Below are 72089 nucleotides of genomic sequence, written 5' to 3'. Positions count from 1 at the left end.
ACATTCAAACTCAAACCACTATCTTCTCCATACATGATAAGCAATAAGCTGTACTATTCACAATTTTCAACAGAGAGAATTACTTCACCCTGGGTTTTTGGGGGGCCACCTCTGAGGAAGGCTGCAGGGTGACAGCAGTCCATGTCTTGCTAGTCTTGATGTAATACATTAAGATGTATTACATCTTCCCATCTGTGGACTGGACCCACATTCTTCCTCCTCTGTCAGTTCAGTTCAGTTCAGTCATTCAGTTATGTCGGACTATTTGCGACCCCATGGACTGCAGCACATCAGGCTTCCCTGTCCATCACCAACTCCCAGATGTTGGCAATTTAAGTTCACTCAAACTCCTGTCCATCGAGTCAGTGATGCCATCCAACCATCTCATTCTCTGTCTTCTCCTTCTCCTCCTGTCTTCAATCTTTCCCAACACCAGGGTCTTTTCAAACGAGTCAGTTCTTCGCATCAGGTGGCCAAAGTATTGGAGTTTCAGATTCAACATCAGTCTTCGCAATGAACACCCAGGACTGATCTCCTTTAGGATGGACTGGTTGGATCTCCTTCCAGTCCAAGGGATTCTCAAGAGTCTTCTCCAACACCACAGTTCAAAAGCATCAACTCTTCCACACTCAACTTTCTTTATAGTCCAACTCTCACATCCATACATGACTACTGGAAAAACCATAGCTTTGACTAGATGGACCTTTGTCAGCAATGCAATGTTTCTGCTTTCTGATGTACTGTCTAGGTTGGTCATAACTTTTCTTCCAAGGAATAAGCATCTTTTGATTCCATGAATGAAGTCACCACCTGCAGTGATTTTGGAGCCCCCAAAAAGAAAGTTTGCCACTTTTCCCCATCTATTTGCCATGAAGTGATGGGATCAGATGCCATTATCTTAGTTTTATGAATGTTGAGCTTTAAGCCAACTTTTTCACTCTCCTCTTTCACTTTCATCAAGAGGCTCTTTAGTTCTTCTTCACTTTCTGCCATAAGGGTGGTGTCATCTGCATATCTGAGGTTATTGATATTTCTCCCAGAAAACTTGATTCCAGCTTGTGCTTCATCCAGCCTGGCATTTCACTTGATGTTATCTGCATGTCAGTTAAATAAGCAGGTGACAATATACAGCCTTGATGTACTTCTTTTCCTATTTGGAACCAGTTTGTTGTTCCATGTCCAGTTCTGTTGCTTCATGACCTGCATACAGATTTCTCAAGAGGCAGGTCAGGTGGTCTGGTATTCCCATATCTTTCAGAATTTTCCATAGTTTATTGTGATCCACACAGTCAAAGGCTTTGGTATAGTCAATAAAGCAGAAATACATGTTTTTCTGATATTCTCTTGCTTTTTTGGTTATCCAGTGGATGTTGGCAATTTGATCTCTGGTTCCTTTGCCCTTTCTAAAACCAGCTTGAATATCTGGAAATTCATGGTTCACATCTTGTTGACACCTGGCTTGGAGAATTTTGAGCATTACTTTATTAGCATGTGGGATGAATGCAATTGACAGAGCCTCCTCTGTCAGTTTCAGGGTGAGTTTCTCAGGATGCAGACTTTGTTAAAGGGATTTAATGTGAAGGTTTTTTTTTTTTTTTTTTAGAATAATACCTGTGGAAGGGGAAGGTGGGAAGCAGGATTGGGCAGAGAGAGAAGGGAACTGTGATGCCCTCTCTCTCTCTGGAGTGTCTCCACCAGCCTTGCAAGAAGATTGAAGACCAGGAGACTCTTGAGAGCTGTCCTGACTGAGATAAGAGAACCAGGTCTTTAAAAAAATTTATTTTTGGCTGTGCTGGGTCTTCATTGCTGTGAGGGCTTTTCTCTAGTTATGGTGAGTGGGGGCTGCTCTTCATTGCACTGAGTGAGCTTCTCATTAGAGTGGCTTTCCTTATTGTGGAGCACGTGTTCTGGGTGCATGGGATTCAGTAGCTGCAGCTCCTAGGCTCCAAAGCACAGTCTCAATAGTTGTGGTACATGGGCTTAGTTTCTCTGTGGCATGTGGGATAAGGGATGGAACCTGTTTCTCCAGCGTTGGCAGGTGGATTCTTTACCACTGAGCCACCAAGGAAGCCCCGAGAACCAGGTCTTTATATGCTTTTTAAGTGGTCACTGAAAGTAGGTGCTCAAGGAAGGGAGTGATCTTAGGAAAAGAAGCTCTGTCCAGCTAAGGCAAACTCCCAAAGGGCTGACAGCTGAGGGCTAGCTATTACAGTGTGTGATATAATGAATCCTTTATTCCTGAAGGGAGACCTGGGTGGCGAATATCAACATATACAAGAGCAGTCAGCCTCTAGAAGGTATGATCTGAGGAAAGGCATTGATACAGGAAAGACAATTTTCAAGGGAGTCTGTTCTCATAATTTGCTTGTTCTTTCTGAACCTGCTCAAGTCTGAGCCCAAGTAAAACATTGTCCCCATTCATACACAGGATGGCTGCTGTGCCTAGTGGACCTTATGGCTTGGTTGATTATATAATACCCGGCTCATGGTGGGCAGCTCTGGCCCGATAGTCATCTGATGTCCTAGGGAAGGCTCCAGAACTGAATATTCACATTTTAATTTATAGGAGACAAGCAAGCTAAATCACCATTAGGAAATTTATCACATTTGTGAAGACCTTGTCCTTAGAAAACATCCGGCTCTGCTTTCAGTCTCTATGGTTTATTGATGACTATAGCAAGTCCATGGAGCACTGGGTTATTAGAACACTAGGGTACACATTAAAGTTGAAAGATACCATATGGTGGAGGAAAAAAATGATATACATGGTATAAGATATAAGATATCCTTACAAAATATCTTTGTTCTTTTGGAAACCAATATCTGAATATAGTCACAATTGAAGCTTCTTTGTTTATAATGTTTTCTTCTCAGGATGTAGTTTCATATAACCCTGAGGTTACTACAGATTTAGTATCTTAATATCTAAATATCTTAAGGTCTAGTTAATGCCTTTATCTATAATTAAACATCTATGTTTAAAAATATTAATCCTCTAGAAGATATACCAATCTTTTAATTATCTATTTTAATACTTGACACCTGTAAGTGGAAACTCTTAATATCTACATCTGGCCAATAGATGCAAATATTAGGAGAATTTATGTATAAATTATATATATAAAATAAGAAGGATATATATATATATATATATCTATCTAATATATTATATATACCTGATATATAAATATGAAAACTTAAGAGAAAATTAATGTAAATAGCATGGACTATGTATAACTCAAGTCTGCAGGACTACATGGTGATTTTAAGAGAAATCATTTGAACTTCTTCCCATCAAGACTTGGGGGCTAAATTTCTCTCCCTTTGAAACTGGACCAGCTTTAGCGATTCTCTTACAATTGGGTAGAATTTAGTAGACGTGCGCTCTGTAACTTCAAGTTCAGATCAGAAAAGACTACGAAGCTTCCATCTGGCTCTCTTAGAAAACTCACTCCAAAAGTATTTAGAAACCATGTAAATATGGTTATGCTGATATCTCAATGCTGGAGAAGACAGAAGTACACACTTTAGTCAAGAGCTAGGCCTCCAGCCTATAATCACCCCCAAGTGTCAGCATTTGAGAGTCTTCTTTCACAGCCAACCCTTTCAGATGTTTTTTTGACTGAGTCTCCCAGCCAACATCTGAGAGCGTCTATATCAGAGACCCTTAGGATGAATGTCTCAGCTAAGCATTCCTCAAATTCCTAATATATAAAATGAAAAGAAAAGTGAAATTTTGATTTCTATAGTTTTTTTTCAAGAAGCATTCCATTGTATGCATGCATTAATTTGTTTTTTTTTTAAAATTTTTTATCATTATTATTATTTTTTTACTTTATAATATTGTATTGGTTTTGCCATACATCAACATGTATCTGCCACGGGTGTACACGTGTTCCCCATCCTGAACCCCACTCCCACCTCCCTCCCCATACCATCCCTCTGGGTCATCCCAGTGTACCATCCTCAAGCTTCCTGTATCCTGCATCAAACCTGGTCTGGCGATTCATTTCTTATATAATATTATACATGTTTTAATACCATTCTCCCAAATCATCCCCCGCCTCCCTCTCCTACAGAGTCCAAAAGACTGTTTTATACATCTGTGTCTCTTTTGCTGTCTCGCATACAAGGTTGTCGTTACCATCTTTCTAAATTCCATATATATACGTTAGTATACTGTATTGGTGTTTTTCTTTCTGGCTTACTTCACTCTGTATAATAGGTTCCAGTTTCATCCACCTCATTAGAACTGATTGAAATGTATTCTTTTTAATGGCTGAGTAATACTCCATTGTGTATATGCACCACAGCTTTCTTATCCATTCATCTGCTGATGGACATCTAGGTTGCTTCCATGTCCTGGCTATTATAAACAGTGCTGCGATGAACATCAGGATACACGTGTCTCTTTCAATTCTGGCTTCCTCAATGTGTGTGCCCAGCAGTGGGATTGCTGGGTCATATGACAGTTCTATGTCCAGTTTTTTAAGGAATCTCCACACTGTTCTCCATAGTGACTGTACTAGTTTGCATTCCCACCAACAGTGTAAGAGGGTTCCCTTTCTCTACATCCTCTCCAGCATTTATTGCTTGTAGACTTTTGGATCACAGCCATTTTGACTGGCGTGAAATGGTACCTCATAGTGGTTTTGATTTGCATTTCTCTGATAATGAGTGATGTTGAGCATCTTTTCACGTGTTTGTTAGCCATCTGTATGTCTTCTTTGGAGAAATGTCTATTTAGTTCTTTGGCCCATTTTTTGATTGGGTTGTTTATTTTTCTGGAATTGAGCTTAATTACTAGAGCTAATCAATGAATATAGTAAAGTTTCAGGATATAAAGTCAACACACAGAAATCCCTTGCATTCCTATACACTAACAATGAGAAAATAGAAAGAGAAATTAAGGAAACAATTCCATTCACCATTGCAATGAAAAGAATAAAATACTTAGGAATATATCTACCTAAAGAAACTAAAGACTTATATAGAAGACTATAAAACACTGGTGAAAGAAATCAAAGAGGACACTAATAGATGGAGAAATATACCATGTTCATGGATCAGAAGAATCAATGTAGTGAAAATGAGTATACTACCCAAAGCAACCTATAGATTCAATACAATGCCTATCAAGCTACCAACGGTATTTTTCACAGAGCTAGAACAAATAATTTCACAATTTGTATGGAAATACAAAAAAACCTCGAATAGCCAAAGCAATCTTGAGAAAGAAGAATGGAACTGGAGGAATCAACCTGCCTGACTTCAGGCTCTACTACAAAGCCACAGTCATCAGGACAGTATGGTACTGGCACAAAGACAGAAATATAGATCAATGGAACAAAATAGAAAGCCCAGAGATAAACCCACGCACCTATGGACACCTTATCTTTGACAAAGGAGGCAAGAATATACAATGGATAAAAGACAATCTCTTTAACAAGTGGTGCTGGGAAAACTGGTCAACCACTTGTAAAAGAATGAAACTAGAACACTTTCTAACACCATACACAAAAATAAACTCAAAGTGGATTAAAGATCTAAACATAGGACAAGAAACTATAAAACTCTTAGAGGATTACATAGGCAAAATACTCTCCAACATATATCACAGCAGGATTCTCTATGACCCACCTCCCAGAATACTTGAAATAAAAGCAAAAATAAACAAATGGGATCTAATTAAAATTAAAAGCTTCTGCACAACAAAAGAAACTATAAGCAAGGTGAAAAGACAGCCTTCAGAATGGGAGAAAATAATAGCAAATTAAGCAACTGACAAACAACTAATTTCAAAAATATACAAGCAACTCCTGATTTCTATAGTTTTGAGATTATTTGTTAGACAGCAGTAATAACTAATTGGGGCTTAGCAGGTGGCTCAGTGGTAAAGAATCCACCTGCAAATGCAGGAGATGCAGGTTCAAACCCTAAATGGAGAAGATCCCCTGGAGTAGGAAATGACAACCCACTCCAGTGTTCTTGCCTGAAAATTTTCATGGACAGAGGAGCCTGGTGGGCTACAGTCCATGGGGTTGCAAAGAGTCAGACATGACTGAGCATGCACCCAATACTAACCGATTGATATTATCTGTACTACTATTCTGTTTTGCACACTCAATTAACTCCTTTAATCTTGACACAAAGGCAAAGTGAGTGTTATTTCATTTTAAAAGTGGCGGTGTTGGAAATGGTCATTGAGAAAAACATGACTGTAGGTTGACCCACAAGCTGCAGTTGGAGGCTCCCCATCCCTTCCCCATCCTCAGAATGTATGTTCTGTACATCACACCCTAAATGGGAGCCATTTTCAAGGTTGGACCCTTGAGAGAGCACTGTGTTTGTAAGATTGTCTGGACAGAACACATGGCTGAACCCTGGTAAGAACTCTATATAAGTTTTTAAGATTTTGGCATGTGGTTGTGGACATTTACTCTTGCTGTGGCCACACAAGACAAATCTTTCACATAAGTTCCCTTGCTTCTTAAACTGACCACCTATCAATATAGGTTCCCTTCTTTGGTCCCTCTCTGCCCTCCCTGGACAGGGGATAGTTTCAAATCACGCCTGAACAACTCTGGAGGTTACAAACTGAGATGACAAAAGTGAGATTCAAAGAGGTTTGCACTCTCCTAATGGCATCCAGCTAAGAAGAGGCAATGTTGAAAGTCAAACCCAAGTCTGCCTAACTGTAAGCTAAAAAATACAATTGAGTCGTCTATTTGTATAGTAGGCCTATTCTTTAAGTGGTGGTTTCCAGGGTAGGGGGAGGATGGGGAACATATCTGATATTAATTGAATTAGAAATATCCATATTTAAATAAAACAATTAAAACATTTTCTGAAGTTCAGCATGTGCAGGCTGGAAATGAAAAATTTGGATGAGAGGGCCCTAGTGAAACAAATTTAACTATTACCATATGAACATTGTTGCCTGAATAGTGATGATGCCAAATGGCTGAGCAAAAGGTATTGGAAATAATCTGTAACAACTTTTGTAAAGATGTTTTGGCATAAAAATGAAGAGCAATTTTATTTTGAAATACTGAAAAGCATGAGTGAAATTATAATTAGTATCTATAAAAAGTGAATAATTATAGTGCTTTGATTTAAATGACCTTTGATGAAATGCTAGTTCTTCAGTATGCCATTACCCATTTAACCTAACATAAGAAAGGAAAAATCAGGGTTGTTTTTTTTTTTTTGTCTTTCATCTCCTTTATAAGTCTACTGTCAAAACAGAAATATCAACCTTAAACTACTGTATCATATGCCAAGACTGGTTGAGGGACTGTAATTATTCTTGTTCACACACTAAACATATTTTTCATTTGTTCTGATTATGTATGTGGTTTGTAATTCATTTATACCAAATAAAAGCTCTTTTCTATGTCTATATTCTGCTTTGCTTATGTAGTTTTTTACATATTAACTCTGAATACTGGTAAATAAATTTTCATCAGCGATTACCCCTTCACCTCTGTGATTGCTCTCAAGTCTCCTTCTGAGGTCTTATCCCTGTATGACAGTTGATATTCAGGGAATAAGTGGAATGTCTAGATTATCTTTACTAGGATTCGGTTGTTTAATCCATGGTTCTTGAGTATTCATACGTGGAAGTGTCACCCAGGGTGTATATGATTGACACTATAGATTCCTGGGTCATGTCCCCAGAGATTCTAATGTGAAGGATGCAGAGTGGGGCTTAGAGATCTACACTGATAAGATCTTTTGCAGATGGCCTGCGTATCCTATTTGGATAAATGCTGTCCTGACTGTAATGCCAGTAATTTCAGGAACTCCTATCAGATTGTAGGGTGCCATTTATTATAATTTACTCAGTGCGTCAGGCTTCCCTGGTGACTCAGATGCTAAAGAACCTGCCTGCAATGCAGGAGATCCAGATTTGATCCCTGGGTCGAGATGATCCCCTGGAGAAGGGAATGGCTACACACTCCAGTAAACTTGCCTGGAGAATCCCATGGAGAAAGGAACCTGGCGGGCTGTAGTCCATGAGGTCACAAAGAGTGAGACATGACTGAGTGACTAACATTTTCACTCTTTAAGTGTGTCAACCTCATCCATATAAGGTATATAGGTTCTTAAACATTTCTTTTTAAATTTTTCATACTTTAAAAATATTGCTCAAAATAAATAAAACCAAATATATATATTTTGAATTATTAATGAAAATATATACAATTCAGCAAGGGTTACAGTATACAACAAACTTAGCACAGAATGTATCCTTTACAAAACTGATCATAAGTATATGTGGTTGTATATTTTATTACATAAAATAGAATATATATATATGTATAAGATATATATTCTATGACATAATTATCTACAAAACAAGTGCTCAGTTGTGTCCAACTCTTTGAAGCCTCATGGACTGTAGCCTGCCAGGCTCTTCTGTCCATGGGATTTTTCCAGTCAAGAATAGTGGAGTGGGTTGGCATTTCCTTCTCCATGGGATCTTCTCCACCCAGGGATTGAATCCAGGTCTCTTGCATCAAGATATATATTCTATGACATAATTATCTAGAAAACATAACAGTTATAAGTGTATGTTAAGAAAAACAATCATTGTTTAATTTAATTTTACTTTCTAGAGTAATTAAAAGTTTCATGACAATTTGCAGATAATAAAAAGTATCAAAGGTTTCAAGCTGGCTGCTTATTTATTCATATGCTTGCCGTTGTCTTGAAATATCAAAGGTTGATATAAAACCTATGAATGATCTTACTAACTGTTCTTAGACTTGATTTATCTTTACTTGTATACTCTTGTTTTTCAGATTATTTACTTCCAGTGTTTCTATGTAGAATTTCTCCTCATAATCTACAAATTGCCATATCTTATCTTAAAATTATCACAAGGTGAAATTAAAAATGAAAAGGACAAAGCTAGTAAAATTTCCTTCATCACAATTCATTTTTGTATTAATTTGGCAACAAGCTTATTAAGTAATCTGTACTACCAGACACTTCCTCGGTACTCAGAATATAAAACAATACAAGTTTACTGCTCACTAACAATGCCTACAGTAATAGGTAACAGGTTTCTGCATTTCAAAATCTGTGTTTTCCCAAAGTAATCATTTATCTTTTATATCCCTTCTTTGCTATTAAATTAGTTAGTGTAATATATTAAGAGTAGGGGTTTTGAAGTCTGCATTTGTAAGAACTCTATTTGAATTCTTGCTCACGGAATGGATTGTGATATGAAATAAGAATACTTTCTTTATAAAATAAGGATAATATTTAATTCACAGTGTTTATTTTCAAAGTATTTCAAAATTTCCCAAAAAACAAGGTAATGTGGAGGCTTTACCTTCAGTATGACAGTGTGGGGGGTTCTGTGAACCTGCTTTTCAGCAAAAATTAAAAAAAAATGTAAACACACATACAACCGTTTAAAGTTTCTGGAAATGGGCCTAAGGGCATACAGCAAATGAAGAGTATTCATTCAAGAAAACCTGCTAAAATTTGGCAAGAACCATAAGAATCAATGGTATTTGAACCAAGATTCACTCCCTTCTTTGCTCTCCCATCTTAGTGAGATAGAAACTCCACTCCAAACTTGTGTGATCAAGAACACAGGACTCCCTCTCATTCAAGCTCCAAGTTAGAGCACTGTTCTCTTAGGAGGGGCAGGACCACAGCATTTCTCATCCTGTTCTGTTGTTTCTTGCTGAACCTAAGTTACCAGCAAGTCTGACTGACAGGGGTGGGGGCTCCTTTCTTCTACTCAACCCCCACTCATGGGACAGGGGCTCTACCTTGAGTAAAGCACCACTGAGAACCCTGAAGCCTGTCCTTTCCTTTGACTGTAAGGTGGAGATTCCATACTGAGAGACGCAAGCTGAGAAGATCCGAGGTTACTGTTTGCTCACCAGCCCCCACCTTCCATTCAGCATGCAGCTCCAAAGCTATATGTCTTAACATTGTCCTCACATCCAGCTCCAGAGCCATGGCCTATATATTTTTTTTTTCTGGAAGGAGAATCAGGCTGTGTGTTGCATGTGTGCTAAGTTGCTTCAGTCGTGTCTGACTCTGCAACCCCATGGGCTATAGCCGGCCAGGCGCCTCTGTCTATGGGATTCTCCAGGGAAGAATACTGGAGTAGGTTGCCAAGCCCTCCTCCAGGGGATTTTCCCCACCCAGGGATCGAATCCGTGTCTCTTATATCTCCTGCATTGGTGGGTGTGTTCTTTACCACTAGTGAGATCTGACTTCATTTGCAAAAAAGTGTGAAAAAATTTAAACCCAGAGGTGTTCTCAAAACTAGCAGGAGTTGCGGCAGTAAACATTTGATGAGATTGTTAGATTCACTGGGAATACAGGCAAAACTGTTGGCTAACTGTTTGCCAGGGAGAACCAGGGAAAGAGACAGCTGTAAAGAGTACTCCTTGGGTCAGAACAAACCTCAAACAGTGATTTTAGGAGCTATCCTTTCAAAGCAGCTTAAATTTCATTGGCCTGTTAAACAATTCATCCCCAGGATATTGTTGAAAACAATAAAGCAATTAGCTGGCAATTGTTGCAGTTTAATAGGTAGGTGAAGGCAGAGAAAGAAAACAGTTAAAGAAAGTGCTGCCAAACCACTGTCATCTGAGAATGATCTGGGCTCTCCAAGGCTGTGTGCCTGGATAGCATAGGAGGCTTGACAGAGTGCTGGGTGGGGTGGGCTGGGTGATAGACTTCACAAAAACAGCATGGTCAGTAACAGTAACAAGCCCCAGAGGGAAGGTACTGTTGCAGGAAGGAGGACCCCTTCCAGGCCCCAAAACTGGGCTCTTGTCTAACACTTGGAAATGAATTGTCTGAGGACACATATGTGTTGACAAAGCAGGAGATTTTATTGGGAAAGAGCACCTGGGTGGAGAGCAGCAGGGTAAGGGAACCCAGGAGAACAGCTCTGTCACATGGCTTGATGTCTCAGGTTTTATGGGGATGGGATCAGTTTCCGGGTTGTCTTTAGCCAATCATTCTGACTCAAGAGTCCTTCCTGGTGGTGCATGCCTTGTTCAGCCAAGATGAATGCTAGAGAGAAGGATTCTGGGAGTGGTCGGACATGTGGTGTCTCATTTTGACCTTTCCTGAACTCTTCCAGTTGATGGAGGCTTATTAGTTCCGTGTTCCTTACCAGGACCTCCTGTCCTAAAACAACTCATGCATATGGTTACTATGGTGCCTGGCCAGGGTGGGCAGTTTCAATCAGTGTGCTTCCTCTAACAGTAACAGTACCAGAATTGCTTCAATGTATTATCTATAATGTCATTTCAAACAAATAATTCTGAGACATGCAAATAAACAAGAACATATCACCTATACATTGGGGGGAAAAAAGCAGACTATAAGTGACTAGATGTCAGGTTTAATAGAGAAAGACTCAAAGTAGCATTATAAATATGCTTAAGAAACTAAAAGGAAACTGACTAAAGAGGTAAAGAAAGCCATAATGACAATGTTGCAACAAGTACAAAGTATCAAGGAGCTATAAATGATGAAAAAGGAACTACATGGAAATTCTGGAGTTGAAATTTTCAATGAAAACTTCATTGGAGGAGCTCAACAGCAGACCTGAGAAAGCAGAAGAAATAATTAGCAAAGCTGAAAATAAATTGATGGAGATTATGCAACCTGAAGAGCAGAAAGAAAAAAAAGAATGAAGAAAACTAGACACTCAGAGGAATATGAGACAGTACTAAGTACATGAATGCACACAAAGTGAATACCAGAAGGAGAGGAGAGATATGAGCAAAAAAAGTGTGAAGAAATAGCAGTTGAAAATTCACAAAATATATTGGAAAACATTACACATCCATGAAGTTCAGCAAACTCAAAGGATAAATGCAAAGAGATCCACAGACAGACAAGTCAGAGTAAAAATGGTGAAAGTCAAAGGCAAGGAGAAAAATCTTGAAAGTAGCAAGAAGAAAATAACTCATTACTTACAGGGAACCCCACTAAAATAAACAGGCAAATTCTCATTAGAAACAGTGGAGGTCAGACATCAGGGAGAGAACAACCAAGAATCCTAAATGCAGCAAAGTTATCATTCAAAAATAAAAGTAGAAAAAAGATGTTAAAAGATAAGCTAAAAGTGAAAGAATGCATTAATCTCAGCCCTATCTTTGAGAAATCTAAAGAAAGTTTTTCAGGCTAAAAGCAAATGCTCTTTTTTTTTCAAATCCATACAAGAAAACAAAGAACACTATAAAGGTAATTATGCAGTTGTGGAATTACATAATATAATTGTAAAAGAGAGTATAAAAGTGTATTTCTTATCTCTTCTTGTCTTTTAACTAATTTAAAAATCAATTGTATAAAGCAAAAGTGAAGTTGCTCAGTCGTGTCCAACTCTTTGCGACCCCATAGACTGTAACCTACAAGGCTCCTCTGTCCATGGGATTTTCCAGGCAATAGTACTGGAGTGGATTGCCATTTCCTTCTCCAGGCGATCTTCCCAACCCAGGACTTGAACACGGGTCTCCCGCATTGTAGACAGACACTTTACTGCCTGAGCCACTTGTTGAACCTATGATATATAGAAATGTAATATATTTGCCATTAACAGCACAAAGGAGGTGAGTGCGAACACAGCTTAGCTGGGCTTAGGAAAATTCCAAATGCTAACTCAAATTCGTAGAAACAAAGCAATACATCCAGAAGCAGTAAAGGATGATGATTCATGGTCTTTCCCGTAACCCCTCTTTGCTAAATGTGATACTGATTTTATGTGCTCTGTTTTTTACCCTCTCCTGGAATCCTAGGTAGTTCCCCTGCTTGTACTCTTTTGTGATGCAGGAGGGAAAGAAGAGAAAGAAAATTAAGAGGCAGGAGCCAAGGATCAACAAGGGGTCCCTCTGCTGCATTTCCCAGGGGAGCTGAACCCTGGGAGTTAAGAGAAGTTATATGTAAGAAAAGAGAACTTAAAGAATGGCGGTGGAATTTCATCAGGATATTCGATCAATTTACATAGAAAGGAGAACTAATTTTAACATTACCTTTGGTTTGCTGATCTGTGCTTTGGATAGGAAGCTTTCTGAGCTATACTATTTTTAGGAAAAAAAATACCTACTACATTCTCTACTAGCTTTTCTCACATTTGCTTCAAGTTTTCCATCAGTGATTTTTTTCCCCATCATATATTTTAGACATTTTACCACTTGGTCCGAATGATACTTTTTATTTTTTACATCAGTGAAGTTAATGCTGATGCTGAAGCTGAAACTTCAATACTTTGGCCTCCTAAAAGGAACAGCTGACTCATTGGAAAAGACTCTGATGCTGGGCAAAATTGAGGGTAAAAGGAGAAGGGAGCAGCAGAGGATGAGATGGTTGGATGGCTTCATTGGCTCAAAGAACATGAATTTGAGCAAACTCCAGTGGATAATGGAAGACAGAGGAGCCTGGTGTGCTACAGTCCATGGGGTCACAAAGAGTTGGGCACCACTTAGCAACTGAACAACAACAAAGTTAATTAATAATCTTCTTTATTATTTCATTAATGATATTAATTGTTAACATTTCCTAGCCAAATAAGAGGCAGTTTGAAATAGAGTAGTTAAGTGAGAGATTGTGTTTTAGTATACTTTCTGTCATAAATACCCTGGTGGCTTTGGATTATCTATTTAAATCCTTTGAGTATCAAGTCTTTAACCTGTTAAATGATGGAGATGAATTGCTCAGGAGTTGCAGAGGTAGATTTCAGTAGGTTTGTGAACACCCAGAAACTGTATGTACAATTTTCTCAGTGTATATGTTTAGTTTTTGTTTGGTGGTTTTAATCAGGAAAGAGATTCTATAACTTTCCAATGATTTCCCAATGATGGAATGATTTCCCAATGATAGAATGATTTCCTTAGAAAGGTTAAAAAAAGCCCTCTGGACTGTGTTTCAAGATCTCTTATAGCTTTAAAATTATGTAATAACATTAACTAAGCCTTGCATTTTTCCAATCTTGAATATTCTAACTTTGTTTACCTATTGCCAAGCAAAATGCGATTGCTTCTCAGTTTATTCAGTGTCTCATTGTCTGTGAAAGGACTGGTTCAAAAATGAAAAATATTTTGTTGGCCTCTCCTATTATGTATTCCTACGTCAATACTCCTTGATTCACAAAGGCTGTGTGACTGCTTTTGTATTGGAATCAAAAGAGAGGTGTCACCAGTTCTGCTTTTTGTTTGTTTAAATCTATCTTTTCAGCTGGAGTCTTAACAGATCATTTAATCCAGCCCATTCCTGAATGTTGAAAATAAGGAGCATGAAGGGAAACTAAGCATTTCACTGATTTAATTAAGACTACACTTCTAGTCCTGAGCAGCCGTGGGGTGAGTATCTTTCCACCAGTCTTTCCAGTCTTTTTAGAGCCTTATCTTGCTTTTTAGGTTGTTTGTTTTTTGCTTGTTTTTCTTTTTTTCCAATCTTTTAGAGCCTTGTTTTACTTTATGTTGAGATTTTACACCTCTATTTTATACTCAGTCATGAACTATACTGTCCTTTTACAAAAGTAGAAGACAGTGGGAAATAGTCTCATGTGATTCAATCAGTAGTGGATGAAGCATGAAAAAAAAGATTCGTTTAAAAGATGTTTGAGGAAGTATAGCTTTGTTTCATTTCTAGTGAAAGGGGTAAAGTAATTTAAATGGATCTTGTTTATTAATTGACACATAGATTGAATTGAACTTAAGAGCACACACTGCAACTTTAATCACAGTTTAATTCTTGCCTTTAGAGTCTTAGCTATTAATAACACTTTTTCTATAGATGATTGGGATGTGACTCAGTACACAAAATGAGGGAAAGTGAAAAGCCTATTTTATGTGTAATGTTAAACACAGAGAACACACTTATTTTCCTTGATGTTTGTGAGCTAGTCAAAATCATCTCACCTTTATTTACCCCAGAAGAAAGCTAAATGACATTCCTTCAAGAACTGGGGGAATACACTATTTGAATCTTGTTTATAGAAAACAGTGGAATATTTTCCAGGTGACTGTTTCTAATAAAAGCATGTAAAGCTCATTAAAAAAAAACAATGAACATACATAAGCAACTTTACAAGACCCACTATGGAAGGATATAGGAAAATTTCATATCCTAGAAAATAGTTAAAGAAGGCACATTGGTCAGGGTCCTGCCAGAAAAAAAAAAAATTATTTGAAGTCCTTCAAACACAAGAAAGTCGATAAAAGGAATTTCTGATACATGAATAGAAGAACAGCTGAACTGGTTTTGATTGGAGTAACCCAGAAATTAGGTACAGCAGAAAGCCCTTACTTTCCCAATGGAGAGTAAAACAAAGGGAGAGATGATATTACTAGAACCCAGAAACGAGGGCATCTGAAGAAGGTAGAACCACAGCAGTGGCTGCCTAGCAAGAGATAAGCCATGGATAAAATACAGTACCTGTAAGAATAGTCTCTGGAAACAGAAACACCCCAGCTTCTCCTCCCCCTAAACTTCCATGAGTTTCTCTCAATGCTAAACTTACTGGGAAGCTGAGAGTAGGGAGTCTGGGAAATATAGATTAACATAATGCAGAGTAGAGAGGAGAAAGAGTGGTGAAAGACTCTGATAGCAGACAGGGAGAGGACAAACAACTGGAAAGGTAGTCTATTTGCAGAAACAATACCAAATATTCAATGATTATATGGCAGTGTAAGAAAATATGTAACCAGGTGCTTAAAATTAGATGGATACTTAACTTTTCATTAAATATGAGACATGTCTCTGGTTGGAAGGTACATAGAATCAGGAGAAGCTGAGATGAGATGTGACTTGTCCTGTGACAAGATTTGATGTGCAGAAAAAGTAGGGAGCTATAGAGGGAAGAGATGTAGTGAAAAAAAAAAAAAGGCAATGAATTATCTGGAAGTATATATATGAAATGGGGGTGGAGAAGGAAATAGGTGGTGTGCTCAAGTGAGGAGACCAGGAGAATAATTCCTTCCTCCTCTTTCCCTTCCTTTTGTCCTTACTTCCTTTCTCCATTAAATCAGTAAGTGTTTATTGAGCACCTTCTATTTGCCTTTTAAAAAACTTTTTAGTTTATATTGGAGTACAGTCAATTGTATTAAATAGAGAGCATATTAAAAAGCAGAGACATTACTTTGCCAGTAAAGGTCTATCTAGTCAAAGCTATGGTTTTTGCAGTAGTGATGTATGGATGTGAGAGTTGGATAATAAAGAAAGCTGAGCACCGAAGAATTGATGCTTTTGAACTGTGGTGTTGGAGAAGACTCTTGAGAGTCCCTTGGACAGCAAGGAGATACAACCAGCCCATCCTAAAGGAAATCAGTCCTGACTATTCACTGGAAGGACTGATGCTGAAGCTGAAGCCCCAATACTTGGCCACCTGATGTGAAGAACTAACACATTGGAAAAGACCTTGATGCTGGGAAAGGCTGAAGGTGGGAGGAGAAGGGGACGACAGAGGATGAGATGGCTGGATGGCATCACCCACCTGAAAGACGTGAGTCTGAGCAGGCTCCAGGAGTTGATGATGGACAGGGAATCCTGGTGTGCTGGAGTCCATGGGATCGCAGAGTCAGACATGACTGAGTGACTGAACTGAACTGATAGTTAACAATGTTGTGACAGATTCAGGTGGACAGCAAAGGCACTCAGCCATACATATACATATATCCATTCTCCCCCAGACTCCCCTTCCATCTAGGATTCCACATAACATTGAGCAGAGTTCCCTGTGCTATATAGTCGGACTTTGTTGATTATCCATTTTAAATATAGAAGTATACATGTCAATCCCAAACTCCCTAACTACCTTTCTCCCTAACTTTCCCCCTGGTAACCAGAAATTCAATCTCTAAGTCTGGGAGTCTGTTTCTGTTTTGTAAATAAGTTCATTTGTATTGTTTCTTTTCAGAGTTCACATATAAGGGATGTCATATGATATTTCTCCTTCTCTGTCTGACTTACTGCACTCACTATGATAATCTCTAGGTCCAGCCATGTTCCTGTTAATGGCATTATTTCATTATATTTGCCTAGTGTCCCATCGCTCAGTCATGTCCAGCTCTTTGCGACCTCATGTACTGCAGCACGCCAGGTTTCTCTGTCCTTCTCCATCTCCAGAAGCTTGCTCAAACTCATGTCTATTGAGTCTGTGATGCCATCCAACCATCTCATCGTCTGTTGTCCCCTTCTCCTTCCTTCAATCTTTCCCAATATCAGGGTCTTTTCCAAAGAGTCAGCTCTTCGCATCAGGTAGACAAAGTATTGGAGCTTCAGCTTTAGCATACAATAACCTATAGTAGGCACAAGATACACAGTGAATAAAAAAGCCTGGCTCTTGCCTTTGCGAGGCTTACAGTTTAATTAAATAAATAATAAATACATCATTAAACAAAGAAATGTGTCATTTCAAGCTGTGGAAAGGCTATAAAGGAAACAAACATGATGACATTAAACATAAAAATGTTCCATAATAAGAAACAGATCAGATCTTTTGACCCTTCATGCAGAAAGTGTTAAATAATATTTTGGTCATACTTCCTGATACTATGGAAAATGAATGATTCATTGCAGATTCTTGACCAAGGAAGTGGAATGGGGGAAAAAATGATGTTTTTTGCTTTTTGTGATGGAGTAGACTCAATATACTAGGCTATGACAGCAAGATAAAATATAAATTTAAACTATGTCAGCAGTTGTGGACAGAAAATAGCTAGCCAAGATATCTCAACTTAATGACAACTTTGATTTGGGATTTAAGAAGAAGTCAGTTTGATGAATTTAACTTGGATGTTAGTGTTAGCTGCTCAAGTTGTATCTGACTCTGTGCGACCCTATGGACTGTAGCCCTCCAGGCTCTTCTGTCCACGGAATTCTCCAGGCAAAAATACTGGAGTGAGTAGCCATTTCCATCTCCGGGGAGCTTCCCGATCCAAGGATCAAACCCTGGTCTCCTGCATTGCAGGCAGATTCTTTACCGTTGGAGCCACTTGGGAGGTCAGAATAATAACGATGTCATTAATATGAAAAGAAATGTTGGGAAAATAAGCAAATCTACAGACGAAAGAACTGTTTTGAACACATAATCTTAAAGATGATTTCCATTAGAAAAGTGATGCAGATAATTCGCCTGATGTGAGTGATTTATTTGTAAATAGTTAATAAAGAGAAACTTCAGTGTGGGGATGGTCAGGGTATGCTCATAAAAATTTGGAGTTTTGTAATATGCTTTTAAGACAATCACAGAGTGTAATACCAGCTACAAGACAATCACAGAGTGTAATACCAGCTACATGACCATTGCTTTTATGCTGTCTTCTAGACTTCCTAGGCTTGAAATAAAGATAATGTACTACTGTACTAGACACAGTATTGCACAGTAAGGTCCACAAACGCACAACCACTTGCAGAGCTGAAAGGAAATAAATAAATAAATAGTTTTTAAGAAAGCTTGTGGTAAGAAAAATCAGACTGTTTTCTCAGACCAGGTACTGTTCTGCCCTGCTCAAACTGTTGTTAGCTTCTGTCTTTTTGAAAACTGGAGGCCCAGAAAAAGTCACATTAAGATAAATTACATCTGTTTCTGACTTGTTTGGTCAATCTTGCTTCTGTTAATTATTTGTGTCCTTGGCTAATTAAGTTTGAGATTTAATCTAATCTACGTGTATCTGGGGAGGGTAGGGAGGTCTATTTTTGCTTATCCACAATCCCAACACAAAAGACTGTAAGTTCAGCAATGAAACCTGTAATACACTATTTTTTTTTTTTTCCAGCTTGGAAGTTAAGAATAAAAAGTGTGAGCAATACTTCTTTGCTAGTGATTTCTTTATCTCAGTGTTCAAGAAGAGGTTGCATGGCAACTGCTTGAGGATATTGCAAAAAGAATTCAAAGTGAAATTTGAAACTAATATCATATTGTATGTTAATTATAACAATAAAAAAGAATTCAAAGTATGATGAGGTTGAGAATTAGAGGAGATTGTGTCTAAAACATCTTCTATCATATGCTTTATTGTAATGATATCAACACAATGAAGTTAATAATAATTTGAGAGCTGTCTTTACATTACAGTATAAGTCAAACAAGTTGCCTTTGGCAAAGTAAAAAGATGAGTCTTATCTGCAGCAAATATTTCCCACATCCTGACCAATGAAATAATGGAAAACAGACTGGGAAAGAACAGAATTCTGAATCATATTACAAAAGAAGCTTTAAAGTTTCCAGGAAAGTTTGGACAACTCTCCTTGGGAGACTCTTGTAAGGTGTACAGAGCTATGAATTAAGTGCTCATGAGAAAGAGGATTTTTAGAAGCCAGAAGATAGATGTTTAAATATGCTTATGCTATTTTATTTGAAGCCAAAAAAGGAGACACTGGGATTGTTTGTCATATCTTAACTGTTGCTGAGAAACTAAGAAAGGTATTTCCAAACTAAGATGCCAGCTAACGCTGGAAAACCTTGGGGGCTGCTTGCCAAGACTATAAACTCCATTTGTCACAGAGCCTGTGCAGTACAGAGCTTCTTCTAAATTTATCGTTTCCATTTGTTTTTGTCATGGGATTATAAACAATGTGAGGTTAGACGCATGAAATTGCTATATGTGTTGCTTCTTTTAGCTCTGTCAGAAGCAGCTTTGTTTAATATCAACTGCACTGTTAAAATCTATAAGGACTCAAATCCACTAGATCCTAAGGTTTTAAAAGGTTTAGGGATGGTTACCTTGTTCTTTTCTGTAAGCTCTACATTGCTACGGATGAATGAATGAAAGAAGAGAATGAATAAATTATGGACTAAAAATCACCTAGAGGTGTTTATTCAATGTTTTGTGAAATGTGCTATTGAGTAGATATGGTAAATAGGACAATATGAAATTGCTGATATATTATTATTGATCTATAGAAGTGGTGATTTCCTGTGGTTCATCTGACTAGTTAGTAGTTCATTTTCTTTCCTTCTCCACAGTATCATAATCAGGATAAATCAGTTTGTTAGGCCTCTATTAAGGGCTGGATATTCAGATAAGTGTTTTTCCATGTTATCTTGTTTCTACTGCTGAGTTGCTTCAGTCGTGTCTGACTCTTAGCGACCCATGGACTGCAGCCTACCAGGCTCCTCTGTCCATGGGATTTTCCAGGCAAGAGTACTGGAGTGGGGTGCCATCGCCTTCTCCGCCATGTTATCTTATTTAACCCTTAAAGCAACCCTCCATGAAACCTCCATGAAGTTGCTCAGTTGTATCCAACTCTTTGCCACCCCATGGACTGTAGGCATCCTCCATCCTCCATCCATGGGATTTTCTAGGCAAGAATACTGGAGTGGGTTGCCATTTCCTTCTCCAGGGGATCTTTCCAAGCCAGGGATCGAACCCGGGTCTTCCGCATTGTGGGTAGACGCTTTACCGTCTGAGCCACCAGGGAATCCCTAAAGCAACCCTAGTAGACAGAATTCTAAAATGGCTTCTGAGATCTCCACCCCAGTGTACATTTTTGTATATTATCACTGGAACTGTGAATCTTGTAGATTTTATGTATATAATTAGATTGTGTTATGTAGCACCGTTGACTTTAAGAAAGTGAGATTATCCTGGTGGGCCAGACCTAATCAGACAAACCCCTTAAACAGTATGGGTGCATAGATGAAGCAAAGAGGAATTCAGAAGTTTAGAGCAAGAGAAAGATTTGATGTGAGGAAGATTTTTCCATTGCTGGCTTTGCAGATGACCAGATGTCAGGGAATGTGGCAGCTTCTAGATATTGAATGGTTGTCCACTGATAAATGAAAGGATAAAGAAGATGTGGGACATATATATATATAATGGAATATTAGCCATGAAAAGAAATGAAAGTGGGTCATTTGTAGAGATGTGGATGGGCTTAGAGTCTATCATCCAGAGTGAAGTAAGTCAGAAACAATAAAGCAAATGTTGTATATCAATACACATATGTGGAATCGACAAAAATGGTACAGATGAACCTAATTGCAGGGCAGGAATAGAGATACAGAGGTAGAAAATGGATGTGCGAACATGGGGCAGGGGAAGTGGAAGGCAGGATGAATTGGGAGATTAGGTTTGATATAAATACACTACCACATGTGAAATAGATAGCTAGTAGAGAGCAGCTTCCAGTACAGGGAGCTCAGCTCAGTGCTCTGTGTTGACTTAGATGGGTGGGATGGGAGAAATGGAGGTCAAAGCCGGTGGAGAGGGGGTGGTACATGTATATATATAGCTATTCACTTCATGGTACAGCAGACACTAATACAACATTATAGAGCAATTATATTCCAATTAAAAAAAAAGGGTGGTCCTACACCTACAGTAATAGGAAAACAAAAGACTCAGTACAGCAAGAGCAAGGACATACATTCTGCCAACAGCTCGTGAGCTTTCTGCACGCTCGTGTTTAGTCACTCGGTCCTGTCTGACTCTTTGTGACCCCATGGACTGTAGCCCACCAGCCTTCTCTGCTCATGGGATTTTCCAGGCAAGATTACTGGAGTGGGTTGCCAGTTCCTCCTTCAGGGGATCTTCTCGACCCAGGGATGGAACTCTCATTTTCTACATCTCCTGCATTGCAGGCAGATTCTTTACGGCTGGAGCCTAAACCCCAGATGAAAATTATAAATGTAGCTGAAACCTGGGTTTTATCTGGTGAAGCACTGAACAGAGAACCCAATCATGTGCAATCCACAGAAAGTGAGAGTATTTGTGTTGTGTTTCAGTTCAGTTGAGTCACTCAGTTGTGTCCGACTTTTTGTGACCCCATAAATTGCAGCACGCCAGGACCTCCCTGTCCATCACCAACTCCTGGAGTTCACTCAGATTCACGTCCATCGAGTCAGTGATGCCATCCAGCCATCTCATCCTCTGTCGTCCCCTTCTCCTCCTGCCCCCAATCCCTCCCAGCATCAGAGCCTTTTCCAATGAGTCAACTCTTCGCATGAGGTGGCCAAAGTACTGGAGTTTCAGCTTTAGCATCATTCCTTCCAAAGAACACCCAGGACTGATCTCCTTTAGAATGGACTGGTTGGATCTCCTTGCAGTCCAAGGGACTCTCAAGAGTCTTCTCCAACACCACAGTTCAAAAGCATCAATTCTTCAGCGCTCAGCCTTCTTCACAGTCCAACTCTCACATCCATACATGACCACAGGAAAAACCATAGCCTTGACTAGACGGACCTTTGTTGGCAAAGTAATGCTGTGTTTAAGTCCATATGTTTGTAGTGTTGGTTTTACAGCAATAGAAAATGAAGGCAAATCGTCTAAACCTTTTCATTTCATGTTACAAAAAAGGAATGAAGACTTGATAGTAATGCCTAATTTTCTCAAGGACAAACAGAAAATGTTTTAACACGTAGATTTTTGATTATGTGGCTAATAAATATATATATATATATATATATATATATATATATTTCTAATGTGCCCTTATGCAAGAGGTTTGGAAGAAGTGAGAATTAGAGTTCTGTCAAGTTCATGGTAAATTCTCCATAGATGAGAGGGCACAAAAAAGTCCTAGGGAAGGTCCCTTACTTGTGACTCTACCACGCATTTGATATTTCTGGGTGTTTTTATGAGGAAGGTAAAGAGCCTCTGTGAACGCAGTTTGGGTCGAAAGATATTTGGCAAGAAAGAATCGCATGTGTCAGGTGAACTTTAATATCTTTTTAAAGTTGAAGATGCATTTGTGGTTTGTGGCAACTTGCAGAGTTCATGTGATTCTTGCTGAGAAAACAGCACACCAAGTCCAGCATGTGATGAACTATTTTCTTATAAATCACATTATGCCATTTCATCACATGTTGCTATGTTTTCTGTGGATATCCAGGACTAAGAAAAGCAGCATTTAAAAAGATCACCCAGTAAGCTCCGTATCTTATTACATTAAACATTGTATGTGCATGGGGTGGGGTGGTGGGGGGTTGTGTGACTATGTGATATCATTCTGATTTCTAAAACTGTGGCATGGGATGGTCATATTTCATATAAATCATGTAACTAAAAAAAAGTCCTAAGGAGTTTTTTTTTCCAAGTTACTTATAATCCCAATATACAGAAACTTACTGTTTTTTTTAAAATCAGCTTTCTTCTAGACATAGAGTATTTATTTGCAGATAAAAGGTAGAACAAAGATTAATACACTATAATACCATTTTAAAATAAATAAAATAAAATTTTATTTGGGAGAAAAGAAATTAAAGGCATGCTGAACTTTAGATAATTGACTTACTAATCCCATGATATGTTAGTTCTAGAAGAACTCTCTGAAGCAGAAATGGGAAAACTTCTTATGTAGAAGACCAGTTAGTAAGTATTTTAGTCTGTGAGCCACACGTGTTCTCTCACACATATCCTTGTGTGTGTTTATAGGGGAAGGAGGGCATGTTTTACAACCTTTTATATATTTAAAAACCATTCTTAGATCTGGGGCTGAACAAAACCACAGGCCATAAGCCAGAACTAGCCCAAGCAAAAATAAAATATTATGACAAACATTAAAAGATTAGAGTGATTTTTTTAGGTAAATTCTTTTATTAAAGCACAATATGCTAAGACAATACACAAATCATGAGTGCACAGCTCAAACCATTTTCACAAAGTGACCTCATTTGAGGAATAAACTGAATTGGAGTAAAGAAAAGAGACATTTTTAGCAGCTCAGAAGCTACTCTTCTGCCCTGGCAGCCGTGGAGGTGTGGCCAATGTCTGTCCTCGAGAAAAGACTTGCTTTTCAGCCGCCTGCAGTGTCAACAAGCTGACTGCCCTGAGCTGCAGCTCTTTCATGTGGCCACTGAGGCTCAGGTCTTCTAGGGCAACCTCGGCTAGTAAACAAGTCCAGGGGGTTGTTACAGCCTGACCACTTCTAGCCAATGTATTGATGAAAGTGAAAGTGTTAGTTGCTCAGTCATGCCCAACTCTTTTGCTATCCCATGGACTGTAACCCTCCAGGCTCCTCTGTCCCTGGAATTTTCCAGGCAAGAATACTGGTGTGGGTAGCCATTTCTTTTTCCAGGGAATCTTCCTGACCCAGGGGTCAAACCTGTGTCTCTTGCACTGCAGGCAGATTCTTTACTGTCTGAGCCATCAGGGAAGCCCCAGTGTAATGATAGAACTCCTGTATTTGACAATCATTTTGTGGAACTTCCCATTGGATTGGCTGAGACTTTCTCTAGCCTGTGTTATACTTGGAGGATTTTTTTGCTCCATTTTGTTTTCTTGCACAGATGTCAGAGCAGCAGAGGGTATAGAGACAGTCATTTCTCAATAAGGCTTTCACCCACTTGTATTTTTCAACTGTTACTTGTTAAGAAATTTATTGCTGTCTTAATCTGTCTGAGCACCTGCTTCTTAGAGGACTCAGACTGACATCTGTCCCCTTCCATCCTCTCCTCCATGGTGTCAAGCATAACCACTACCCTCACTTTTAAACCTTAGGTAGTTCCCTGGATTGAATTGAGTATAAGTTGAATCATACACTAGATAGTCATTTGTAACTGGCTTATTTTGTTCAGTATTTTGTTTGTGGGATTCATCTTTCTCATTCTTAAGGCTATGGATTGTTCATTCTTATTTAGTTTTCCATTGTATGAATGCACCATGATTTATCTACCCATCCTACAATAGATGGACATTAGTTGATGGGGTTATTATATAGAGAGATGTCACAAACATGGTTGCATGTGTCTTTTGGTAAACACTAGATTCATACCTTTTGCTTGGGTTTATACCTAGGACTTTATTTTTTGGGGCTCCAAAATCACTGCAAATGGTGACTGCAGCCATGAAATTAAAAGATGCTTACTCCTCGGAAGGAAAGTTATGACCAACCTAGATAGCATATTCAAAAGCAGAGACATTACTTTGCCAACAAAGGTCCGTCTAGTCAAGGCTATGGTTTTTCCTGTGGTCATGTATGGATGTGAGAGTTGGACTGTGAAGAAAGCTGAGCGCCAAAGAATTGATACTTTTGAACTGTGGTGTTGGAGAAGACTCTTGAGAGTCCCTTAGACTGTAAGGAGATCCAACCAGTCCATTCTGAAGGAGATCAGTCCTGGGATTTCTTTGGAAGGAATGATGCTAAAGCTGAAACTCCAGTACTTTGGCTACCTCATGCGAAGAGTTAACTCATTGGAAAAGACTCTGATGCTGGGAGGGATTGGGGGCAGGAGGAGAAGCGGACGACAGAGGATGAGATGGCTGGATGGCATCACTGACTCGATGGACGTGAGTCTGAGTGATCTCCGGGAGTTGATGATGGACAGGGAGGCCTGGTGTGCTGCGATTCATGGGGTTGCAAAGAGTCGGACACGACTGAGCGACTGAACTGAACTGATACCTAGGACTGCGATTACTAGGTCATATGGTGCACGTATGCTCAGTTTTAGTCAATTTCATCAAACAAATTTCCAATGTTCTTATATAAATTTACAGTCTCATCAGCAATGGTAGCTCCAACTGCTCCATAAAAAAGTCTTTCATATTTTAGCCATCCTAGTGGATGTAAAGTTAATTACATTATATTTATAACTTGAATGTTATTGAGAATTGAATGCAGTTTGTATGTTTATTGGCCACTTGGATGTTCTCTTTTGTAAAGTGTCTCCAAGTATTTTGCATATTTCCCCTTCTACTGTATTCCATTGTACACATTTTTCATATTGATTTTTTGATGTTCTTTATATATTCTGGATAGTAATTATTTGTTTAATATATATATATTTCAAATATATTTTACTGTTTTTACTCTTTCAATGGTGTCTTTTCATGGAAAGAAGTTTTTAATTATGATATAGTCTAATTTATTACTTTTTCTTTATGGTTAATACTTTTTGTGTTTATTTGCCTGCCCTAGGAAATAATGTCATGAAGATGTTTTCCAAAGTCATCTGCATTGTTTCAACAGTTAGCTTTTGACTATATTTTCTGTGTATAAATGATGTTGTGGTCATTATTCACTTTTTAATAAAAACATTCAATTTTCTAGCACATTTATTGAAAAAGCATCTTTTCAGCAATGCATTAAATAGACATCCAGATCATAAAATGAAATGATGCTTTCTGTACTTTCAATTCTGTTTCATTGATCTGTTTCCTCTTCCTTGTCTTATTATCATATTTTCCTAATTATTAGAGCTTTGTACTGTATCTTGATATATAGCACTGCAACTTTCAGCTTTGTTCTTCTTCAAGAATGCTTTGGCTATTCTTGGGCCTTTAAATTTCCTTAACTATTTTATCACCATCTTGTCAATTTTCACTCAGTTCAAGAAATTAAATCTAGGGATCAAACTACCACACAATTGTACTCATCTCACACGCTAGTAAAGTAATGCTCAAAATTCTCCAAGCCAGGCTTCAGCAATATGTGAACCGTGAACTTCCTGATGTTCAAGCTGGTTTTAGAAAAGGCAGAGGAACCAGAGATCAAATTGCCAACATCTGCTGGATCATGGAAAAAGCAAGAGAGTTCCAGAAAAACATCTATTTCTGCTTTATTGACTATGCCAAAGCCTTTGACTCTGTGGATCACAATAAACTGTAGAAAATTCTGAAAGAGATGGGAATACCAGACCACCTGATCTGCCCCTTGAGAAATTTGTATGCAGGTCAGGAAGCAACAGTTAGAACTGGACATGGAACAACAGACTGGTTCCAAATAGGAAAAGGAGTCGTCAAGGCTGTATATTGTCACCCTGTTTATTTAACTTATATGCAGAGTACATCATGAGAAACGCTAGACTGGAAGAAACACAAGCTGGAATCAAAATTGCCGGGAGAAATATCAATAACCTCAGATATGCAGATGACACCACCCTTATGGCAGAAAGTGAAGAGGAACTAAAAAGCCTTTTGATGAAGGTGAAAGTGGAGAGTGAAAAAGTTGGCTTAAGCTCAACATTCAGAAAATGAAGATCATGGCATCTGGTCCCACCACTTCATGGGAAATAGATGGGGAAACAGTGGAAACAGTGTCAGACTTTATTTTTCTGGGCTCCAAAATCACTGCAGATGGTGACTGCAGCCATGAAATTAAAAGACGCTTGCTCCTTGGAAGGAAAGTTATGACCAACCTAGATAGCTTATTCAAAAGCAGAGACATTACTTTGCCAACAAAGGTCCGTCTAGTCAAGGCTATGGTTTTTCCTGTGGTCATGTATGGATGTGAAAGTTGGACTGTGAAGAAGGCTGAGCACCGAAGAATTGATGCTTTTTTTTTTTTTTTTTGAGTAAAAAAATTGAATTGATGCTTTTGAACTGTGGTGTTGGAGAAGACTCTTGAGAGTCTCTTCGACTGCAAGGAGATCCAACCAGTCCATTCTGAAGGAGACCCAGCCCTGGGATTTCTTTGGAAGGAATGATGCTAAAGCTGAAACTCCAGTACTCTGGCCACCTCATGCGAAGAGTTGACTCATTGGAAAAGACTCTGATGCTGGGAGGGATTGGGGGCAGGAGGAGAAGGGGACGACAGAGGATGAGATGGCTGGATGGCATCACCGACTAGATGGACGTGAATATGAGTGAACTCCAGGAGCTGGTGATGGACAGGGAGGCCTAGCGTGCTGCGATTCATGGGGTAGCAAAGAGTAGGACACGACTGAGTGACTGATCTGATCTGATCTGATGGATCAAATAGATATTTTTACAATACTGAATCTTCCACACCTTCATCATGGAATAGCCTCGCATATATTAAATCTTCTTTAATTCCTCTTACTCCTTTTTTGGTGTGAAGGTCTTCTACATGTTTTACTGTATCTATTTCTAGATGTCTATTATTCAAATACTTTTTCTGCCTTTATGATGCCCTTCCTGCCTTCCCTTTCCCTACTTGTAATTGTTAGTCTGTTCTCTATATCTGTAAGGCAGTTTCTGTTTTGTTATAGTCATTCAGTTGTTTTATTTTTTTAGATTCCACATATACCTAATAATATAGAGTATTTGCCTTTCTCTGACATTTCACTAGGCATAATACCCCCCAGGTCCATCAATGTTGGTGCAATTGGCAAAATTTCCTTCTTTTTTTGGCTGAGAAGTATTCTATTGTGTGTGTATGTATGCATTACATATATATATATATATATATATATATATATATATATATATATACACAAACATACCCACAAGATTTTTATCCATTCATCTGTTGGTGGACTCAAGTTGCTTTCATATCTTGGCTGTTGTAAATAATGCTGCTGTGAAAATTGGGGTGCATTTATCTTTTGAATTAGTGTTTTCATTTTCTCCAGACATACACCTAGGTGTGGAATTGCTGGATCACAGTGTAGTTCTAATTTTAGTTTTATAAAGAGCCTCCATACTGTTCCACACTGATTGCATCAATTTACATTCCTACCAACAGTGTACCAGAGTTCCCTTTTCTCCACATCCGTGTAAACATTTGTTATTTGTAGACTTTTTGATGATAGCCATTCTGACTGGTGTGAGGTGATATCTCACTGTGGATTTGATTTGCATTTCTCTGATGATTAGCAATGTTGAGCATCTTTTCATGTGCCTATTGACAATCTGTATGTCTTCTTTGGAAGATTGTTCAGGTCTTCTCATTTTTAAATAAGGTTACTATTTTTTATATTGTGTTTTAGAAACCACAAATATTTTAATATTACCCCCATATGAATATTAAATATAATATTTAATGTTTAATTTTAATATCAAATGTTGACATGATGTGCAAATATTTTTTCCCTTCAGTAAGTTAGACATCATCATTTTGATGATAGTTTCCTTTGCTATGCAGAATACTCTGATATAAATCATACCAATATTTCCTTGGATCTGTCTCTGAGGCAAAGGAAACATAAGCAAAAATAAACAAATGGGACCTAATTAAACTTAATAGCTTTTCTTATTATTACTTTGAATGAAGCTAATTGTTTGTTAAAGAATCATGTGGGGATAAATGGAGGTAGTGAAATAAACCAGTCAGCTTCTTCATAGAATTACTATTGCAAATATACTCAATAATTTGCTATTTCCTTGCCCTAGGGACAACTTTCTTGTCACTGTTATTGTTGTTGTTAGTGTTTAAGAGGGTTGTTGAGGAAGTCTTTAGGTCATAGCTCTCTGTGTTGCTACCAGACAACCACTTTATGCTTTTTCTCCTTGATCCTGTTTTACCCACTAGTGGCTCCCCAGGCAAGCATGATGTTCATACAAATACTTAATCAACACACTTGCTCCTCTAGTTTCACTTCCCTTTACATTCCTTGCTCTCACACAAGGGCTCTAACAGGGTCTCATCCATTTCATCATGTAATACACATACACCCATGGTTCTTGTGTCTATCAACGAGAGATATTTGTATAGGTCACTTGCCATAATGCTGCTTAACTTTAAGAAAATTATTAAAAAATTGATCAAATCTCATTTTTCTTCTACATTTTGGTCCAGATATTATAGAAATTTGCAAGTGTGCTTTTATTTTCAGATTTTATGTGTTTTAAATATTTATTATTTTTCATGAATTAAAAAAAGAAATTAGAAAAAAAAAATAAACTTCATTCTGCTATATTTAAGAGTCCAGCCAGTACATTTTGAAGTTCTCAGGTTACATTATACCTTTTAGGTAAATGAGATGTCAAAGATTTGTGATGCTTCCTTTGTGCTTTGGGTATTTTAGGATTTCTTGAGTCCTATAATACAAATGTTACTGCATCTTGAATAAAACCCTCAGCTAAGTGGTACTTATTAAAGGGGATGAAGTAGTACAGAGGCTAATGTCATCGAGTTGAAGTTGCAAAAGCCTGGGCTAAAGTATTAGATCTACCACACACATGTTGTACAATAGCTGAGAAAATTGGTTAATCTCTGTAAATTTTAATTTCTATTTCTGTATGTTGATGATGAAAATACCCACCTCACAGAGATGTGGCAGGAATTAAATGAGATAACACAGACAGAACGATTGTTATGTAATTGTTGCTAAATAAACTACTGACAAATGTCCGTTGTCAAAGTTGTTTTTTCCAGTAGTTATATATAGATGTGAGAGTTGGACTATAAAGAAAGCTGAGCACCGAAGAATTGATGCTTTTTAACTGTGGTGTTGGATAAGACTCTTGAGAGTCCCTTGGATTGCAAAGAGATCCAACCAGTCCATCCTAAAGGAAATAAGTCCTGACTATTTATTGGAAGGACTGATGCTGAAGCAGAAGTTCCAATGTTTTGGCCACCTGATGCGAAGAACTGACTCATTGGAAAATATCCTGATATTGGGAAAGATTGAAGGCAGGAGGAGAAGGGGATGACAGAGGATTAGACAGTTGGATGGCATCACCAACTCAATAGACATGAGTTTGAGAAAGCTCTGGGAGTTGGTGATGGACAGGGAAGCCTGGCATGCTCCAGTCCATGTGGTCTCAAAGAGTTGGACATGACTGAGAGACCAAAATGACTGAAACAGTGACAATTATGATTATTATTCTACATAAAGATGTTTGACTGAATCAAACTGTGAAATTGTTATGAAGTTTAATTGCAGAATTCCATTTTCCATAATCCTTGGATAGAGAGATACATGTAATTCTCCATATACAAGTAAAATCATGTTGCTGGAGAAATAGAAACTGGTAGGCAATGATTCCTATGTTCTAGGACATTCATATCTGAGGGTTGAGCTTACTGGGAGAAAAGTTTTGCACATGGAAGTGTATGCCAGCTGGTGGCATGTTATCTTTGCCTTGTCTACACCCTGACCTTTCAGCTTTATAACTTCCAAATGTTTATATAATGAGAACTGCCCTTTTAAAATTGACACAGTGATTAAAATTGAAAATGAGAGCTGAGACTGTTCTCTAATAAATAGGCTGGATCTGAGCATACATCTGTCCAGCAAAAATCTTCTAAGCAAGCAGGCACACATTTCTTTGCTTGTATCTAAAAAGTGAAGGTGACATTTATACCGTTCAATAATTTTTCTCTCCATCTGTTTATTCAATGGTGAGATTTAAGTTGGCAAACGCTACATTCACATTGATACTATTCCTAGGCTATCTTTCAAGTATTCAGCTTTTAGAGGGATGCAGCCAGAGCCTTGTTGACACATACATCTCATAAATTTCAACTTATAAGAAAACACTCCTTCAAGAAGAGAACTGTAGTCCAAGCAGAACCTACCCTACTCTGTTGGCAGTTCATCTTGCCAATGGATCTCCCAGTTCCATCAGTTTCCCAGATCCTCTAATGGGTTGTTTTAATGACTTTCCACTCATATATATAGCTTTCTTCATACCTGAATAGAGATGTACTGCAATTATGCAAAACCATCTTTCTCAGTGACTAACAGGTGAATTCCCCAAAGCATATTAAGAATATCCACAGTAACTTCAGCTTTATACTTTTAAAGGAGAACAAACATGAATGAATGAATGAATGAATGAATGGTATTGTGCTCAGTTGTGTCTGACTCTTTGCTACCCTTTGGATTGTAGCCCACCAGGCTCCTTGGTCCAGGGGATTTTCCAGGCAAGAATACTGGAGTGTGTTGCCATTTCCTCCTTCGAGGGATGTTCCTGACCCAGACATTGCACTCGCATCTCCTGTGTCTCCTTCACTGAAGGCAGATTCTTTACCTGCTGGATCATCAGGAAAGCCCATAACGATTCATGCTGCTGCTGCTAAGTTGCTTCAGTCATGTCCGACTCTGTGTGACCCCATAGACGGCAGCCCACCAGGCGCCCCCGTCCCTGGGATTCTCCAGGCAAGAACACTGGAGTGGGTTGCCCTTTCCTTCTCCAATGCATGAAAGTGAAAAGTGAAAGTGAAGTCGCTCAGTCGTGTCCAAATCTTAGCGACCCCATGGACTGCAGCCCGCCAGGCTCCTCCATCCATGGGATTTTCCAGGCAAGAGTACTGGAGTGGGGTGCCATTGCCTTCTCCATAGATAAGAATAAATACAATAAATATTTTTATTCAAATATAACTAAAATCAAGTCACAGACGTCAATTGGATAAAGGCATTTTATTTTTTTTCTCTTTTTTACCCAGCTTTCCTCTACCTAAATTCTAGTCACAGTGGCCTTCTGATTCCTTCATCAAGTTAGATCCCTTTAACTCGTTTGTAGGGCCATTATCACTAGCTGATTACTTTCCTGGGAATACTCCTCCATATTTTCATATCTCAATTCAAAAGTCACTCAATTCAAGAGGTCTTTCCTGACCATACTGTTTAACCTAGAACCTTGTTTTATTTTCTTCAGAGTGCTTAACATTATATAAAATAATTTTATGTTTCTTTCCTATGAAAACATCCTCCCTCCACTAGAGTGTAATCTACATGGCAACAGGTACTTGTGTTTTGCAGTGTTTCCTCTTGTAGAAAAGCTTGTAATACAGTAGGTACTCAATAAGTATTTATTGAATAGGTGAATGAGTGACTACTATCTGCCAACCAGATTTCAGCTTTCTTCTAAGCTTCACTGAAGTTTGATTCCAACACATTTTGTTTTAAGCTAGGATCCCAAACTAATCAAATTAAGTCATGGTGACCACATTATATTATATTCCATGATACATTTATATCCCATGATACACACTGTTCAACTTTATTTCTGGTTACCAAAATCATTTTTTTTACATTCCTATTGTGAAACAGCAAAGACCTTTTCAATTAATGTATGCTCAGTTGTGTCTGACTCTTTGCAACCCCATGGACTGTAGCTTGACAGTCTCTTCTGTTCATGGGATTTTCCAGGCAAGAATACTGGAGTGGGTTGCCATTTACCTCTCCAAGGCACTTTCTGCATCCAGGGATTAAACCTGGGTCTCCTGCAATGCAGTATATAAAAAATGACTCCATCCCCTAGCTCTACTCTCTAGAAACATCCACTATCGAAATTTTCTTGGGGATTCTTTGAGAAAACTGTCACCCCCCCAAAAAACTATATATATATATATATATATATATATATATATATATCTTATATAAGTTATGAAGATTAACTTATAAGTTATAGATATTTTATAAGATTCAGATATAAGTTATAGAGGTTTTAAAGTACAGATTGCAATGTAAAATACTCACTACTGTGACTTGTTTTTTATTTTACAATGGATTTTGATTTTAAAATGTACAGATCTACTTCATTCTTCATTAGGTTCAGAGTATCCCATTGGAAAAATCCTGATTGGTATAAGTTTACATGCATTTATGAGGCTGTATAGGATACATTTTCAATAAAGGGTTTATTGGGGCAATTTTTCTTTTATTTCTGGGCAAGAATTTTGCTCTTTTAAAAGATAGCTAATTATTTCTTTGTTCTAAAGTAACATAAAATAGTTACTTTTTTTCAAGTTTCATAGTAAATCTTCTCTTTGATAGGAAAAAGCATGAGATAAGTATGGTAACTTCTTTCAGTTTTAGAAAAACAAGATGGTATTTTTAACATTGCTTTTGGTTAGTACCTTTAAACCTAGCAAGTGAATATATAATATATATCTATGTATGATTTTATTTTGAGAATAATAGCATGTCTTTACAGTAGAATTGTGAGAGATTAGTTGTTAAGGAAGTGACTGTGTTATTTTATTGAACTTCAAAGATAAATGTCTAGAAATACATCTACCTATTGTTCTATAATAAAACCTTTTTATTTTGAAATAACTTTAAACTTACAGAAAAGTTGCAAATCTAATACAAAGAATTCATACACACCCTCCACTTAGATTTCTGGTGGCTCAATTGGTAAAGAATCTGCCTGCAATGCAGGAGACTTAGGTTTGATCCCTGGGTCAGGAAGACTCCCTAGAGAAGGAAATGGCAATCCACTCCAGTATTCATGCCTTGAGAATCCCATGGACAGAGGAGCCTGGCAGGCTACCGTCCATGGTGTCTCAAAAGACTCGGACATGACTTAGTGATCAAACCAACACCATCCTTGAGGATGTCAGTGCATTTCAGATTCCCATGATGTTAAACCATAGTTCAATGATCAAACCGGGAAATTAACATTAGCAAGCTCTTATCAGCTGAACTAAAGACTCATTCAAATATTAGTTTCCCCGTTATACTCCTTTTCACTTTCATAATCCAGTTAGGATCCCAAGTTACATGTAGTTGCTGCATCCTTCATCTTCTCTAAGCTGTGACAGTTCCTGAGTCTTTCCACTTCTATTGTGACTTGGTACTTTTCATCTCATGGTTAGTTATTTTGTAATTCTGATGTTTTCTCATGATTAGAATGAGGTTTTACATTTTGGCAAGAAAACTGCAGAAGTGATGTATCCTTTCACTGCAGTATACCAAGGGGAAAATTATTTTTATAATGTATGCATTATAGCTAGTGCTATAAACTTCAGTCACACGGCTTATGTGGTGTTTGCTAGGTTTTTCCAATGTTTACTATGTTCTAGGTTTACTATGTTCCCTTGGAAACTGATAAATATCTTGGGAGAGATATTTGAGGTTATGCAAATATTCCATTTCTTCTCAAACTTTCATCCATGGCCTTCTTTATCCATGGGTGGATTTTGCTTGATTCAATTATAACTGTGGTGTTTACCTAACGATAATTCTACATTCCCCTCAGTACTTCTACATTTATTAATTGAAACTCTTTGTAAAAAAGAGTTTCTACTTCATTTATTTACTCAATTACTTATTTATATTAATAAGACTTATGGATATTTATTTTATTCTACAGATTTTAATTAAACATTGTCATTATTTTTTTACTCCAATTGTTCCAAATTTGGTTATTGAGAATGTAACAGAATATCATAGATTGGGTGACTTAACAGAAATCCATTTCTCACAACTCTGGGGAATAGAAATCCATCAAAGTGTAAGCAGGTTTGATTTCTACCAATACCTTTCTCTTGGGATTTGCAGATACCTATCTTCTCACTGTATGCCTACTGTTTGTGCATGAACATCCTTTGTGTCCCTCTTTTTATAAGGACAACAGTCTTAGGATCCCACCCTTATAATTTCATTTAACTTTAATTACCTCACTAAAGGTTCTATCTTCAAATGTAGTCAGATTGGGAATTAGAACTTCAAGATATGAATTCAATACATAATAGCCTTTATTTAAGTGCCTAGTAGTCCGTTGGCGGCCACCCATAGCCTCTCCTTCTATACTTGCAATCTGCTTCTGCTGAGGCTACCATGGTGTTTCCTTGATTCTTCATTCTGCCTTTTCTTTCTGTTTCTCTAGTATGAAAAGGGCTATGATGAAGCTTGTACTTGTTCAGTCTCTTAATTCTTACTGCAAGTATGGTCATGGTTTGAGCTCTTCAGGCCTGGCTAATTATAGGGAGACTGCATATGAAAGGTCAGTAGCTGTCAACATCCTTTCAGAAACCTTTTAAATTTGCTATTAATTCCATTGGATTTGATATCTCTTAGTCATAATCTCAGAGAAGGCAATGGCACCCCACTCCAGTACTCTTGCCTGGAAAATCCCATGAACAGAGGAGTCTGGAAGGCTGCAGTCCATGAGGTTGCTGAGGGTCAGACACGACTGAGCAACTTCACCTTCACTTTTCACTTTCATGCATTGGAGAAGGAAATGGAAACCCACTCCAGTGTTCTTGCCTGGAGAATCCCAGGGATGGGGCAGCCTGGTGGGCTGCCATCTATGGGGTCACACAGAGTCGGACATGACTCAAGTGACTTAGCAGCAGCAGCAGCAGTCATAGTCTAAGATCTACTGTGTGGATCACAACAAACTGTGGAAAATTCTTCAAGAGATGGGAATACCAGATCACCTGATCTGCCTCTTGAGAAACTTATATGCAGGTCAGGAAGCAACAGTTAGAACTGGACATGGAACAACAGACTGGTTCCAAATAGGAAAAGGAGTATGTCAAGGCTATATATTGTCACCCTGCTTATTTAACTTACATGCAGAGTGCATCATGAAAAATGCTGGGCTGGAAGAAGCACAAGCTGGAATCAAGATCCTGGGAGAAATATCAATAACGTCAGATATGCAGATGACACCATCCTTATGGCAGAAAGTGAAGAAGAACTAAAGAGCCTCTTGATGAAAGTGAAAAAAGAGAGTGAAAAAGTTGGCTTAAGGCTCAACATTCAGAAAACGAAAATCATGGCATCCGGTCCCATCGCTTCATGGGAAATAGATGGGGAAACAGTAGAAACAGTGTCAGACTTAATTTTTTTGGGCTCCAAAATCATTGCAGATGGTGATTGCAGCCATGAAATTAAAAGACACTTACTCCTTGGAAGGAAAGTTATGACCAACCAAGATAGCATATTAAGAAGCAGAGACATTACTTTGCCAACAAAGGTCCATCTAGTCAAAGCTATGGTTTTTCCAGTAGTCATGTATGGATGTGAGAGTTGGACTGTAAAGAAAGCTGGGCACCGAAGAATTGATTCTTTTGAACTGTGGTGTTGGAGAAGACTCTTGAGAGTCCCTTGAACTGCAAGGAGATCCATCCAGTCCATCCTAAAGGAAATCAGTCCTGAATATTCACTGGAAGGACTGATGTTGAAGCTGAAACTCCAATACTTTGGCCACCTAATGCAAAGAACTGATTCATTTGAAAAGACCCTGATGCTGGGAAAGATTGAAGTCAGGAGGAGAAGGAGACGACAGACAATGAGATGGTTGGATGGCACCACCAACTCACTGGACATTAGTAAACTCCAGGAGTTGGTGATGAACAGGGAGGCCTGGTGTGCTGCAGTCCATGGGGTTGCAAAGAGTAGAACACGGCTGAACAACTGAACTGAACTGCACTGAGTCATAGTCTATGGTTTCTCTGTGCTTTTTAAATTTTCCTGCAGTTGTTTCCCCCTCTGTTTTCCATCCTCTTTATTTTTTTTAGTTGGCTTTGAGAAAGTGAAATGGGATGCTTTTCTTTGGCCATTATCTTTAATTTCAGATAAACTACTGGGGAATTGGGAGAAAATGGAGAAGGGCATGGCAACCCACTCCAGTACTCTTGCCTGGAGAATCTTCTGGACAGAGAAGCCTGATAGGTTACAGTTCAACAGGTCACAAAGAGCAGGACATGACTGAGTTACTAAGATCTCAAATAAACTAAGATATTCATTGGTATTATTAGTATTACAGAAGTTCTAAAAAGAGAATTGTGACTGTTAATGGAGGCTACATTCTGATCAATTTTAAGACTTTTCTCAAAATATTTGTCTGTGCTCTTTATAATAATAAGTAAAATAAGAGCCACCAACATGTATTGAACTCTTATACCATGCCAGGTATTGTGCTAAGTATTCATAATAAAATCTAATTAACTCTTATAACCACTCTAAAACAGAGATAACAGTGTTAAATTTTACAAATGAGAATACTTGTTCAAGGCCACACAAGTGATAAATATGAGAGCTGGACATCAAAAGCTTGTCTATCAACATAAATTATATATTTTCAACTACTATTTTGTAGAGATTATCTTTGGAAGAAAAAAAAACACAGAAACAAATACAAAAGAAACAACAATATCAACAAAACATACCTCAATATCTTAAAATACCATTTCATTTACTGAATATTTCCAATAACTTCCTTACAATGTACATTAATTCATAAATGTACTCATCAATTAAAGCAAACACATATATGCCACGGTCATTATTATGTATAATTTTTCACTTACAAAAGCAACATATTGCCTCTGTTCTGAGTAGCCCATTTGTTTCATAGTTACTTACTTCCTTATACACATAGGAAATGAGTCCTGGCACTGGTTACTTTGTACTAATATGGCCAATACAGATTGATGCAGTTTTCTCTCCATGCCCAAATATCTATTAACATGGAGAAAATCTGGATTATCTGGTACTGAATGTGCAAAAATGAGTTCAGCTTTCTGTGCTGGATGATTGAATGCATCCCTGGATCAGCCTATCAAGGTTTAATTGAACTACAAATCCAGTGATAATTGGAATAGAACTTTGGTCCAAATCAGGACGCAAATAGTCTAAGCTTTAGTTAATGAACAGAAGCAAATAGAGACTTCTGCTTGCATTCATGGCATCCTTTGATTTTATCAGCCACTCAGGAACCATGGCATTGTAATATTTAAAATGAGCAGTTATATAACAATAATTTTGAAGTGGTCACTTTGTGCTCATAAATCAGATCAGATCAGATCAGATCAGTAGCTCAGTCATGTCCAACTCTTTGCGACCCCATGAATAGCAGCACACCAGGCCTCCCTGTCCATCACCAACTCCTGGAGTTCACTCAGACTCACGTCCATCGAGTCAGTGATGCCATCCAGCCATCTCATCCTCTGTTGTCCCCTTCTCCTCCTTCCCCCAATCCCTCCCAGCATCAGAGTCTTTTCCAATGAGTCAACTCTTTGCATGAGGTGGCCAAAGTACTGGAGTTTCAGCTTTAGCATCATTCCCTCCAAAGAAATCCCAGGGCTGATCTCCTTTAGAATTGACTGGTTGGATCTCCTTGCAGTCCAAGGGACTCTCAAGAGTCTTCTCCAACACCACAGTTCAAAAGCATCAACTCTTCGGCGCTCAGCCTTCTTCACAGTCCAACTCTCACATCCATACATGACCACAAGAAAAACCATAGCCTTGACTAGACGAACGAGGCTAGAGAAATACAATATAACAATAGGACATTTTAAAATACCTTCATCTGTATCTTAGATTCCTCAAGACTATACATTTCTTCCTACAATATTAAAGCAGCATTAGGTGCTTGTGCTGTGCTTAGTCACTCAGTCCTATTGACTGTTTGCGACCTCGTGGTCTGTAGCTCGCCAGGCTCCTCTGTCCATGGGATTTTCCAGCAAGAATAATGGAGTGGGTAGCCATGCCCTCCCTCCTCCAGGGGATCTTCCCAACCCAGGGATCCTACAATATGAGTGAATTCTTTACTGTCTGAGCTATTATGCACCAGGTGCATAGTAGTTGCTAAACACATGTTTGATTTGCATGTATAAATGGTTAGTCTTTGGAGGAAATAGATTAGTAAGTGAGATATAATAGAATCCATTCATCATGGAAGTTATATCTGTCGATAAAAAGATTTGGTCACTGAATAAGAGGATGTATATCTAGTTAGTACAGTAGTTACCACTGTCAACATTTTCAACTGACATTTTGAGTGAGTTTATTGTTTTAAAAATTACCAAAACTAGATAAGCTTCAGGCAAATTCACCTAACATTGTCACCTTCTCAAGGTTTGAGAGCTGTGATGCTTGGTTCTGAAATACTTTTGAAAATGTCATTACTTTAGAAATGCACATTTACAAATGCCCAAGGAACTAAAGTTAAAAGTGATTGAGTAAATCACAATGACAAAATTGTAAAGATGGAGAAGAGATTAGAGGTTGCTAGGGGTTAGACATGGAGAAGGCAATGGCACCTGCCTGGAAAATCCCATGGATGGAGGAGCCTGGTAGGCTGCATGGGGTTGCTAAGAGTCGGATACGACTGAGCGACTTCACTTTCACTTTCATGCACTGGAGAAGGAAATGGCAACCCACTCCAGTGTTCTTGCCTGGAGAATCCCAGGGAAGGGGGAGCCTGGTAGGCTGCCATCTGTGGGGTCACAGAGTTGGACACGACTGAAGTGACTTAGCAGCAGGGGTTAGACATGAGCTGGAAGAGGGAGAAGGGTGTGACTAAAGAAATCTCTTGTAAGATGGTTGTGGTGATGGAACCTTGTGGTAACTCTAAGAATCTGCATCTGTAATACACTTTTTAAAAGGCACTTGTAATAAAGTGGTACAGACATATTGTATCAAAATGAATGTTCTGTTTTTCATGTTTTCTATTGTTACATAAGATGTAATCATTCAAAGGAACTGGGTGGATGGGAACCTCTTCACTATGTTTGTAACTCTTTGTGAATCTATAATTATTTCAAAGTGAAAAATGTAAAAATGATGGGGCTGAATTAATCTTGACTTAGTATAATAGCTGTGAGTTGTTTTCCCTCACTGCTTCCATATAAAAGTTTTGTACATTATACTCTGAATGATGCTATTTACAAGCTGTACATACTAGAGCTTTTGACAAGCAGTTGCAGGTGGCATATCAATGTACCAGCTGCATCATAGACTCTTGTTGTTAAGTGACAAACGCGTGGTATTCAACATGATAGTTCTCTTTAGAGGGCAGACTATCTCAAGTGTTTGGCTCCAGAATTGTTGTGACACTTACTGGTTTCTACCTTTATTGCATATATGGTTTTATATATTTCACCAGTATAATAAAAAATGTGAAATACTGGAGTTGTATTGATTTTATAGGTTTCTCTGTCATGTCAGTTATACTTTGAAGCAATATATCAATATTCTGTTATTTGCTGATTCTTTCTTGTGTTCATATATACATATATTATGCTTAGCTGAGTGGTGTAGATCTTTCTTATAATACGTAAGCAATGCTGTGAGATGCATAGCTGGAATCTTAGTATATACGTATGAAAGTGGATGAGAAGAATATTAGAATTCTCTTTCCTTGTCATCAATGCTGCTGCTGCTGCTGCTAAGTCACTTCAGTTGTGTTCGACTCTGTGTGACCCCACAGACGGCAGCCCACCAGATTCCCCCGTCCCTGGGATTCTCCAGGCAAGAACACTGGAGTGGGTTGCCATTTCCTTCTCCAATGCATGAGAGTGAAAAGGGAAAGTGAAGTCGCTCAGTCGTGTCCGACTCTTTGCGACCCCATGGACAGTGCTTACCAGGTTCTGCCATCCATGGGATTTTCCAGGCAAGAATACTGGAGTGGGGTGCCATTTCCTTCTCTGGTCATCAATGCTAGGAACCCCTAAAAGGCAAATATACCATCTCATTGTTTTAGTTTGCATTTCCTTAAAAATTAGTGAAATTGAGCATAATATTTACTTCTGTTTGCGTTTCCTAGTTTATGAATTGCCTCTTAGCGGTGATTTGTCCATGATTTTTCTACATATGTAAGATTCTTTCCCCAGTTGACTTAAGAAGCTGCTTTGTCTACATGGAGCTTTAGTTGTATGTGTTGAAAATATTCCTCCTAAGTGTGTCTTCAATGGGAGGAAGGTAAACACTCTGTATTCAAGAAATTGATGAAAAAAGAAAGTAAACAAACAAGCAAGCTGGGTGTGGCTGATAGAAAAAGAGTGAAAGGCAGCAGGAGTGAAAAACAGTGAGAAGTATAGAAATATGGAGGCTAGGTAAAGGATTTTAGCTTTTATCCTGAAGGAAGGAGAAGCCTCTGAAATGTTTTAAGTTAGGTGTGGGTAGGATGAAGTATGGAGATGATGGTGATTTTGTAAATGAGGTTTATTATAAGAATTCTTTAAAAATAATCAATCTAAAACTCTTAGCAAAGAATGGAACATGGTAAATATTTAACAAATGTCTGTCGTTCATTGTTAATATGAATATAATGATGACTATTAACATTTCCGTCAGAAGGAGACTGAAGTCTGGTGAGGCTAAATGATTATTCCAATGACATGGCTATAAAGAATCACAGATAGATGTTTCTAGGCTAGATCTCATTCTCATTCTGATATCCAGAGTGTGAGTATGTCTACAGCAAGCAATTCAATGAGCTCACAACACAAATCTAGGCAAGAGAGTGATCCTGTTACAGAGTAAACATTAGGAGTATTAACAAAAACGCAATCGTGCATTAGGTCACTCTCACAGGAGTCATACCACATGAGTGTGATCAATGTATTGGAGGCCAAAAGACTCAGTTACAATAATATTTACACAGAAGAGGTCTTGGGAAACAATATTATCCTCATTATAGAGTTAGTCGGCCAGGATTTACAAGTGCCATTTTTTAAAATTAAATAATCTGCAAGCTTCGTGTTCACAAACACGCACATACTCTGTGGGCCCTCAATAAATACTAGCTGACTGACTGACAGATAAACATCCCCATAAACAGATAAACACTTCTAAGTGAAGTGCAGCCATATATTTAAAGAGGCAGTATCAGATCTACGTGTATAGAGATTAAATATATGAGGAACAGAGCGAAAAAGCAATAGTGAAAATCTCTTTCTAAATTGTGATCTGCTTAAAGAGCAAATGAATATACCCTACAGCAATTATTCAAGTGTCCCAGATGAAAGTTCTATTAAAATAGCATTAGTCCACAAAATAGATGCTCTTCACCAATTCTAAACAAATCCATTTTTGTTACTTAAAATCTTTACTCCATCTATCAATTAACTTGCAAATAATGCTAACAGTGACCTTGTTAATATGTGTGGTATATCTTGAGAAGGAGATATAGTGTAAGGAAACAGGAGAGTCAGAACTAAAGATCAGGAAGTGGGCATTTCATTGGGACCCCCTGGCAGTCCAGTGGTTAAGACTTTGCCTTCCAATGCAGACAGTTGGGGTTCCATCCCTGGTGAGGGAGCTAGATCCCACAGGCTTCATGGCCAAAAAACCCAAACCCAAAACAATATTGTAACAATATCAATAAAGACTTAAAAAATGTCTCCATTAAAAAAATATTTTAAAAATTCTTTTTTTAAAAGCAGGCATTTGATTATATCATCTCCTCTCAGTTCTTAGTATGCTAAAGTCCTATTAAATATCCTTACCTAAATTAATGAATAGACCCTTAATAATGTAACTGAAATGCAGCAACACAGACTCACAATCTTGATGTTAGTACTTAACTAGTTCAATGATCTTAAGCGAGATTTAACCTTCTTTAATATTTTTAATTTCAATTGGAATTAATTTAGTAAACCATTTCTTTACATGTTTCCTTAAATATGTGTAATATCTGGTACAGTGCTGGGCTTTTAATAAGCAAGATATGTCTTCTTTGCTGATATTAGTTACTGACTGATAGTGAAAATGACAATTTCCCCAGTAACAAAGGTCTATTTAGCATCAGTCTCTCCTGACGATGGGACCGTAGTGAGGAGTTCCAGGTATGAGAGCTGAACTCACAGGATCAGACTGCTGATGGATCTCTGGAGGACAGGACAAGTCTGGTCTAAAGATGGGTCCTGCTCCCCGGGTTAGCATAGGTTTGATGCTTGAATTGTGTAAGTTATTCTGGCCAGACCCAAAGGAGAAGCTGAAGACCACGAGCTCACCTTAAGAGGGAAGATAAAGGATATAAAGAACAGTAAGTACGAGTGAAGAGAAAACTCTAAACCCTGGAATAAGGACATGAGCCAGCCAATTGGATTAAAGGGCCAAAAAAAAAAGGGTCTTGTTGTGGTGGCCATTCGTTTGTTTTTTTTTGTTTTAAGAACTTGTACTCCCCATTTCTTCAAGTTATATGGTGTATTGATTTCTGTCATGCCTAAGACTAACAATATTTTTCAGCATCCCAGTCACGGCTTCATTTTTTGCAGAGGTTAGAGGTTCTTTGTAAGAAGGACTGAAAATATATAGTGACACATTTTAAAGATTCCAAGTAGTACAGTTTCTGAACACTGTATTAATAGGGTACTAATGAATACTGTTGATAGTGTAGAAAGTGGCTTATAAAATGCCTATAATTATGCTCTTCCTATACCTATTTCTTCACTTCCCTCTTTTGCTTGAAAAGGGGGCTAAGATGGTCTGCAGTGCTAGGCATTGAATTTATCTTCTAAAATGACATCGAATGTTTTCTTCTTAGAGTTTTTAGTAATCCTGTAAGAAGCTATTTTTAGGCCAAATTTAACTGAGAAAATGTTTACAGGACAAAATTAATGAGCCTAATATTAAATAATAAGAGGTAGAATTTGAAACTAAGAACGTTTAAAATTCAGGAAGGCATACCACGTTTCTGGTGGGAAAGACAATATTATATAGAAGGATGTAAAACAATTCCAACCTATATACACATTAAAAAAAATTGTAGTCAAAACTCCAAGGTAGCTTGCTTTAGCTGATCAAATAATTTTTGAAAATATATGGAAATATAAGAGTGTACGAATTGACAAGAAATTTTGAAAAAGAAGAATATGAGGGAAGAACTTCCCCTATTAGTTAATAAAACATTATAAAGCTGTAAACAAAACCATATGACAGGGGCATAAGAATAAGTGGATAAATGACTGATTTTGGCTATAAACTCCTACTAAAATTACACAAAGAGTAAATTTCCTAAGGACTGAATACCTCTACTTAGCTCTTTATCTGTATCTATTCCTATCCCTCTCACTGCTCCTACTCCACTCATAACTCTAGATCTCTATTTTTGCTTCCTTTTTCTTGTTTTTGGCCACACCATGTGGCATGTGGGATCTTAGTTTCCTGACCAAGGATTGTACCTTGTTTTGCCCTCTGTTCTGGAAACACAGAGTCTTAACCACTGGACTGCCAGGGAAGTCCTGCTCTTCTTTAGGATTCTCTGCCTCTCTCTCCTTACCTATTTATGTCTGTCAGGCTATTTATCTATCTATACATATATCTATTTATATCTATACATAGATATGAAGCAGGCAAGAACATTTTACCCAAGATAACACAGATATATTGAAAAAAGCTGAGAGGTTCTATTACAGTGAATATTTTCAATGTCTTTAAAGAAAATATATCAGCAATAGAATCAAAAGATAAATAATATAATTGAAAACATCTCCAACACATATGAGAATGGATTATCCCTAGACCACAAAGAGCTTTTACTAATGAATAAGCAATAAGTCAATTGTAAACTGTATAAAGGAAATAAATAGGCACATCACAATCTACATGGGATGTTACTACACAGTAATGTCTGCCAGGGCTTCTCAGGTGGCACAGTGGTAAAGAAACCACTTGCCAATGCAGGAGATGCAAGAGGTGCGGGTTCAGTCCTTGGGTTGGGAAGATCCCCTGGAGAAGGAAATGGCGACTCACTCCAGTATTCTTTCCTGGAATATTTCATGGATAGAGGAGCCCAGTGGGCTACAGTCCATGGGTCACAAAGAGTTGGACACTATTTGGACAAACACACACACACACAATGTTTATTATTCACTAAGACACCTTTAGAACCTCTGTTGAAAATTAAGTAGTCAAAGTTCTCACCTCTACTCCTTACAATTTTTGTTTAGTTTCTCCTCTTAAACCATAACTAGAGAACTCAGTACTCTATAAAATTTGTTCTTCCCTAAAATTCTTTCTCCTCCAAAATTTCAAGACCTTCCAATTAAAATCCTCAGTTGATTTGAGCTATTAATATCAGCTAGATACTGATTTTTTAAAAAACATATACTAAGGTAAAAGGCTTATGTCTTCTAAGGTATCTGCATTTGTACAAGTAAAAGACACAACTGTTTGATATTGTTTTATAGACTGAAGATGCAGAAGGCTTCTACTGATTGGTGTTAAAAGATTCTGGAATGGGCTACAATTAATATTAGAATTAAAATTCAGAGATAATTGTGTTCTGAAGAGGTTAATCCTTATCTTCAGATATATAAATACTCAGTATGAAGTAAGTCAACTTATCTTTTAAAAACATCCAACAATTATCAGAGAAGCCCCAAACCTAGAGTTAATATATATACTGGAGTTAATCCTATATTCTGGATTAACTTTATACTGTCACCAAGAGGAAAAATGCCACAGCAGTGATAAATGATACTGCAGATGATAGTGAAGTTAGAAGAAAGCAAATAGTAAAAACTATCACTAGGAGTTGGGCACGACTGAGTGACTTCACTTTCACTTTTCACTTTCATGCACTGGAGAAGGAAATGGCAACCCACTCCAGCGTTCTTGCCTGGAGAATCCCAGGGACAGAGGATAGAGGGACAGGGACAGTGGGTTGCCGTCTATGGGGTTGCACAGAGTCGGACACGACTGTAGCAACTTAGCAGCAGCAGCAGCAGCATGCAGTTAGAAGGCTTCCCAGGTGGCACTAGTGGTAAGAACTCGCCTGCCAATGCAGGAGACATAAGAGACCCAGCTTTGATCCCTGGGTCAGGACGGTCCCAGATCCCTGATATTGGGAACGACTGAAGGCAGGAGGAGAAGGGGATGACAGAGGGTGAGATGGTTGGATGGCATCACTGACTCAATGGACATGAGTTGGAGCAGGCTCCGGGAGATGGTGAAGGACAGAGAGGCCTGGTGCTGCAGTCCATGGGGTGGCAAAGAGTCAGACACGACTGAGTAGCTGAACAACCACAAATGGATGGGAAAAGACTGAGTGGTGAACAAGGCACATAGACAATTTTAACGGCACAACGAATTAGAATTTAATTTTATTCCATATTTTTTGTCAAAATACTTTTATGAATTTCCCCATAAGCAATAAACCACATATCATCTTAAAAGTCTGAATGTGTCAATGACCTTGTTAAAAAGAATAAGCACTTTTACATGACACTTATCTTCTAACCCAATCATCCATCTCAAAATATTGAAGTGAAAGATGTACAAACTTCCTCTACCTAAGAAAAACATTATTTTGAAAATAATTCCTGTTGATAAATGCTGATTTCTTCCCTCCCTAACTCTCACTTCTCTCCCTTCCCTCGTTTTATCTTTTCTTCTCATTAGTAGTTGATGGAAAAAATATTTTTTTTTCCTGGTTTACTACTGTTGCTATCTTTTGCTATCTTTAGGAACATCCTAAAAACATATTTACTTTAGTTTTTCTTTACTGCTGTCTTACATTTTTTGGTATCTTTGACATAATGGACATATAATTAACATCATTGGTGAGTAGAAAATAAACTTTATAAGATCAATAGCCAGTAATAATCTTAGAGAAATTATTCCATGCTCACTGTATGCCAGGCTTTATGTCAAGGACTTTACGTTTTACTTTTATCACAGTTTATGAGCTTAATCTTATGACTATCCTATTTGTAAAGGAGGAAACTGAGGCTTAGAGAGATTAAGATTACAGGGCTGACTAGTCACAGCTAAAGATGAGCGATTCCTGAAGGCAGAGATGTCTGAGTTTAAACTAGAACGTATACCCTACCCCACTGCGAGATGGGTCCTGGAAACAAGTCTTAACTCTGTGGGGACACCGTATTTCAAGAATAGTTGCGAACAATTCAAGGCATTTAGAAATAACATGTCATTGTGCAGTCCAGTGGTGAGTTAGTAAGTGTGCCAAGTCCTGGGAGAGAGGCAGAGGTTTTCTATCTCTCTGCCTCCTGTTTCTCATTTCCTTATACCTGTTTGTAAGATCAAAGGTAAATTTATGAAATATTTAGTGAACAACCCAGCTTCATAAAGAATATGCACAGCCTGCTGGTTTTGTAGATTTTTCCAGACAATAATTTTTTTAGCGTATTTACTCTTTTGCTATTATAGTGGATAAAAGTGACCCTATTGAAACTCAGTCCTCATCTTCATCTCCTGGTTGCGACTAGGGCAAATATACGTTCAGGTCTTATTCAACAGAAAAGACACATCCAATCTCATTCCAATAGGTATCTGAGCAACTATCAAAAATACATTATCTTTAGAAGGAGAGGGAAGAAATGAGTATCAGGTTACTAAAGACATGACATCCTAATTAAAAGAGCCTGCGTAGAGCGCCAGAGTGGGTCTAGACAGAGCCAACGTGATTGTGAAATCTTGTCGCTGAAGATGTCAGTAGCCTCAGAGCAGTTCCTTTAATTAGAATCTTCTTTTATTTTGTTTAAGCTCAAGACACAAAACTCATTTCAGTCACCCTGCCTAGAAACTGGGTTGCTTAGAACAAAAAGACTAGTCCTGGAAAAGAGAAAATCAGGGTCGTAACGGTCCAAGTATATAAATATGTATATGGACCATCACTTTCTTGTAACAAATGGTAAGAAGATATGTGGGTGACAGTGAGAGAGGCATGTGGAGGGTCTGCTTTATCACCTACCTCTGACTATGTTTCCCAGCACAGCTCCTTGCCAATCCCAGGCCCCGGGCCATCATTAGTCCTCGCGCATGGAGGCAATGAAGGTGTCTCTTCAAGTAAATCATCTGAGGATTTTTATAATCTCAAATAAAATTTTCTAATATTTTTTTCTAAGTTTTCCAGGTTTAAGGTTTTAATCTTTTATTATTTATTGAGCAGCAGTTTGGAAGAGCATGGTGAGAAACCCGGGATATATAGTTGGATACAAAATCTGTGCTATCCAGTGGTCTATTAAAAACTAATAAGTTCTTTCTTTTTCATATTATCACTGTTCTCTCCTCCGGTGCTTAAAAATTAATAGCATGTGGGTTTATAAACCTTTGGCTGTCGATCAGTAAAATTGTTCAAAAATGTATTTTAGAGATTTTATGGGAAATTCTACATATAAATTTTCTCTTCAACCTCTAGAAAGACCATAGGCAACTATTTCAACTGAACATATTTTCCAGTGTTTTTTTTTATGATATCAGGATAAAGAAAATTACATGTCAACATAACCAAATAAAATAAATCTATTTCAAACTGCAACTTTGAAAATTAATCAGAAAAGATGTAAATAAGTAAGGTAAATGCTGTAGAATAAAGGTAAATGTTTCTTACTTACTAATGAGGGTCTGATAAAACAACAAATCATTGCAAATAATGTCTTCTTGTTAAAATTAATGAGAATAAAATCAATAAGGGGACAGGACACTGTTCTGACTTCTTTTTGGCAAGTCTTAAGTCTCTGTGTTTATTTCTGGTATTAAGTAGAATTGATTTGCATCTGCCTGTTAAGTCTTAGCTATGGATGTGGTTAGAAATTTATAAAACCTGAAAGGGTCTGACCCTTATCTAATGAGGGAAAAATAGAAAGCAGGCACACTCGAATCAGTTCAAAATGTGAAGTCATAATGACATTGACTATTGAATTATTATTCTTGTATTATTTATGCATCTGTAAATCCAACATATATAAGAATACAGGGAGGAAGAAGAAAAGAAGGCAAGAATGAAGGGAAAAAAAGGAAAGGAAGGAAAAAGGGGGAGGGGAATGATTAATGGTGAATGTATGATGAGGACTAAATCAAATATAAAAAGGCTCTAAGTCCTATGCTGTTTATTTAACGTGCTTCTAGCTGTATTTTTTTTAAATCAGTTTTATTCTTTCAAGATAAGCATCATTCTTCCTTATCTTAGACTATGATTTTGGAAAAGCTTTACTCTAATTTTGGATTGTGTATGCCATTTGGACCTTCAATTTATTTGTGGCAGCAAGCACTCTGATGAAAGTACTGTTTGTCCTGTAATTGCTGTCTTCCAGAGAGCGTTTTGTTCCACTAGGATCTCCTAGAACAGTTTATTCTCAAAAAGATGTGGCACAGACTGATTCTTCATTTTAAGGATGCTCCTTTAACTTCTCCAGGTTTTAAACTAAAATATTATCTTGAACAATAAAAAGTGGGGGGAAAAATGATCAGGACCGGGGACACATTTCAAAATTTATACTGAATATTTCTTTTATTTTGGAAATGAAAATATATTATGATATACAACCTAACGCTTACAGACAACTCACTCATGGCATGGATCAATACTATAACTATGTGGATGAAAACAAATTTTGTTGTAGAAATATAGAGTGCTTTTTAGCAAACTGTATTTTTTAAAAACTTTCCTAATGCAAGCTTCATCATGAATGCAGTAATGCTGATTTTTAATAAAGACTATCAGTGTAAAGTATTGCTGACTTTTTGATAAGCAAAGAATAATGACTTTATATGTTTTATGAATGCCATATTGTTGCTCACAAACTATCTTTGTGACTTTTGAAAACTAGGAATGAATAATCAGGAGAATGTGCATTTTATTTCAAGTATATTAAGTAATCTAATTCTCAGTCTCTCTCTCTCTTTTTTCTTTTCATTAGAAAAGACCCTGTTCTGGGAAAGATTGAAGGCAGGAGGAGAAGGGGACAACAGAGGATGAGATGGTTGGATGGCATCACCAACTCGATGGACATGAGTTTGAGCAAGCCCCAGGATATGGTGAAGGACTGGGAAGCTTGGCATGCTGCAGTCCATGGGATTGCAAAGAGGTGGAAAGGAATGAGGGACTGAACAACAACAAATTTTCAGTAACGTTGTATCAAGGCCCAAGTGATAATATCTGGTATGAATTTACTAAGGAAATAAGTGTTTACAATATATACATACTTGTAAAAAGATGATCTGAGGTGACACAGAGCATAGCAGAATGGTTGGAAATAAAGTTAGAGAGGTCAAGAAACATATTCTTCAACAAAACGTGGTTGATGAAAAAAAGCTTGTAACAGGAGCATATGACAAGGTCCAACGATTTAGCTTTAAATATAGCTCTGGGCTTGCAGATTGCCAAGTCAAATAAGAGTATATTTCTCATTGTATGACAAAGAAAACATACCAAATCTTCTGACAAGAAAGAGTATCACTATGCAAATAATATGGTAAATAATTCTTTGAGGAAGAAGCCAATTTTCAAGACACAGGTTAAAGATGGACTTTCAGCAGTATTTAGATAGAAATTTCCTAGATGTTTCAGAAGGAGGAAGTGTTACTGTTTCTCATGACTTAACTTTTCACATCCATTTACAAATATAATACTACAAAACAGTGTTGTAGAGTAGGGCGGGCAGCAGCTTTGTCACTTGCAGTTAGTTTTCTGCCTGAAATGCTCTCCTTTTATAGCAAAGCTTTCTCATAGCACCCCAGTGTGGTGCTTCTCATTCTATATTGTAATAATTGATCTACTTTCTCTCACTAAACTATAAGGGCCTCCCAGGTGGCGCTAGTGGTCAAGAACCTGCCACTGGCGGGATGTAAGAGATGTGGGTTCGATTCCTGTGTTGGGAAGATCCCCTAGAGGAGGGCAGTGGCAACTCACTCCAGTATTCTTGTCTGGAGAATCCCATGGACAGAGGAATCTTGTTGGCTGCCATTCACAGGGTTGCAAAATGTCGAAGACAACTGAAGCGACTTGGCACACACTAAGCTATAAACTTCTTGAAGGTATAGATGATTTGGTTAATATTTTATTCCTATTACTTAACATGGCCTCTGACACCTAGTAGATTCTCAATAAGTCCTTGGTGGATGAATGAATGGATGAACGAGTGAATTTGGGGTTGCACTGAGGAGTCTTCCTCATCAAGAAAAATCCTTGTCATCAAGGGTTTGGGGTCAGACAATCGAGTGGGGAGAAAGGAAAGGGGAGAAAGACAGGACTATATATGGAGAGGCGTGGGTGTGTCTCAGCTCAGAACTCAGGTGTCACCTGCTCTTTTGAGCAGCTTCCCAATCATTAAAAGTCAGCATGGATATTGATTCTTCTGAATTAGGTGAGGGATGAGAAAAGGTGTTGTTTACTCAGAGTTCCAAAGCTCGAGCTGCTGTACACTTGGGGGCTGAAGGAGAGAATCAGAGAAAATCTTGATACAATTCTATTCTAGAAAATGGCTTTTCCATGCATTCATTTTTAATAGTATATTTATCATAGTTGCCTTTGAGGAAGGCAATTTATATTTAGCAAGAACTGCTATTAATTAGTATTCATGGGCATAGCCTTTCTTTCTGTTTGTTCTGGTGTTCCAAAATTGCAAGGAAAAAGTGCCTGCCATTTAATTATATTAAATCAGATATGTGAACAACAGAATTCTGGCGTCAAGGACTGTATTAGCAAATTGTGCCAATTAGAAACACACAGCAAGTACCATGCACTTTCCTTTCGCATTAGTGGCTTTTAAATCATATAGTGGCATAGTAACAAATACAGCTAGCATGGTATGACTGTCACATTTTCCACACATTCATTTTTAGCTACTTTGCCTTTTAAAGAAAACATACAGTAGGCTGTAGGCCTACACATAAAATGCTTCCCAAAATATGAGATAATTATATGCTTAAGGAGTAATATGCAAACACTCTTCTTCAGATAATTATGAACACTTATTTTTCCACATGGGAAACTAGCCAAGAAGTAACGACATACTGCACTTTGGGAAGTCATCCATTTTTAATACATGAAGCAGTGCCCCATCAAGTATTACAAAAAGAAAGTTAACAGATTTCTTGAGATCAAATGAATAACCAAAAGTAAAGAAAAAAAAAAAAGAATTCTAAAGTGATAGTATCCATCACTCAGTGCCCCATTAAAAAACAATTCTATGAAGGGACAAAAATCTGCTATAAGAATAAATGTTGGCAGTCATAAATAAATATTCGATTTTTAGTAGATTCTGAAGATATACCTTCCTCCCGGAGTATTCTTTGAAAATTGATAGAAATCAAAAAGTAAGTTTGTGTAAGCTGTAATTTGGGGTATTTTTTATTTACAATTAAGTAAATCTTGATTAATTATGGTAATCATAACATCAAATGAAGAAGATGGATAAGTGTTGCTTCAGTCGTGTCCGACTCTGTGCGACCCCATAGATGGCATCCCACCAGGCTTCGCCCTCCTTGGGATTCTCCAGGCAAGAACACTGGAGTGGGTTGCCATTTCCTTCTCCAAACTGAAAATATACAAGATGCTAAATTATATTTTTGTCCATTGCTTAAGCATTCTAAAATCTAAAATTTTGCCAGGTCTCCATAATGATTTTAAACTAATTTTAGTATTAAGAAACTTTAAATTATATTGCCTTTGAAATTTAATTTATTTGAGGGCAAAACAAAGTGATGATGAACTTTAGTTTCTTTTAAGGTGTTTTTGTACATATTATTAAGAATTTATTGTCTATTTGCTAATACTGTAATATTATCTGCTAAAGAAATTTTAAAACTTCTTTTATTATTTCAGGTAAAGTTTACACAGATTCACAGCCAGTAATTGTGTACTTTAGGGAGTCTGACAAATTCACACAAATATATAACTGACACCCCAATCAAAGAACACTCCTCTAACCCAGAAAGTTGCCTCATCCTCCATTCCATCAGTCTCTATCACCCTCAGGCAAACACTCCTCTGTTTCCGTCACTAAGAGTATAATATGTTCTTGAACTTCAAATGGAACCACCCAATATGTGTTTACTTGTTTTCATTGCTAAGTCGTGTCTGACTCTTTTGCAACCCCATGGACTGTAGCCTGCCAGGCTCCTCTGTCCATGGGATTTCCCAGGCAAAAATACTGGAGTGGGTTGCTACCTCCTTCTCCAGGGGATCTTCCTGACCCAGGAATGGAACCTGTATATCTCCTGCATTGCAGGCAGATTCTTTACCACTGAGCCATCTTATGCTATTTTTTTTTTTTTTTTGAGAGATTTATCTCTATAGTTGCATGGAACAGTAGGTAATTCTCTTTTTTTATTACCTACTGGTGTTGCTTTGTATAATATGTAGCTATTTATCTATCTTCCTTCCTTTTGGTACATATTTAGATTGTTTCCAGTTTGGAACCGGGAAACCTGGCGGTCTACAATCCATGCGATCACAAAGAGTCAGTCGTGACTGAGCACTGAACACACATGCTGGTTTGGAATTATTATTAATGAAGCTGCAATAAAAATATTTTTACAGGTTTTACTAGACTTATGTTTTGATTCCGTTTAGGCAAATACTTGGAGTTGAAATGCTGGTTCATGTGAAAAATATTTAAGAAACTGCCAAGCAGTTCTCCAAGTTTGGGTCAGTTTACACTCCCACCATCAGTATATAAAAGGGATTTCTTTGCTCCACACCCTTGCCAACATTTTGTGTTTTCAGTCTTTTCAGAAGTATGTTGCATACTTTTCAAATATTGGAGCATTTTCTAGATTTCTTTCTGTTACTAGTTTAAATCCGTTATGATCTTAGAACATTTTTGTGTGAATTAGTTTGTTTCATTGCTTACCTTGATGAAGACTGAGTTTATGTTCAAATATTAATATTAATAATACTATACTCCCCTCACACTTAGCAGGGCTTCCCTGATAGCTCAGTGGTATAAAGAATCTGCTTGCAATGCAAGAGACTCAGGAGATGCAGGTTCAATCCTTGAGTCCTGAAGATTCCCTGGAGCAGGAAATGGCCATCCACTGCATTATTCTTGCCTGAAAAACCCCATGGACAAAGGATCCGAAGGGCTACAGTCCAAAAGGTCGAAGAGAGTCAGACACGACTGAGCGACTGAGAACCGCACACGCTGTAAGTTCTAACAGTGTGTTCCCAGTCCCTTCCTGCCATCCTTTGTTGTGCTGGCATAGATTTTAACGTTTGCGTCTGCTATGAACAGAAAATATACTATTATCTTTCACTCCAAACAGTCATCTCTAGAGCAGTAAAGAAAAACATACATTTAATTTCCTTAATTTATTCCTTTTCAAATGCTCTTCATATTTTGTGTAAATCTAAATTTCTTGCATCCTCGCTGCCTGAATACCTTTTGAGTATTTCTTCTCAAGATAGTCATATACTCATTAATTTTAAAAACTTCACTAGTTTTTCGCTTGTTTGAGAAAATAATTTATTTCTCTTTAATTTTTGGATTATACTTTACTAGGTATGGAGTTCTAAATTGGTAGTCTTTCTGTTTCTCTTTCTTCCAGTACTTGAAAGGTATCACCATTGTCTATTTTCCCACATGATTGCTGATGAGAAGTCTACTGTAATTCTTGTCATTGTTTCTCTATAGGTAATATGTCTTTTTTTCTCTGCAAGATTTTCCTTTTGTCTCCAGGTTTTAGCAATCTAAATATGATATATAGGTGTTCCCTTGCTGCTGCTGCTGCTGCTAAGTTGCTTCAGTCGTGTCCGACTCTGTGCAACCCCATAGACGGCAGCCCACCAGGCTCCCCCATCCCTGGGATTCTCCAGGCAAGAACACTGGAGCGGGTTGCCATTTCCTTCTCCAATGCATGAAAGTGAAAAGTGAAAGTGAAGTCGCTCAGTCGTGTCTGACTCTTAGCGACCCCATGGACTGCAGCCCACCAGGCTCCTCCATCCATGGGATTTTCCAGGCAAGAGTACTGGAGTGGGGTGCCATTGCCTTCTCCGAGGTGTTCCCTTACCCCTCCTAAACTAAATGTTTTTCTGAGCTTCTTATATCTGTAGTTTAGTGTCTTGCCACTAACTTTGGAAAATTCTCAGCCATTATTTTTTTCAAGTCATACTTTGGCCCCGTTTGCTCTCTGCTCCTTCTAGGATTCTATAGATGTTAGACTGCTTGATATTGTCCCGCAGCTCATAGATACTCCCTCTGCTTTCACTTTTTTCTCTTTGTATTTCAGATTGAGTGATTTTATTGACTTACCTGTGAGTTCACTGATCTTTTCCTTGACTGTGTAAAGTGTACGGATGAATCCACTGAAGGCAGTGTTCATCTCTGTTATTTTATATTCCTAGCCTTTCAGTTTGATTTTAGTTTTAGTTCCATTTCTTTTTAGTTTGATTGCAGTTTCTCTTTCCCTCATGAAGATATCTATCGGATCTAACATGTGGTATACCTTTTCATTAAGAGTCATTAACATAGTATAGTTATTTTAAATCCCTTGTCTGATATTTCCAACATTAATGTCATATTTAACTCTGGTTTTGATGATTATGTTGCCTTTTCAAACTTTTTTGCATTTCATAGGCTTTGTATGTTTTTGTTAAAAGCTGGACATATTCTATAGAATAGTTTAGATATTGAAATAAATACTTTTCTACACTTGGGTATATATATATGCCTGTCATTAGTCTGACAGACTTCCCTGGTGGCTCAGATGGTAAAGCATCTGTCTACAATGTGGGAGACCTGGGTTCGATCCCTGGGTCGGGAAGATCCTCTGGAGAAGGAAATGGCAATCCACTCCAGTACTATTGCCTGGAAAATCCCATGCACAGAGGAGCTTGGTAGGCTGCAGTCCATGGGGTCACAGAGAGTTGGATAGGACTGAGTGACTTCACTTTCACTTTTCATGTATATGCCTGTCATTAGTCTAGCCTGATTGTTCTTATCTGAGGGCATACTGAAGTTGGAGGGTGTTTTATGTTGTGGTGAGGAGAAATTGGGAGTTAAGATTCATAAGTCTTGTATCTGTTTCCGTTTCACTAGCTATGAAATGAAACCAAGATTTTAAACATTCTGAGCTCTTCTACCTCCTCTCTCTCCCTTTTTCTTCGTTTATTTTCTTTTTTCCTCTTTATTTATTTTAGAAATTAAAGTACCATATCCATCTTGCCTACACAGGATGTAAACACGCTTTGAGAGTGTTGTTCCATACAGAGTTATAAAGAATTTTATATTTGCCTCTTGTGAAAAGTTGTGAGTACTTCTTTAGAAGCTTCAGATTTTTTATTTCTGATTTTGACTTAAAAACAAGGAGAACCAGGGACACAAAGCCATAGCAGAATGACTGTTGTATTTCAATTAAAATGGGGCCTCTTTTCTTCTTATCAGCCAATATCTCTATCTATAGTCAGGCAAAAAACCCAATTAGTTATTAATTGATGTGCATTAAAATTCATTAACTCTGCATGTGAGGCCTGGGCTATAATTAACTGTCTTTCTTACCTTTTGTTCTGAAATCTCTAGGTAAAAATCCCATTGCTAATAAGAAGGAGGGAAACACTATTGCTATCTGTAGTTAGTTAAAAAGCAAGGTCTTCAGAAGGCTGGATGACTGAGTGCCCGAAGGTCTGAGCATAACCAAGGAGCATTGTTAAATTCCCCAGAACTATTGACCTGTTTGGAAAGTGGACAAGAAGTAGTAGTAGTTCACAGTCTTCTGCTCTCAAGATATTTGCACATTAAATTGCACTTTGTATATGTCTTCAATCAAATACTTACATTCAAACTTAAGATCTCAAAAAAAAAGTATTCCTTGAATGTTCAATTTCAAATAAATAGCTTGAAAGTCATCAATTTTAAACTAAATGTATTGAAATCACTATGTGTTTTCTTAAAACACACCTTACAAATGAATGATAGACAAAATAAATTATCTCAGACTCAAGTAAGAATTTTCATAAATAGCTTTCATTAGCTTCTCAGCATGACATTTGGATAGATCTACAGTCACAGTTATATTGACACTTTGGTATCTGTAATCTATAAAAATTACCAAGAAAGTAACTATTATTTCCTGTGATCTCGAGCTCCATAAAAACTAATTATGCACAGACTTTAAGTGAAGATTTTAACCCATTTACAGTGGTTTCCATCCACTTGTAGACTCAAAAGAAAGAAAATCATGTGAAATGAGAAATAAAGAAATCTTGTAATTTATAACATTTGGAGAAAACCAATAGGAACTTTTAGTCCTTTTCACTTCTTCGTTCTTTAAATTGGATAGCTGGGACCCCATAATTTTAAAATACTTTTGCAAAGCCACAATTATTGTTATATATGGGTTCGATCCTTGGGTTGGGAAGATCCCGTGGAGAAGAGAACGACTACCCACTCCAGTATTCTGGCCCAGAGAATTCCATGGACTGTATAGTTCATGGGGTCGCAAAGAGTCAGACACCACTGAGCAACTTTCACTTTCATAGTATATTATGGTATATATGTGTATTGTATCTATATATACACATACACACACATATATACCATATGTATGTGTGTGGTTGCACAGAGTCAGACATTACTAAAGTGATTTAGCACACACTCATGCACATGACTTCACTTTCACCTTTCACTTTCATGCATTGGAGAAGGAAATGGCAACCCACTCCAGTGTTCTTGCCTGAAAATCCCAGGGACGGGGGAGCCTGGTGGGCTGCTGTCTATAGGGTCACACAGAGTCAGATATGACTGAAGTGACTTAGCAGCAGCAGCAGCAGCATGCATATGTATATATATATGATATATTATGATAATTATTATGATAAGTATCAGAATTGTAAAACACATATTTTCTACCTGGTTCACACCTAGTTCTCTCAAAGACATAGTAAATATAACTCTCAATTTATGTTTGAATCTAGAAAACTGTTACTCATTTTTACATTAATTTGGATATACTGTAGATGGCTCAAGAATATGGCTCCCTGAAGATAACTACATGTGATGCTCATCAGATCAGATCAGATCAGTGGCTCAGTCATGTCCGACTCTTTGCGACCCCATGAATCACAGCACTCCAGGCCTCCCTGTCCATCACCAACTCCCGGAGTTCACTCAGACTCACTTCCATCGAGTCAGTGATGCCATCCATCCATCTCATCCTCTGTTGTCCCCTTCTCTTCCTGCCCCCAATCCCGCCCAGCATCAGAGTCTTTTCCAATGAGTCAACTCTTCACATGAGGTGGCCAAAGTACTGGAGTTTCATAGCTGATATTTATTTCAGTGCTATTTTGTTCTAGGCATTGTTCTAAGTGCTTCAGTTCAGTTCAGTTGCTCAGTTGTGTCCAACTCTTTGTGACCCATGAATCGCAGCACACCAGGCCTCCCTGTCTATCACCAACTCCCGGAGATCACTCAGACTCATGTCCATCGAGTCAGTGATGCCATCCAGCCATCTCATCCTCTGTCGTCCCCTTCTCCTCCTGCCCTCAATCCCTCCCAGCATCAGAGTCTTTTCCAATGTGTTTACATCTACTAAATAATTTAACCCTTAGATTAGTTCTCTGAGATAGGTTCTATTACTATGATCTCCATTTCACAGATGAATACAATGGGGCTCTGAGAAGTAACCTGCTCAAAATCCCAAAGCTAAAAGGTGAAGTTCTGAAATCTATGCTCATAACATCTGCCTGCTACAGCTGCTGTTCAGTTGCTTCAGTTTGTAGGCCCCTTTTGTGACCCCATGGACTGAAACCCACCAGGCTCCTCTGTCCACGGGATTTTCCTGGAAAGCATAGTCGAGTGGGTTGCCATGCCCTCCTCCAGGGAAATCTTCTCCACCCAGGGACAGGGCTAGAACTGGCGTCTCCTGTCTCTCCTGCATTGTGGGTGGATTCTTTACCTCTGATCCACCAGGGAAGCCGAACCTCTGCCTACAAACCTTCATATATGAGAATGGCCTGTCATGGTTAAGTAATACATATGCATCCAATTCCAAAGTATCAGTATTATGAGAAATTCCTCCAAACTTTGACAATATTTTCTGTGAATTACAAATATCTTCTTACGTCTTGCTGCTTTAAGTTCTCACTAGTGCCGAGATATATGGTTGAAGAACAGGCTCCTGTTTCACTACTCACATATTCAAAATGTTGAGAAATTACTGAATAAGATGTATTTTCATTCTTCTGGATCTCTTTGCGGGCTCCTCCTCAATGTCACTTACCCAGAGCTAGGTTGTGGGTCCTTATTTTTCTTCTGCAGTCTCTCACTAGGTGTTTCCATTCAGTCACTGAGCTTTAAATCCATGTATATGCTCATGGCAACTAAATTTGTATTTCTAGCCATGACCATTGAGTTCCAAATTTCAATATTTGTTGGTCGCCTTTTGACATCTCCACTTCAATCCACAATACCTTAGATTTAACATAACCTAAACAGAATTCTGTAATCTCTCCTGTTCTCAGGCACAGATCAGAAAACAAAAGCAAAACTGAAACTTAGTTCAATATTCAATACTTTTTTAGTTCAATATTTTCCGTATCAGTGAATACCACCCTCATTGATCCCCCAAATTAGAAGTCATTCGTAATCTCTGTCCCCTCATCTTCCACATTCAGTCCTTTAACACATCTTCTCAGTTATTCTTCCAAATCATACTTCATTTCCATTTTTTGGAGGGGGAGGGAAGGGGCGCTACTCTGAGGATTCCTTGCTGTGTGCTGGACTTCTTTGGGTGTGGTGCCCAGGCTTCTCATTGTGGTGGCTTCTCTTGCTGCAGAGCATGGGTTCTAGGGCACGTAGTTTTATCCAGTCATTTTTAAAGACCCAACTCAAAGCTACTTTTCTTTCTGTAGCCTGTGAAGTGAAAGTCATTCAGTCATGTCCGACTCTTTGCAACCCCATGGACTATGTAGTCCATGGAATTCTCCAGGCCAGAATACTGGAGTTCTGAATACTTTCCCTTCTCCAGCATATCTTCCCAACCCAGGGATCAAACCCAGATCTCCCTCATTTCAGGCAAATTCTTTACCAACTGAGCCACAAGGGAAGCCCAAGAATACTGGAGTGAGTAGCCTATCCTTTCTCTAGTGCATCATCCCAACCCAGGAATTGAACTGTGGTCTCCCGAATTGCAGGTGGATTCTCTGTAGCCTGCTGCTGCTGCTAAGTCACTTCAGTTGTGTCCGACTCTGTGCGACCCCATAGGCGGCAGCCCACCAGGCTCTCCCGTCCCTGGGATTCTCCAAGTAAGAACACTGGAGTGGGTTGCCATTTCCTTCTCCAATGCATGAAAGTGAAAGTGAAGTTGCTCAGTCATGTCCGACCGTCAGCGACCCCATGGACTGCAGCCTTCCAGGCTCCTCTGTCCATGGGATTTTCTAGGCAAGAGTACTGGAGTGGGTGCCATTGCCTTCTCTGTCTCTGTAGCCTACTGACCCAATTAATTCGTGCTTCCCAGTTGGGTCAGTAAGGCTACAAGGAGAAAAGTGGCTTTGAGCTGGGTCTCTAAGTTCAAAGTTATATAAATAAAATGTCTCTTTAAAATCACTTAGGGGAAAATGTTGACCTAGATTTATTTACATTTGTTAAAGGGCAGATGTTTAATTTTTATGTTGACTATAGCCTATGTCCAGGTACCTGTCAAATCAAATGTTTATTGTCTGATTCATAATAAATTAATCACACTGGGAAAAAAAATGAATGGATAAGTCTGTTCTCTGTGTCTGTGTCTCCATTGCTGCCCTGCAAATAGGTTCATAATAGCATGGAAACCTATGCATTACCATATGTAAAGTAGATAGCAGGTGGGAATTTGCTGTGTGACACAGGGAGCTCAACCCAGTGTTCTGTGACAACCTAGGGGGTGGGATGGGGTGGGAGGTGGGAAGGGGTTCAGGATGGAGGGGACTTACGTATACCTGTGGCTGGTTAATGTTGCTATATGGTAGAAACCAACACAATATTTTAAAGCAATTATCCTACAATTAAAAAAAAATGGATAAAGAAGATGTGGTACACATACACAATGGAATATTACTCAGCCATTAAAAGGAATGAAATTGGGTCATTTGTAGAGATGTGGATGACCTAGAGTCTGTCATACAGAGTTAAGTAAGTCAGAAAGAAAAAAACAAATATATATTAACACAGATACGTGGAATCTAGAAAAATGGTACAGATGAACCTACTAGCAGGGCAGGTATATAAACACAGGTATACGAGAATGGACATATAGACATGGGTGAGGGAAGGGGGGCGGGATGAATGGGAGATTATGATTGACATATATATACTACCATATATAAAATAGATGGCTAGTGGGAAGCTTCTGTATAGCACAGGGAAAACAGCTCGGTGCTCTGTGATGACCTAGAGGGGTGGGATGTGGAGGGGTTAGAGAGGTCCAAGAAGGAGGGGATACATGTTTACGTATATCTGAGTCACTTCATTGTATAGCAGAAACTTACACAACATTGCAAAGCAATTAAACTCCAATAAAAGAGGTAAAAAAGAAAGACTTTAAATTTTTTAAAAATGAATAGAAAATTCTAAGATATAAAAGGAGGGGATAAGATAAAGACATCATAAGAGGGGCAAATAACATAGTCAAGGAAGAGAAACTTGAATGTCCCTGAGGACTCAGGGAATGGTACTTAGTTAAACAAGCCTAGAGAATTAGGTGCTTGTGAAAGAGCAAGATGGAAATAGTTCTGCCACGGTAGGCTGGGGCCACCTGTGCCTTGTTAAGTAAATTAAACTTGATCAATAGATGTAATGGTGAGTCACCAAAGATATTTTAATGGAGAAATGACTTTGAAAATTATGTTCAGATAGTAGCAGAAGATATGACTAATGGGACATGCACAGAGAAATTAAAATGTGAGGACTGAGAATGGAACTTGGGGAAAACTCTCCTGTATATGGTGAGCAGAGGGAGAGGATCCAGTGAAAAGTCAAGGAACAGTCATAGAAGGAGAGAAAACCCAGATATACAGGGTCATAGAAACCCAAGGAGAAGAAGCCCAAGTGTGTTTAAGAGGGGAGTGGACAATTTCAGTTCAGTTTCTCAGTCATGTCCGACTCTTTGTGACCCCATGAACTGCAGCATGCCAGGCCTCCCTGTGCATCACCAACTCCCGGAGTCTACTCAAACCCATGTTCATTGAGTCGATGATGCCATCCAACCACCTCATCCTCTGTTGTCCCCTTCTCTCCCTACCCTCAATCTTTCCCAGCATCAGGGTTTTTTCAAATGAATCAGCTCTTCACATCAGGTGGCCAAAGTATTGGAGTTTCAGCTTCAACATCAGTCCTTCCAATGAACACCTGGGACTGATCTCCTTTAGGATGGACTGGTTGGATATCCTTGCAGCCCGAGGGACCCTCAAGAGTCTTCTCCAACACCACAGTTCAAAACCATCAATTCTTCAGTGTTCAGCTTTCTTTATAGTACAACTCTCCCATCCATACCACTGGAAAAACCATAGCCTTGACTAGATGGACCTTTGTTGACAAAGTAATGTCTCTGCTTTTTAATATGCTGTTTAGGTTGGTCATAACTTTCCTTTCAAGGAGTAAGCGTCTTTTAATTTCAATCACCATCTGCAGTGATTTGGGAGCCCCCCAAAATAAAGTCAGCCACTGTTTCCACTGTTTCCCCATCTATCTGCCATGAAGTGATGGGACCAGATGCCATGATCTTAGTTTTCTGAATGTTTAGCTTTAAGCCAACTTTTTCACTCTCTTCTTTCACTTTCATCAAGAGGCTCTTTAGTTCTTCTTCACTTTCTGCCATAAGGGTGGTATCATCTGCATATCTGAGGTTATTGATATTTCTCCTGACAATCTTGCTTCCAGCTTGTGCTTCCTCCAGCCCAGCATTTCTCATGATGTACTCTGCATATAAGTTAAATAAGCAGGGTGACGACATACAGCCTTGATGTAAGAGACCACAGGTTCCAAACTTGTGTTTTAATTTCCACATTTAGAAAATAAAGAACATACTTAAGGTAGTTCAGTTCAGTTCAGTTGCTCAGTTGTGTCCGACTCTTTGCAACCCCATGGACTACAGCACACCAAGCTTCCTTATCCATCACCAACTCCCACAGCCTACTCAAACCTATGTCCATTGCGTCCGTGATGGCATCCAACCATCTCATCCTCTGTCATCCCCTTCTCCTCCTGCCTTCAATCTTTCCCAGCATCAGGGTCTTTTCCAATGAGTCAGTTCTTTGCATCAGGTGGCCAAACTGCTGGAGTTTCAGCTTCAGCATCAGTCCTTTCAATGAATACAATGAATATTCAGGACTGATTTCCTTTAGGACTGACAGGATGGATCTCCTTGCAGTCCAAGGGATTCTCAAGAATATCCTCCAACACTACAGTTCAAAAGCATCAATTCAGGTAGTTGAGATATTGCAAATCATACAAAATAACACTCCAGAAAACTAAACACCAAATTCTAGTAAATCCAGAGTTTTAAGAGTGACTAATGAAGATTTAAATTATTTTTTGCCCTCCTAGAGAATCATATCAGCTAATATGCTGTGAAACTCATATGCTTTTTTTTTTGTCTTGTGTTAGATTTCCTCTGGTTTTAAAGAGTTTTCCTAAGAGTTGGTAACTGAATATATAATGAATTTTTTTAGTCATGCAAAATTGTCCAATTTCACCAAAATTTACATGAAAATAGTAAAAACAAAGTCATTTCATTATAAGTAAATAGAGCTGAAATTTTATAGCTGAGGGGACCTTCATGTCATCTAGTACATCCCCCCACCCGGTACCCCCACCTCTGTTTTGCAGTTGAGGAAACTGAATTTCAGAAAGGCCCAAGGACTTCCTCCATGTTACTTGGATAGTTATTGGCAGAAATGGGAATAGAAATCAAGTTTCATGATACCTCTTTAAGGGTAGATTTTCACTGTATTACACTGATACTTCTTAAAAATTAGTGACTGGAAAGTAGAGAATGATCATTAGCAATGGAATGGAGCCCAAGCAGATGCTCTGGTGAAGTAAAGCTTACGGCTCAGAGCAAAGACACAATTAACAAATACGTTGGATTTGTCATGGAGGAGGTGAGTTTTATGACTCATAACAGAACTCCACAAAGGAGGATTTTGGCAGTTGCAGGTCAACTTTCAGCAGCCCTTGCTTGAGACTCAGCTTGCTTAATGGGCTGAGTTACCCTAGGTCCTCCAGGGGCTCATTAGATAAATGACTACAGTCTTTAGACCTTGAGATTTGGAGCTGAAGCTGCTTGTTCTGCAAGAGCTTGACTAGCAATGACTGTTAATATTAAAAAGCAATAGATCATTGGGATTTAAATTAGGGGAAGCAATGCCAGTTCTCTTCTGAGGGCATAGAAATATCGTGCAAGCCATGAGATAAAAATATGCTATCAACTCTACTTTAATCACAGAAACTTGAATCAGCAAAGTCATATATCAACTCTATCTTCTCATGGTTTTGCCCCATCATTCTGGGTCATGCCAATAAAAGTATTATTTTCTGCCAATGCCAAGAGATAAATATTGCATTAAAACATAAAGTAAAAATAGGGGAGTTATTTGTTTCTCTGAATAGCACAAATAATAATGAAATTGCAACAAAGTCTAACTTGCAAATCTACAGGGCAGGTAAATCCCACATAATTAACTCAGGCTGCCTTTCTAATGGCTGCTACCAATTTAACATCCAAATGACAGTGCCTCAAATTTGTGACTTTCTTCTCAAGACCTCGAGGACTTCTGGAAAATTCAATAATAAAAATTTTAAATGCGAAAAAGTCTTCTTTAAAACATATGAATGCATAAATAAGTGAAGGCATCTTTCATGAGCCTTGTAACTGGTGGCGATAAGATGTTCTGATCCTGTGAAGGGGGAGGGTAACTTTGGGCTTGCTATCTGTGTGGATGACCTTTCAGAGTTTAATCAGTTGAAAGAAATTTTGCTGAACTTACTTCACTGTCAATGATCCTTATGAGACTCGGTGTGCTTGACGGCATTCTCTTTCGCTCCAGGAAAGATTTCTCCTCAAAGGGGGATGCATTAGCCTGTATAGAACATTGCAAAAGTGATGGTAATTCGAGTAAGAGTTCATTTCTTACAAAGCCTTCTGGGGAACTTGGGTGGTTCAGTTTTCAATGAAGGTGAGAATTCGTGAAGTGAGATGTGACTAAGCCTTGCTGGTTTTTAGTAAGGAATGAGACATGTGCATTAAATCGGCTGACCTATAATGCACTTTAGCTGTGAAAATCTCTTAATGAACAACATACTATCACAAGTTTGATGCTTGTATTGAATTCTTTCATTGTGGTGGGGAATTTTCACATTGGACTGGGTTTGATATTTTCCTCTGCCAAGAAAAATTGCTGAAGAAAGTGGTGCATACAGACCACTGTAAATCATTTAAAAATATTAATCCTACAGTCTCCTTCGACTCGATTGTTTTTAAAACACTTGATAATATTATTTTCTCTTGAGTGATATATCCAATATCAGCAGTCTTGAAGGGGGAGGAAAAGCATTCTGGGAGAAGCTTTGAAAATGTAAAGCTCAACAAAAACCTTTAAAATGCTAATTTGTTGTTATTCTTATTTCACTAATCCTGAATTTTCTAGTATTGCCTGTAATGTCTTCCTCCTTTATGAAGTGGGAGGGGGCCTGCCAGAGTTAGAACAGTAATAAGCAAAGCGATGAAGCCGTAGTTTCTCATAAGTCTATCAAAATACACCCAACTGTTTTCTTTGGTTGCTTTTCTACACTCTTCATGGATTCTGAATCTGGAAGTTTGAGGCCAAGAGAGAGATCACATGGATTTGGTGGCTGACGTGAAAGGCACAGGACCACAGTGGGCAGGCACTTGCCACGTGTGGCCACACCGTGGGCTCTGGACAAGCGGCCCTTGCTCTTGGCTCTGTCGGCGTCCAGTGGGATGACCACAGCCTCTAATTCCCAATTACAGCTTGGTTGCTCTAAAAATGATGACAAAGTACTGACTCATGTTGATTGTTCTTCATTTGTGCTGTGACACATTTTATTAAACACACTTTCCCAACCTGTAAGTTATATTCCAAGAAAAGTGACCCCAGAAAGTCACCCCATTTGGAATGTGTCACTGGTATCTTGGGAAGAAAGGAAAGGGAGGGAAGAAAGGAAAGGGAGGGAGGAAAAATGAGCACTGCCTTCACTCCGTGATTCTCTGTGAAATCAAATTGCTGCCAACACGTGTCACTGATAATTTTTTAAGCAGATTTTAGAATTTAGTACAGATGTTAAGAGGGCTGTGTTAGCCAGCAGCTGTAACAATCACCAGCAAGACTGAAAGATTCTCTGCATAAATTGGACTTAAGTCCAGTTAATGGAAAGATGGGAAGTGGGGAAACAGGCATTTTTATCCACACCTTTATGACTCCTTAGGGATTACTGTGGTACCATGGGAAGATGGAGAAGGTGCAGAGGACATGTTACTCTAGTCCTTACTATCAATAAATGATGGGCAGTCCCAAACAACAGTCTCTTTCTGAATGAAAAAAAGCAAATTTGGTCTTTTCAGCCCACTGAAGCAATGCCATCACCAAACATTTAAAAAAGAAACAACCACTAGTAATAAATAGTGATTATTCTAAACACGCAGAATGTAGAGGCTGCACATTACAGCCTTGAGAGCAGAAAAGTTTTCTTCTTTTCTGAAATCAGTGACCCCCAAACTTTGTCATTAGTAAAAATAATTAAGAGGTGCTCTAAGAGGGAATGGATGGATGATTGCCACTATGAGGCACATTCTCATTAATTTATTACTGATTTTTAACTTTGCTTCATTAGGACAGGTCTGTTGAAGGCCATTTAGGACTCAGGGGATTAGCCTGCACTTTACGTTGCCTCCATACTGGCTTCAGGGAAGGAGGATCATTTCAGTTTGTTGTCCTCTACGGACCTATATGTACAGGGAGGCGGAGGGAAATCTACTGCCTAGTAAATCTTCCAATCAAGGAAGTGGTCAATTTCTTTAGAATGTTCTTGAGACTGATGGAGTGGGCTTTTAGGAGTCAATTCTGGGAAAATGGTCATCAGCTAAGCAAATTGTAAAGCAGTCACATGTCATTTATGTTTCTGCCTCAGTGAGAAGTATGAATAAAATTTGATCCCATCCCAGATAAATCGGGCACCTGAAAGGATGCTAGGCTTAAGTTCCCTCCTTATCTTCAGCTCTGTCTGTGTTTCTAGCTGTCACATACTTCATGAAGATTGCCTCATGAAAGAGGGGAAGCTCTCCTAAGTGTCTGATCTTAAAGCCACACAGCAGATGCCACCACACCTGACAGCAGAGAGGTCATTGAAGAAATGTTCTCTGGATGAAGCTCACTGAGAAGAGAACATTTTTCTTTTTAAAACACTCCTGGCTGAATAAGTTATTCTTATCAAGTCTTTGCCTTAGGGCTAAACATCTAGATCTATGTCTCTTGGTTTCCCCATGGATATCTCTTGTGATGGGGATGTAAAGATATAAATTGATCTATCCCAGAGTTGGGTTACCACTAAGGAAATGGGAATTAGGCATTTATTGGCTGTCTATGGCATAATTTGCTAGAGCTTTTCTTTGTCTCCTATAAAATAGCAAATGCCATACCAAATACCCTTGAACTTTATTTGAAAGGATCAACTAACTACTTAGGAGTCTCTAGGGTGAAATTTTCCCCATCGTTATCATTTCTTTCATTTCCGCAAAGCCTAACAAAAACCTGGTATTAAAGTAGTCCCTGAATAAATGAATAGTGTTCATGTACAGATGCAATAGCTTTTCCTATTATTTTCCCCATGGTGTTAAGTATGGAGAGTGTGATCTAAGATCATCTGAAATAAATTCTTGAAATAAAAACTGAAAATCATACTTTCTTTAGTCATGCAAATAAAAGAAAACATTATTTTGTTTAATTTTGTGGAAAGCTTGGAAATCTGGATTATGCTTTTCATAATTTTTTAAACAAACCTTTTAAAGATAAGAGAACATCCAAATTTCCGTGGTAAAAATAAGTGCACAAAATGAACCCATTACCCAATACTCATAGAGCACTGTTTACCAATGATTAACAAATCCAACTGATATTAAGAACTTAGCCCCCTCTAATGGGGCAGACCACAGGGAAATATCAAAGAAGTGCTAACAGCTGGCTTGTTAATATTCTGTCTTTTTTCTTTTATACAAGAAAACAAATGGGAAAGCACAAAAGTAATTACACAGTAGTCCTCTTTAAGATAAACCATATAAAGAAGAAGTACTGACTATATTGAAAGCATTATCATATCCCAGATCATAAATCCTAATATTAGATATCAGGAATATAAAGTGTCATTAGCTTAAGGAACACTAGTACACAAGCAGTTGATTTTATTCTTTAGTAAATACTTTACTAATAGAAAGACCCACTCACAGATCTTAATTGGGAGAAACATTTATCTCATTAAGTCACTACTATGCACCATCTGTTTCCAAGTCAAGCCCCTAGGAAGGAGCCCTTCAAATAGCAAAAGAACCATAGCAAATGCCAAATCTCACCTTTCCCTCATGTTTTAAAAAAAAATCTCAGTTTATTTTGAACCAATGTGAAAATACTTATTTGAAAATAACTACTAAAATGTACTAAAACTAATAAAATAACTAGTAAAAATGAAATATAAACACAGAGCTAACCCTTTCAAGAAGAAGGTGTTATCTCACCTTTTGAATTCTCTCTTCCCTTCCTCACTGCCCTCTGGGACACAGAAAATAGGTCCCATCTGAAAGGTCAGTGGGTCACAGAAGTCTTCTCTGAGTCTTAGATACAGAAAGCTCCTCAGCCATATATGGTTCATGTTGGTTAGATCATCATACTCATCACATGTGAGTTTCCAGGGAGCTATGACAACTTTTATCTTTGGCATAGTTCCATTCATTTTAGTACTCAGTGGAGTGCCTGGCACATGGTAGATATTCTATCCATATTTGTTAAATGAATGAACAAGTGAATGAATGCAAAGCTTAAATGGTTAAAAATTCAACTGTGCCAACATCACCTAAAACCAAATGGGTGGATGAAACTGGAGCCTATTATACAGAGTGAAGTAAGCCAGAAAGAAAAACACCAATACAGTATACTAACGCATATATATGGAATTTAGAAAGTTGGTAACAATAACCCTGTATATGAGACAGCAAAAGAGACACTGATGTATAGAACAGTCTTTTGGACTCTGTGGGAGAGGGAGAGGGTGGGATGATTTGGGAGAATGGTATTGAAATACATATAATATCATATATGAAACGAGTCGCCAGTCCAGGTTCGATGCAGGATACTGGATGCTTGGCGCTGGCGCACCGGGATGATCCAGAGGGATGGTATGGGGAGGGAGGAGGGTTCAGGATGGGGAACACACGTATACCTGTGGCGGATTCATTTCAATATTTGGCAAAACCAATACAATATTGTAAAGTTTAAAAATAAAATAAAATTTTTTAAAAAGTGTTAAAAATCAATAAAATAAATATTTAAGTTGCAATAATATTTCCTTTCAGACCTAATATGCTATGAATTATTTACTTATTTAATTTTTTATCCTTAAAAATTGTAATATTTATGAAGTATACAAATTATTGCAAATAATTTCTCACTTGATAAATTAGTTTGTTTTCAGAGAGGAGTTTGTTTCTTTCTTGTATAACCAAAATTCAGAGTTCCATGTCCATGTTTCATTATTTTATTGAGTGGCTTCCTTTTAAAATATTTTTATATTTTTTAAACTTTTTATTTTATTTTGGAGTATAGCCAACTAATAATGTTTCAATGGTTTCAGATGGACAGCAAAGGGACTCATTACGTCAGCCTCACCTTAGACCACCAGTTGTTAGATTCCAGAGGTTGGAGACCTCTGATTCTTGAATCTCCTGAAATATTAGTTTCACTTTTAAACCAAAAAAGAAACCAACTAGTTGCTATTAATTTAGGACTCATTCCTTGGGCCTTCTTGTTCCAACTGTTTGAAATAACATACTTCCTAATCATATCACACTGTCTCCCTGCACACAACAACTTATACTAGGACACAGGGAGTCAAGCTGAAAGAATCAAACTTACTTGAGGTTCTTAGTGAAGTGAAGTGAAGTGAAGTCGCTCAGTCGTGTCTGACTCTTTGTGACCCCATGGACTGTAGCCTACAAGGCTCCTCTGTCCATGGTGTTTTCCAGGCAAGAGTACTGGAGTGGGTTCCCATTTCCTTCTCCAGGGGATCTTCCCCACCCAGGGATCAAACCCAGGTCTCCCACATTGCAGGCAGATGCTTTACTGTCTGAACCACAGGGTAGTCCAGCAAATAAAATTTAAGGTAACAGATTGGTAAAATCCAATTCTACTAAATGGAGAAGGATTATGATTTATCACCTTATATTTTGTATAGTAATCAAACTCTTTCAGTTTAAGTATGTCTGAAACAAGTATATAAAAATGAAAATTAATCTTTGCACACCTTCATGAATATTAAATGACTTCAACAGTGAAATAAGACAAGGAAGAAAAAATAGGTTTAAAATATAATTAACTTTTACTTCGATTTCACTATTTAGAGTAGGAGGAACTCTTGCCGTAGTTTCCAGCTTTTAGTTCTGTTGGATTTGAACAGTGGCGGTAATTATAATGAATTAAGAAGCCGCTGTAAACAGTTTGTTTTGAAAAGAACTTGGAGTTATATCTGGTTGTACAATGTTGAACTTAAAATGGTTTAGAGTTTTTAACTTGTTCCTGAAGTTACTTTCAATTCCAAGAAAAAACTCAACTTTGTAAATATTTCATTTCTGTTTTAATGTAAATGCATGCATGATAATTGTTTTTTGTTTCACTATTGTGTTTAATACATGTCTGTGCATAGGATAATTGCTGTTGTGTTTCATTGTACTTCTGCCTCTTCTTTTCCACCACAAAATAAGTAAGCATAATAAAAGAGTATTGGAAATAAGGTTTAATATTAAACCTACTTTCAAAGGAATTTTCCTTTGAAAAAGGATATCTTTTCCCTGTGTCTATTTTCAATGTATAAATATTAACATGGATTCAGCACTTTAAGATGGAGAGGGCAATGGCACCCCAATCCAGTACTCTTGCCTGGAAAATCCCATGGACGGAGGAGCCTGGTAGGCTGCAATCCATGGGGTCGCTGAGGGTCGGACATGACTGAGCGACTTCACTTTCACTTTTCACTTTCATGCATTGGAGAAGGAAATGGCAATCTACTCCAGTGTTCTTGCCTGGAGAATCCCAGGGTCAGAGGAGCCTGGTGGGCTGCCGTCTATGGGGTCACACAGAGTCGGACACGACTGAAGTGACTTAGCATAGCATAGCACTCTAAGAATGTTGCTTCCAATTTATACTGTCGTGTGAGAAATTACTAAATGCATAGATTCAAGCTTCTACTCTACCCAAGCTAATATTCTTCATATTAAATGCCTAATGATCCCTAAAGGAAAATTGCAATATATCAGAGTGTCTTTGCATTTAAAACCCTCTCCACTGGGGTGGGGGATATGTTATAGCAATATATAATGTAGCTAATTTCAGTATGATTTAAATTTGCTCCTATAATTATAAGTGAAAGTTTTGTTGTTCCAATACTGTATACAAGACATCAGAGTAATCATTTTTTTTTAAAGAGACTTTTTTGAAGTGGACCATTTTTAAAGTTTTTATTGAATTTATTACAATATTGTTTCTGTTTTATGTTTTGATTTTTTTTTAGGCAAAAGGCATGTGGGATCTTAGCTCTCTGACCAGGAATCAAGCTCGCACCCCCTGCCTTGGAAGGCAAAGTCTTAACCACTGGACTGCCAAGAAAATCCTTATCATGATGGCGACTAAAAAAATATAGTTGACAAAAACCTGAAAGTAGAGATTCATTTTATTTGGTGGGAATGTTTAGGACTCGGAGCCCCAGGGAGACAGCATATCAGTAGCTCTGAGAAAACTGCTCCAAGGAGGCAGCAGGGAAGTCAGGCTAAATACAAGTTTGCAGCAAAGGGAGAAGGCAATTTGAACATCAAAAATCAGGTGTCAAGTCAAGGAATTTAGCATACTATTCTATGTATGGGAAGAGGCAAGCCTCTCAGTTCAGTTGAGTTCAGTTAGGTCACTCACTCGTGTACGACTCTTTGCCACATCATGAACTGCAGCACGCCAGGCCTCCCTGTCCATCACCAACTCCTGGACTTCACTCAAACTCATGTCCATTGAGTCGGTGATGCCATCCAACCATCTCATATTCTTTCATCCCCTTCTCCTCCTGCCTTCAATCTTTCCCAG

The 72089-nt window shown here is 38.2% G+C and overlaps 1 long non-coding RNA gene across 1 annotated transcript; it reads left to right on the top strand.

Annotated features, from left to right (window-relative positions):
* The first annotated feature begins 14088 nt into the window (after window positions 1-14088).
* LOC132345537 (uncharacterized) lies at window positions 14089-55046 on the top strand. The gene is made up of 3 exons (XR_009494938.1): window positions 14089-14348; window positions 49687-49928; window positions 53171-55046. It is a non-coding gene; the product is annotated as an uncharacterized lncRNA (long non-coding RNA).
* The last annotated feature ends 17043 nt before the right edge of the window (window positions 55047-72089 follow it).

The sequence above is a fragment of the Bos taurus genome, chromosome 6 (genome assembly GCF_002263795.3).
Source record: "Bos taurus isolate L1 Dominette 01449 registration number 42190680 breed Hereford chromosome 6, ARS-UCD2.0, whole genome shotgun sequence".
In the NCBI taxonomy this organism is placed as follows: Eukaryota; Metazoa; Chordata; class Mammalia; order Artiodactyla; family Bovidae; genus Bos; species Bos taurus.
This window is presented reverse-complemented; position numbering and strand designations above follow the sequence as displayed.